General features: G+C 36.9%; 8 protein-coding genes and 1 pseudogene across 13 annotated transcripts in view; 5 read left to right on the top strand and 4 right to left on the bottom strand.

Moving 5' to 3' along the window:
• LOC110770059 (RING/FYVE/PHD zinc finger superfamily protein) overlaps positions 1–5018 on the bottom strand; it is a 7800-nt gene extending 2782 nt beyond the window's left edge. Inside the window, exons 1-4 of one of the 2 annotated variants that reach the window (XM_021974141.2) lie at positions 4775–5018; positions 4595–4658; positions 1430–2708; positions 87–161 (exon numbers count right to left, since the gene is read on the bottom strand). In XM_021974141.2, the coding sequence (XP_021829833.1) occupies positions 87–161; positions 1430–2335 (981 nt within the window). In that variant the 5' untranslated portion in view covers positions 2336–2708; positions 4595–4658; positions 4775–5018. The remainder of the gene's footprint in view (positions 1–86; positions 162–1429; positions 2709–4594; positions 4659–4774) is intronic. The other variant, XM_021974142.2, reaches the window with a different exon arrangement.
• A 79-nt stretch (positions 5019–5097) lies between these two features.
• On the top strand, positions 5098–9034 carry LOC110770060 (uncharacterized). Of its 3 annotated transcripts, none has more exons than XM_021974144.2 (4): positions 5098–5277; positions 5467–7271; positions 7473–7534; positions 8135–9034. In XM_021974144.2, exon 2 carries the CDS (start codon positions 5505–5507, stop codon positions 6885–6887), a length of 1383 nt encoding a protein of 460 aa, XP_021829836.1. In that variant the 5' UTR covers positions 5098–5277; positions 5467–5504; the 3' UTR covers positions 6888–7271; positions 7473–7534; positions 8135–9034. The 3 variants fall into 3 exon arrangements, with proteins under 3 accessions (XP_021829836.1, XP_088107627.1, XP_021829835.1); XM_088251501.1 differs by having other exon boundaries at positions 7473–7565; XM_021974143.2 differs by having other exon boundaries at positions 7473–9034.
• A 4257-nt stretch (positions 9035–13291) lies between these two features.
• Positions 13292–17658, top strand: LOC110770061 (uncharacterized). The gene is made up of 5 exons (XM_021974145.2): positions 13292–13650; positions 13904–14405; positions 15426–15627; positions 16358–16855; positions 17118–17658. The coding sequence occupies exons 1-5, from the start codon at positions 13335–13337 to the stop codon at positions 17505–17507; spliced, it is 1908 nt and encodes a 635-aa protein (XP_021829837.2). The 5' UTR covers positions 13292–13334; the 3' UTR covers positions 17508–17658.
• Positions 17659–17703: 45 nt separating this feature from the next.
• On the bottom strand, positions 17704–22169 carry LOC110770062 (topoisomerase I damage affected-like protein). Of its 2 annotated transcripts, none has more exons than XM_021974146.2 (2): positions 21196–22167; positions 17704–18017 (listed from the first exon to the last, which is right to left on the bottom strand). In XM_021974146.2, the coding sequence occupies exon 1, from the start codon at positions 22098–22100 to the stop codon at positions 21207–21209; it is 894 nt and encodes a 297-aa protein (XP_021829838.1). In that variant the 5' UTR covers positions 22101–22167; the 3' UTR covers positions 17704–18017; positions 21196–21206. The 2 variants fall into 2 exon arrangements, with proteins under 2 accessions (XP_021829838.1, XP_088108062.1); XM_088251936.1 differs by lacking the exon at positions 17704–18017 and adding an exon at positions 18920–19921 and having other exon boundaries at positions 21196–22169.
• A 4877-nt stretch (positions 22170–27046) lies between these two features.
• ALDH3I1 (aldehyde dehydrogenase 3I1) lies at positions 27047–32886 on the top strand. The gene is made up of 12 exons (XM_021974149.2): positions 27047–27350; positions 27674–27784; positions 27900–28155; positions 29520–29588; positions 29721–29817; positions 29928–30134; positions 30750–30865; positions 30955–31059; positions 31368–31540; positions 31650–31740; positions 32009–32158; positions 32482–32886. The coding sequence occupies exons 1-12, from the start codon at positions 27313–27315 to the stop codon at positions 32716–32718; spliced, it is 1650 nt and encodes a 549-aa protein (XP_021829841.1). The 5' UTR covers positions 27047–27312; the 3' UTR covers positions 32719–32886.
• Positions 32887–33212: 326 nt separating this feature from the next.
• On the bottom strand, positions 33213–36914 carry LOC110770052 (Eukaryotic aspartyl protease family protein). Of its 2 annotated transcripts, XM_021974134.2 has the most exons (9): positions 36756–36914; positions 36337–36554; positions 36105–36222; positions 35482–35705; positions 34540–34764; positions 34277–34415; positions 33863–34063; positions 33686–33758; positions 33213–33601 (listed from the first exon to the last, which is right to left on the bottom strand). In XM_021974134.2, exons 2-9 carry the CDS (start codon positions 36549–36551, stop codon positions 33489–33491), a joined length of 1308 nt encoding a protein of 435 aa, XP_021829826.1. In that variant the 5' UTR covers positions 36552–36554; positions 36756–36914; the 3' UTR covers positions 33213–33488. The 2 variants fall into 2 exon arrangements, with proteins under 2 accessions (XP_021829826.1, XP_021829827.1); XM_021974135.2 differs by lacking the exon at positions 36756–36914 and having other exon boundaries at positions 36337–36676.
• Positions 36915–39354: 2440 nt separating this feature from the next.
• Positions 39355–41295, bottom strand: LOC110770069 (NAC transcription factor 32-like). The gene is made up of 3 exons (XM_021974152.2): positions 40987–41295; positions 40452–40732; positions 39355–40232 (listed from the first exon to the last, which is right to left on the bottom strand). Exons 1-3 carry the CDS (start codon positions 41150–41152, stop codon positions 39801–39803), a joined length of 879 nt encoding a protein of 292 aa, XP_021829844.1. The 5' UTR covers positions 41153–41295; the 3' UTR covers positions 39355–39800.
• Positions 41296–46221: 4926 nt separating this feature from the next.
• On the top strand, positions 46222–47147 carry LOC148294834 (uncharacterized; annotated as a pseudogene).
• A 5376-nt stretch (positions 47148–52523) lies between these two features.
• The window catches only part of MUM2 (Glycosyl hydrolase family 35 protein), a 24794-nt gene continuing 6954 nt past the window's right edge, over positions 52524–70363 (top strand). Inside the window, exons 1-7 of the mRNA XM_088252000.1 lie at positions 52524–52874; positions 54178–54273; positions 54350–54462; positions 55196–55262; positions 55449–55541; positions 55620–55763; positions 55883–55977. Of these exons, the coding sequence (XP_088108126.1) occupies positions 52677–52874; positions 54178–54273; positions 54350–54462; positions 55196–55262; positions 55449–55541; positions 55620–55763; positions 55883–55977 (806 nt within the window). The 5' untranslated portion in view covers positions 52524–52676. The remainder of the gene's footprint in view (positions 52875–54177; positions 54274–54349; positions 54463–55195; positions 55263–55448; positions 55542–55619; positions 55764–55882; positions 55978–70363) is intronic.

Genomic DNA, 70363 nt, shown 5'->3' with positions numbered 1-70363 from the left:
GACGTAGCCATAGATGAGCCAATGAAAATCAATCAAATACAATGCAAACAAGCATGATAAATGAAGGAGAGATATAAGTTACTTACAAAGCGGAAGAAAACCACAATTGTTAAAGCACAAATTCCTCCCAGGAGAATATGAAGACCGCTTCTAGCAGTTTTCTGCACACACAGCTAGAGTTCATCAGAAAATATAGGAAAGAAATGCATAGCATAACTTGATGTGTTAAAAAAATTGCCTCAATAGGCAAATATGAGGATGTTGATTGAAATCCCATGCTTTGATTCGACATGAAGACAAGAACTTAATCTTCACATGTCCAAAATGTGAATGACCTACGAAACACTTTATTATTAAAAATTTGGTAAAGGGTTGGCATGTTTATGTTGTCTGCTTTCAAAAATTAAGGTGAGTACATCTTTCGTCCTTTTATACAGAGTTTATAGGAAAGTTGTTTTTCTGAATTACATGGCAAGCAAGGGCCCTTCACTTCATTGGGTATGAGGATGTTTAGGAAGGTGAAGGACATGAGAGTAAGTTATCAATCTAATGTATACTTCAATGTTTGGATGGTTGGGTTTCTTTATACTTCTGTCTAGGGAAATATGTTATGAAGCTTGGGTGATGCGAGGGGATTTTAGGTGATCAGATTTCAGTAAAAAAGTTTGGGAATTTCGTGGAATTCAGCGCTCTGATGTATGTGCTGCTAGTGGGAGGTGATTACACAAGGTCCAATAATCAAGATTTACTGTCAATGTTAAGAGTGCATCCTTTATTTTCTATGGACCAGGAGACCTTCCCAGATGTTTCGATAAGCTTGCTTCCAACAACCATTTCAAATCATTGGCCACACTTGTTAGATTGTAGGGGCTTACGCAAGGGTCACAATTTAATTTGATTGAATATGTGAACTAACTCTTAAGGTTTTGTGGAGAGATCAGAGGTTTATAGAGGGGTTATATAATCTTGTGCTTTAACCATTTCTTTGTATTCGAAAACAAGCTTCAAGCTCTCAAAAGGACTTGAAATAGTGGAACATGCAGGTGTTAGGTGACAAGGAGGTGGTTGGACTTCTTAATCCAGATGATGGGTCATCGAAGGAGACGGAAAGGAAAATAGAACCAGAAAAGAAAAGATGGAGTGCATGGGGATTATAGCAAAGATCCATTTTTAGCATCAAAAGTAATGCATACTGTGGCAGAAGAAAAGTGATGGGAGTACTAAATCTTTCTCCTTCTGGTCCCTCACATGCAATTTGGAAGGTCAGTCAGCGCATGTTTGTGAAAAGTTTTGAATTTTACCAGCATGTAAAGATAAGTCAATAGACAAATAAATTAAGTTTCCCCACAAAACTTGCAGGATGTTGAAGAAATATTTTCCAATCTGTACGCTTTTTTTAATAAGCTGAATGACACCAATTTTGACATACCTTCCCAACACGAGGAGCTATAAGCCACGCAAGAGTAACAGTAAGCAGCCCTGTAGCAAGCAGAATCCCAGTACCTTCCACAGCCCACTTGGTTGCAGGATTTTCAGCAGGGGCAACAACAGTATTCGGAGGTTGTTCTGATACAGCTTGTGAAATTGCAACAGAATTGGTACTTGTATTGTTATTATTGTTACTATTATTATGTGGGCTAAACCATAGTGAAATCTCACTCAGTCGTTGCCTTCTGATAGCAGCTACAGCATCAGGATCTATACCTGTACTTGTATTAACCTGTGTGGCATCCGGTTCCCCCCTAGCAGTTCTTTCCCTCAATATTTCATACTCCTTCAAGGAAATCATAACCTTTTTGAAGTCTGAAATTCTGATATTTTTTGCAAGACGTCCACAGATTTCACAAACAGTGGACCCATGGTTGATAAACCATTTGAGTGCACACGCGTAGTGTACCAGAGCAAGGTCATTTTTGCAAGAGCAACCAAGCTCAACTAATGTGTCTTCATGGTGACATGAACCTGTCTCTAAATCAGCACCACAAATGAAAACCTCTCCATCGGGGCTTATAAACTCCAAAAAACCAGATTCTTTTCCAGCATTTTTCTTGACATACATATCACCTTCAGCATCTTTAAGGGCTACCCTGCTATCAGGCTTTACTTGCCCATGGCTTATACATGTTTCTTGTATAGGAGGAGTGATACCCAAAAACTCTAACGCTGCATCTCCCCTTTTGTCAGATTCAGCACATTGGCACACACGACAAGTTGATAAGCCAGCCTCATTGTCCAGACTATGGCGTGAATGAGTACCTAAAGAATCACTCTGTCCAGGTGAGTCACCTTCCTCACTAGCTCCGATGCTAGCTTCCGATAAGTTTTCCTTACCCATCAAGTCAGTTGGCTTTTAGTTCAAGAGTGCAGTTTGTGCTTTTGAGTTATTGCACCACTTTACTTTGGTATAGTTCCGACATCCAAGCTAATGAGGTCATTTAATCCATTGTGCAACTATACGAAACGTAAGACAAGAGCCCAATAGGAAAATGGCAGCTAATAAAGGCTTTTGTTCCAGCTGTAAAAGGAAGTTAACCCTCCAAGCATAATACAATGCCTTGGTGTCAGAGAAGAGGCTGGTAAAGACACCCGATGAAGACAAAAACGTCCAACTTCATATCTCATTCATTGTAGCTTCTGATGAGACTTTAAGCTAATTATTGCTCCGATGTAGAATCATTGTAGACCCTGTTATTGTTAGATCCACTGACCTGCAGAAAAAGCAGCACCATGAGAAAATAAAACAAAATAAAAGCATGCTACCATAATAACTGTAAATCCACTTAAATTTTCTTTGGTCGAAAAATCTACTTAATGGAGCATCAACTTAACGAGCACACACAAAATCAAAATCATAACATATAAGGAAAGAAAAAAAAAAAAAAAAAAAAAAGTAAGTAACCAATAACACAATTTCAAATGTGCTTGTAAAAATGCGGACCATTCTAAAATAAAAATCATGTTAAGTTAATGCGCAGCAACTGACTCGCATATCATTTTACACTTTTATGAATTTCAAGTCAAAACTACCCTTTGGAAAACTTCAAAAACCCCAAAAGAACAAAAATCTGCATACAAATATTAAAATAGAGCAAGTTCATTTAAAAAATTAAAATGGACAGCTTTAAAATGAGTCTGTAAAATTTATAAAAATAAAAAAATAAAAAAATCAGCAGCACCTATGTTCCTTCTACTGTTCTATATCACCAGCCAACTCCCTCTCCACCCAATTTTCCTCCCCACAAATGGGTGAAGCTGAGAAAGGATCAGTACTAAAGGTAGAAGCTTAAGAGTCTTTGTATGCATCTTCTATAATTCTTTTTCTTTCTAGAAACTATTTCCATTCTTCTTATGCCTTTTCTCTTATGTAATGGTTTTTCGTTCTCCCATTCCATACTTCCAATTATTTTAGAGTATAGAAGAAGCCTGTCTAGATCCCAAAAACGAAATGAAGCACCAGTTAATAGATTTAAAAAGGCATCAAGGTAATAGATTTAGCATTTCATCAAACACCTGATATTCAGTTTAAATGTTGTGAACTGGCACAACAGATCTCCTTGTATAGCCACAATAGTGGGCTTCATCAATTAGGAATTTGAATCATAATGGAATCTGAATACCATGTTTATAAAACCTTCTTTGATTGGGAAAGCAAATCCAATTCAGAATAGGATTCATATCCTCCAAGACTATTAGTTCTTTTTTTTTTTTTAAAAGAAAAAAGAAACAAAATTGTATCGCATATAACAATAAAATACAGAGCTGGTCAAGATGACCACAAAAAGAAGGCATAAGCTTAGGAAACTCATGATGGACTGGAAAACCCAACACTGTTATAGTTGTAAGGTGATCAATTTCTTAACTAGATACCATACCTCAATTTATTATATAAGATCCACATTTTCAACAAGGAGAGAGGAAAACTACAAAACAATGGACGAGACATCCACCAAGTAAAGAACTAGAGAACTCTGAAACAGAACCAACAACAGCTGCACTACAAATTGAAAAAATTGCAAAAAGGAATTATCCTTAAAGGTTTTATGCTAAGTAAGTGCACTATGAAAAGTGAGCTTAGGAAAACTACAAAAAAATGGACAAGATATCCACTGAGTAAAGAACTAGGGCACTCAGAAACAGAACCAACAACATTCAAAACAACATAGAACCAGCCAGAGCACTCAGTAAGTGCACTATGAAAAGTCAGCTTAGAAGAAGCAGAAAGGAAAAGAATGATATACGAAAATAGGCAATAAATAGAACAGATAAACAAAGGGAAGTGCTGATTTATGAAGAAACCACCTTTTTGTCAGAAAATCCACAGCTTTGTCACAATTTGAGTTAAACAAGTTAATACATAGTTTTCCCCTTCATCCTCCAAACAAATTCATAACCCAACATACCAACCCAAATCCCTCACTCAGAAATTAGCACAACCAGAAGATCCATTAAATCTCACAATCTATTAAAAATCATACCCATATTATCAGAAATTCGAAACCTACGAACAGAACAGCACAAGACTACAACTATGTATAAGTCGCAAAAATAATCATGTATAGAAATCAATAAGCAAAAATGATGAAACGATACTTACATTGCCATAAGTGTGAAAGAAAAGATTGCCTCTTTCAATTTTGTTATTCTGCTGCCACATTACACTGAAGAAGCAGAACACAGAAATTAGTGCATATACATATGTGCGTTCGTGTGTGCTTGCGTTCAAGTCTTGAAGAAGAGCAAGAGAGAGCGAAAAAGGAGCTGAATTTAGGTGTACCAGAAGCGACTGATGAAGTAGTAGCTGAGTTGCGAAGATTGAGAAGGAACAGTGAGAAGAGGAGAGAAAAGGGGCAAGGATTTGGGATTGAGAAAACGAAATGCGAGAGTAAAAGGTAGGAAGATGCAGCCGTCGGCGAAGTGAGGTGAGGAAGAAGAAGCCGTCGGAAAAAGGTGAGGTAAGAGAGATGAGATCGTAGGAGATGGAGGGAGAGGCAGGTACTAGATACGTTTGGTGAAGTCCCTTGTGTCATGTTATTAGTGTATTTATTCAGTATCCACATGTCATAATTCTCCAAATTAAATATAAAAAATTGTTGAAAAAACCACCCAAAAACTTACCCCCAGTAGAGTAAGGTTCCACCAAGCCCGACCCGACCCGACAGTGCACTATCTTGCAGGTTGCAGCAGCAGCCGCTCCATTTCCAGGGTCCAGGGTTCAGCCTCCTCTCTTCTGTTTCTTCTTGTTTCTCCGTCAATAGTCTCCATACTCGACGGGACCTGGTGAGCTCCTAGGCTTCTCGTGTTGTCATTTAATTTCTGATTTTGTTCCTAACTTCATATTTAAGGATTCAGCTAACCTAGAATTTAGGGATTTCGGGATTCACAAAATTTGATTTGATAACACTCTTGTGTTGTTCACTGATCAGAAAACGAGTTTATGTTAACACATTGTATTTTGGGATATTGTAGGCTTGGCTTGGGTTTCTCGTGGGAAGTCATTATGTGTGATGATGAAAATGATGGTTTGTGGATTATCGACAAAGCTGTTGAACATATGCATAGCTTCATTTTGTAAAGTCCGGCTATTGGAGAAAGCAGAAGCCATTGTAATTGACGGTATAAGATTGGGGGTGATTCCAGATGTGGTAACTTACAATACTTTGGTTAGTGCATATTCTCGGTTTGTTAGCTTAGATGCAGCTTATTCTGTTATTCATAGAATGAAAGAAGCTGGGATAAGTCCAAATGTCATTACTTACAATTCTTTGATGTCCGGGGCGACCTGGAATTGCTTATTGTCACGATCCCTGGATTTGTTTGAGGAAATGTTACTAGCAGGTATACATCCTAATTTATGGAGCTACAACATTCTGATGCATTGTTTCTTTAAATTAGGAAAACCTGATGAAGCCAACAGAGTATTTCAGGATATTTTACTTAGCAATCTTACTCCCCACCCATCTACGCTTAACATAATGATTAATGGCCTTTGTATCAATGGATACATCGATAATGCCCTTATGTTATATAGGAATTTGCGACGCCATGGATTTGTTCCCCAATTGGTGACATACAATATTCTTATCAACGGGTTATGCAAGGCACGCAAATTGAGACAAGCAAGGAGAATTCTTAAGGAACTTGGGGAATCAGGTCATGAGCCAAATCTCATAACCTACACTACAGTTATGAAATACTGCTTTAGGTCCAACAAGTATGACAAAGGGCTTGAGATTATGTCAGTTATGATGGGTAAAGGGTATACTTTTGATGGCTATGCATACTGCACAGTCGTTGCTGCTTTGGTTAAGACTGGGAGGATAGAAGAGGCAAATGCTTGCATGGAACAGACAATAAGGAACGGCATTGAACTTGATTTAGTATCTTACAACACCTTACTCAATATGTATTGTAGAGAAGGTAAGTTTGAAGCTGCCTATAAGCTGTTGGATGAAATGGAGAATGGAGGTCTGCTGTGTGACAAGTATACCCACACAATTATAATTGATGGATTGTGTAAGGCCGGTAATATTAGTGGGGCTCAAAAACATTTACATTATATGAAAATGATGGGCTTCCATGAAAACTTGGTTGCCCTCAACTGCATGATTGATGGCTTATGTAAAGCTGGTCAAATCGATCGTGCAATGGAATTGTACAAATCAATGGAGACTAAAGATTCATTTACCTACACCTCCTTGGTGCACAATCTTTGCAAGGCTGGAAGGTTTCGATTGGCATCCAAGCTTATGATGAAATGTTTAAGACATGGGAAGAAAATACCCAAGGCTACCCAACGGGCTGTCTTTGATGGTCTTTATAGTTCAGGGTTTACAGACGAAGCAAGGAAGCTTTGGTGGAAAATTCGAGTGGCTCGAATATTGCATTAGAAACCGGCTATGCTTTTGGTGCTGAAAATGACATAACCTAGAGAACTATCCTAGTTGGATTGGCATTTTGGTCAGCACCATGAAAGAGGCCCCCTTTAGCCATATTATGTAAACACAGTTTTTTTGGGCTGTTGAGCCTGCTCTACCAAGCAGAGATTATTAATATTGAAGTGTAATGTTGAATCTGAATGAAAGTTGACTAACTAGCTTGCAACTGCCTTGCATTGCTAGACTAAAAGTGGTTCTGCCTGTGTGTATGATGGGAAGACACTACTTGTAGTAAACAAACAACTTGCCATATTCATGTATGACTGGACAAGTCCAGAAACATTTTCTCAAAGTCAACTGTCAGCCACACTGGTTTCCTCGGTTGATGGGCTCAATGTGAGTTTCTGTTCTTATTCCAACTGATTTAATAGATTTCCCTTTTTCTGTTTTGTGATAGTGTTAATGTATTTTCTTTGTGTCGTTAAACGAACTGATGCTCTTGGAATGTTACTGAAAGAACATCTGTATTATTTTTTTCTCTTTGTCTTTTTCATATTTTGGAAACGAATTTTGAAATCTATCTGTTACTTTTCGCAGGGTAACTGGTTAGCATTATTAAGAACAGTTTGGATAAAACTCTGGACAACTACTCCTGAGAGGTAAACTTGTGTACTGCAGCCTACTTTTCATGTGAGTATTTTGACATGAAATTTGGATAAATTGGTTTCTCAAATACATTCATGGTTGCACGAGATAGAATGATAGAGATTTCATCACCCAAAAGGGAAAAAGGACGGTTAACTTTACTTCCTAAAAGTTAAGGATTGCAAACTTGTGCATTTTCTATTGTAAAAACAAGTCCGAGGAAATCCATGATTCTCTTTGCTATTTGTTGTTCTTTTCCTTAACTTAATACTGGAATGATGTTTTGGCAATTCTTTTGGGGCAAGATCTGAGAGATAATATTTTCAAATAATATTCTTTGAAAGAAAAGTATATCCAAAATTTTACCAAAAAAACGTTCATCGGTTACTTTATTTATATATGTCTTCCTATATCTTTTCTCTCTACCAGACTATCTTTTGTCAACTTATTCAACTGTGTTGATAGAGAAGTGTTAAATTCAAATAGTTGATGTTGTTCTTGTCATTTAAAAGAAGTTTATGTTTGATGGGTTTCTGTTATTGTGTATTTGTGTGCGTGCACGCTTATACACTGCAAAAAGAGAAGGGCTGACTATATAACTAGTTTTCAAACAGATTGAAGCTGAGATGCGCAGATGCTAAGATAGAAGTTGGATAATGGTCACGGAGATTCAGATGTTAAGTTCAGAGGTTCAAACTACATGTGTTATTATCCAGATCCAGTTGTCCAAACCAAAAATGGTCACAGGGTAGGTAGAAAGAGAAAAAATAAAAAATAAAAAATAAAAAAGAGATGGAAATATGGATTGCTGTTTAGCAGAAAAAGCGGGGTGTCTTTCTGTGTTATTCGTGATGTTTTTAGGTCGTCCGGTCGATTTATTTATTTATTTCATCATTAAAGTAAAAAGGTTTTTTGCAAGCTGCATTGGATGTTATCCCGATAACAATTATTGATGAAAAAAACTAAACCTTGAATGAAAATGCAAGAGAGGAGGGATTAGTATGACACTTCTCTTTATAATGCCTAGTACGAGACTTGTCTTTATATAGCAGAGTAAGGATTAGGATTCTTCGACATCGGATGAGATTAGAGTGAGTCGTAAAGCATACTGTCAATTAGGAGCTGACTTGGACTTCTAGTAGCTCAGGCTTCTGTAGAGTCTATTCTATAATTCTGAAGTTGGAACTTGCTCATCTTGTTGTTTACCGTTCTGCTGCTGATGTTGGTTAGCTGGGCATCAAGCATCTCTAATTGAAGATTCAATTTGCTGATATGGATCGTGTTTCAACCAGAACCCCGTCTACAGCCAAATAGTTTCCTCAGGATTGAATTTAATTCTTTATTGGAATATGAACCCTCATTTGAAATTCAGCTGTCATATAGCGATCAGTTAGCGTACAGACTACCTAGTTTGTAGTCTGTATCGCTAGCTGATCCATTTTTCCTTTTGTTTTTTATTTTTTGTCCGTTTAATAAGAGATTGATTTGTATTTGAAATGAAAAACATTTTTTTCTCAGGTGTGACCTATTAGTTTCCAATATGGTCAGTGAAAGGTATCATATGCATTAACATTTATTTACTTCATACGATCGAAAAGGAAAATCAAATTCATATCAAATTCTTAGAGTTTACATAATTAAATAGATACTTAGCTCAAATGGTTAAATCTTGTTACAGAAAGAACTTACAAGCGTCTTCAAGCAGTCCCAATGAAATAATCAGATTAGAAAGAAGAAAAAAAACTTAGAATCACGAATGAACTAAACAGATTAGAGACCTTTGTGCTGAAAACAAACCTCACGTTGGCTAACAGTCATGAGACAACCTGTTATGAGCTGCAGGATCTAGATTTCAACTGAGACAACCAGATTCCTAGCATTTAAGCTTCTGTGCAATACATCAAGCATAGTAGTTCCAGAAAGATTCATTCACAAGAAGAGCAGGAGGTGGTTGTCCATAACAATCTCACAAGGAGCCGTTTTGGTAAAAGAATGATAGGAAGTGTTGTAGCTCCATTCAGCCTAAGGCGACCGGCTGAAAACTACAGAACTTCTCAAATAGGTTTTCATGCACCTATTAACCACTTCAGTTTGCCCATCCGTTTGTGGATCGTATCCGGAACTCATGCACAACTTAGAACCCTGTAAAGCAAAAAATTTCATCCAAAAATCACTGATGAAAACAGGATCACGAACGATCACTAATGATTGTAGAACAAGGCATTCCATGCGACTTGAATACTTGCTCAACAAGCAAGTGAGCCACTGAGGAGAAACCAAGGGGGCCAAAGTCTCAATATTTGTGCTGCTGTCAAGTGGGACATTCTACTGCCATAGTTATGATATCCATTTTTCTTTTTTTTCCATTCCAGGCCACTGAAAGGACTTTAGACAGTTTTATAGGTCTAGAGAACACCAACTTGACGATGAGCAGGTGAACTATGATGCTCGTGAAAAACTCTAAGGGCCTGTTTGGATGAGGAATTTGGGCATAGAATTTTGGCTTCCATGGGATTTATAAATCCACGAATTGGGATGTGGAAGAGGGATTTGTAAAGCCCAAATTCCATTCTAAAATAATGCCTAAACAGGCGTTACTTCGAAATTTTCACGCTCGAATGCGAACACGACCCCAATGCCGACGAACGCCGATGACACGAATGGTACAAATTCTCATCTCTTTCCGCTTCTCTGCTCTATCACTCCCACTCCCAACGCCGACAACATGGAACCACAACCAACGCCAACGACCAACGCCGACCACCAACCTTAAAATCCCATCACTTAGAAGTCCCTCACCTTAAAATCTGATCCTTTTGAAATCCCATCACTTCAAAATCTCATTCTCTTGAAATCCCATCACTTCAAAATCTAAGTCTCCAACTACTAGAAGGACTCAGGACAATCCTACTCTTGTGCTTCAAGAAACTATTATCACTGTGGAATTGAAGTTGTTAGTTATTCTTGTAAGGGAACATTTCCTTCATCTATTATGTCATTCTTATAGAAGCGCTGACTCAAGGGACTTTATTTGAGCCTTTACCCATGCACCCGAGATCTTAGGTTTAATTCCCTGCACCCGAGATCTTAGGTTTAATTCCCTCCTCCTCCGATATCCCTTGAGTCAATCGATGCCTGCGTAAGTGCTATGTCCTCCTTTGATGGGTCAAAATGCCTTTGCGGCCCAAATTCATTTTCTTTCCCAAAAAAAACGTCAATCTAAACCCAATTCGTGATACTTTGGATAAAACCCATGACGTGCCCGATTTGTAAAATGACGCTCCAATAGTTTGGATGAAGGATGTTGAAAAAGTAATGCATAGTTGTGTAGATGTAACTGAAGAATTATAGAAAGAGCTTATAATAAAGAAGTTCCACGGTGGTCGGACAATGTCGGTTAGACAAATATCCACAAACATAATTGAAGATTGTGTGAAAGATTCTAGAGCAAGCCAACACATGTGGCTGAGAATATTGGAGAGATTGTCCAAGTCGGCAAACAATGTCTATAAATAGGCATGTGTTATAAAATAGGCAAAGTATGAACGTACGCTAAATATTAAGGTGGGATTGTATTTGCTTTTATGGACACTGATATAATTTCTCTCTCGGATATAGCTTTTCAGCACTTCATGGATGTGACGGCAAAGAAAGATCATGGTCTTTGCGTTTTCTTATGGGGATTCATCACTTCCATCCATAATGCTTTTTCCAAGGCTATTGGCCTGTAGGTGGATCTTGGCATTTAGGACCCATGATAGATAGTTGTTCCTAGATATGTCCAAAGTAGCAAATTCTAGCTTTGCTAAGTTTGCCATCTTCAAAAGAAAATGAGATGTATAAGAATTTGCAATAATATGTTTGCACTTTATTAGAACTTCAGGTTCTCAACAAGATTTTATTTTTGAACTTCAAGCCAAAAATATTTTGCATATTTACCTGAAACTTCAGGTTCAAAATCTGGGACATTAAGCCATTTCTTAATAGGAACTTCAGGCCTCCATTGTTCATGTATATTAACTGATGATTTCTTTCATAAAAATAAAGTATGGTAAAATAACAAAATTAAATGGCATATTAATTAAATATTATATATTGGGTTTACCACATGTTACCACATCACATACTGGTATTTACATATGCTTAATTGCATCGTCCAAGTTGTGCATATCATTTATATATCCAGTATAGAATAAGTTATCATATTTTGGCCAATATAACTGCGCCACTATTTTGGCCAATATAACTGCGCCACTATTCAAGATAAAATAAGATGGGTTTTTAAATCACACCACTATTTTTATTACAATAATATATGTTACAACGTGATGGGATATGAAACTAGTACTACACCACCATAAAATAATAAGATGGGGGATAAAACTACTCCATTCCAAATTACAGTACGAAAAAATAAATTAAACAAACATGAATGAAACAACATAAAAATTGTGAGAATACAGAAAAGAAAGTTTGCAAGTCTTCATAGTAGTAAAGTAAGAGTAGACATATGACAGAGAGGAGACAGAGAAATAACCATATAGTGTTTAACTATGGAAAAATTTAAAGGTAAAGAAGAGAGACTATCGTGCTAATAACATGTTATAAAATAGGCAGAGTATGAAAGTATCACTGAATATTGGGGTGGGATTATATTTGCTCTTGTGATATTACACTGATAGAATTTTCTCTCTTGAATAAAGCTTTCTAACTCTCAGATTTCTCTCTCACTTTTCTCTCCAGATTGGTGTGTATCAAAGCCTGATGATTGCCTCTATTTATAGGCAGATGGTATATGCTTCACAACCAGAATATTCACTCAACAAATTACAACCACAACAATTGCTTCTTACTGTTTGTAAAAAGTGATTAAGCCTATAAGTCTTCAACTTTCTATAAACATGGTATTTCATTTCCAACTTTGTTCCTCACTTTCAACCTATGGTCATCCATCATTTACAACAGCATGAATGTACTCATATAAGGTGGAGTTTACAAATAGAACTCCCAATCTATATGGGAGGTAAGAGCTACCCAGAACCAAACTATGTTATGGAAACTTTGACTAAGAGCTAAGAGTTAACAAATAAAACTCCCTAGCACTTCCTCTCCTCAGTTGAAAACTTTGACTTCAAAGTCACGTGGGCTTTTTGAGAGAAAAAGATCTTCCCCAAAAAATAGTCTGCTGATCTGAACTCCGGAATTCATTTTTCCATGTAATTTCTGTCATTTACAAAATTCGACATACATAAATTCAAACACTTAAAATTATTAATTGACATAAATTTAAGAGATCTAAATTCCATCATTTTAGAATTCTATGCAATTTTCAATTCCTTCATAGACACTTTGATTTAGACGTTATAATTGGCAACGTAACCAGTGGTTTTGTTTTTCAACCAAAAAACCAGTAGTTTTATTTTGTATTTTTTCCAAAGAAAAAGTAAGCCACGGCTTAAAATCCAACCAAACTAATGTCGCATTTTTTTTTTTGGGTCAAACTAATGTCACATTTACTATGGATGCAATTTGGCATCCATCCAATATACCTTTTTTAAGTTTGAAGAAAGGTCAGACGACGCACCTAGTCGACAGAGCACAAATAAAATTCAATGGGTTTCTTTGGTACTATGTGTTAAAAACGCTGCTCCCAGAATTGGACGAAACCCACCAATCATTGATGCGACACGTGGTTTATAAACCCACCAGAACTCTCTCTAATCTTTTTAAAACTGTATGCATATGCAGGTATATAAATAGGACATTTCACTTCCCTACCTCCAACCCCTTCTTCTTCTATAATCTCCTTGAGACATGGAATTTGAATGGCAGCAACCCATGTTGAGCAAGACCCTTAAAATTCAATCCTCCTCTTCGTATGAGGATTGCAAGCGTTCTGAAATATCATTCAGAGGTACACTGGAGGAGGTGGAGGAGGAGGAGGCCATACCAAAGACCGAGTCCGAGGAGCTAAGGCTGTCTTGGCTCCGATCTCAAGTCATTGGCGCAGCTGCGGAATTCAATTCTCCGTTTGGGAAACGAAGACTCACTTATGCCGATCACACTGCCTCCGGACGCTCTCTTCTCTACATCGAAAACTTCATCCTCAACAATGTCCTCCCCTTTTACGGTATACTCTTCTTTCTTTTTTTCTTTTTGGATTCCAATATTGGCTAATATATTGCTAAACGCGTGTTTGAAATGATCTCAACTCAACTTAATTAATTATTCAATGTTAAATTTTACGTGATTTCACTTAGCGGGAAGAAAGTAGGCTACTTAGTTAGGCTGCCGATCAATCTGTTATGTGCAGAACCGCTCGCCTAACCTAATTACAACTCATTTTATTGGTTTTAAATTCAATTTATATTTGTTTCTTACAGGGAACACTCACACGTGTGACAGCTACGTTGGAAACCGGACTTCAAAAATGGTGCATGAGGCAGCAAAGTACATCAAAAAATGCTTAGGGGGTGGACCAGAAGAGGCACTCTTGTTCTGCGGCCAAGGCACCACCTCAGCCATTAAAAGGCTCCAAGAGGTGATGGGCATTGCTGTGCCCTCAATCTTGAGAGACAGAGTTATAAATAATCTGAACACAGAAGAAAGGTGGCTGGTTTTTGTTGGGCCCTACGAGCACCACTCGAACCTCCTCTCATGGCGGCAAAGCTTGGCTGAAGTTGTTGACATTGGTGTAAATGATGATGGCTTGCTGGACTTGGAGGCTCTTAGACTGCAACTAGAGAAATATAAATATGCCAACAGGCCAATTCTGGGTTCCTTCTCAGCTTGCAGCAATGTCACTGGGATTTACTCTGATACAAGAGCCATTGCTCGACTTATTCATCAATATGGGGGCTTTGCCTGCTTTGATTTTGCAGCAAGGTGTGTACTACTTTCAATTTTTTATTTCTTTCTTCGTTTCTTTATATATAGAAAGAAGAAAGCGCTGAAGTTCGAAAACACAACCTCAATTTAGAATAGTGGCTCTTAACCACTTGAATTAAAGTAAGTAGTAGTCTAGAACAATATATTTAGGCTAAAAGTCACTTTTGATCCCTGTAGTTTGTCACTTCAACCACTGTTGACCCTAAAGTTTCAATTCCGTCAATTTTGACCCTATAGTTTCATATTTGTAGCAATTCAAGGACAAGTTAGTATTCCTGTCAATTTCTTTGACGGTGCAAGGGGCAATTTCGTCAACCCAAAATCCTTGAGCATAAAAGCTCGTTTAAAACTCCCCTAATTTCATATTAGGGCTTGAAATTGGTCATTTGGGTTTAGGGTTCTTCAAAATTTGGGATTAGTGGTTGAATTTTAAGCCCTAATATGAAATGGAGACAATTTCAAACGAGCTTTTACGCTCAAAGGTTTTGGGTTGACGAAATTGCCTCTTGCATCGTTAAAGAAATTGACAAGAATACTAACATGTCCTTGAATTGCTACGAATACGAAACTACAATGGCAAAATTAACAAAACTGGAACAACAGGGATCAAAAATGACTTTTGGCCATATATTTATTTAGAATTTTGCTCAAGTCAATCATTAATATATTGTGAATGAACAATTAAGAATGATCTAAGTCAATCATTAATATATTGTGAATGAACAATTAAGAATGATCTACGTATGCATAATGCATAGGTGCCAAAATTAATTGTCAATATAATGTGGCGCTCATATGAATTTAATGGTCAAGAATAAGTGCGTCAACGGCCGACCATGGCATATCTGATTTAGGTATGTGCATGACTACCGCCGCCGGAATTTTTTATTAATTAGTTAGGCTATACGTAGCTGTCTTTGATTGCGTACTCTGCATGGTTAGTTGTTGTAGACGCACCTTGAATTAAATTGAATTGAATTTTTAAATCTTTATTGTTGTATAAATGAATAAATACAGTGGGCCATATGTGGAAATTGAGATGAGGTGTGGAGAGATGGATGGCTACGATGGTGTTTTCCTGAGCCCACACAAGTTTCTTGGTGGGCCAGGAAGCCCAGGCATCCTAATGATCAGCAAGGCTCTGTATCAGCTCAGATCTTTCCCTCCATCAACTTGTGGAGGTGGAACTGTTGCTTATGTCAATGGCTTCAGCGATGAGGTAGGCCTTCCAACCTTTTGGTGTTTTGTTCATCACCATGAATTGTCCTGATTGTTGGTATGAGTCTTCTTCAATGTGGGTTGCCAACCAAAATTCTAAATACCTTTTTAATAAAACTATAATTATTATTATTATAATGTTTCAAAGTAAATAAATGAGCTACAAATATTTGAAACATCAACCGCCCTTCTCTCCTCCCTACCCCAACCAACCACCGTCCCTCCCCAGCAGCCGGCCACCCGACTATATCGATATGATCATCCCCCTTCCCTAGATCTTCCCCATGCCTCTAATTGGATATCCTATGTTCTGTATATTTATCATATTTGGATGAATCGAACTGGACTGAATTATTTCAATTAAATTAATGAGATTAAACTTATTAAATTGGATAACTGTCTAAAATCTATGTTCCTTCTTAAGCTTGACATTGGCTACCCAACCCAATACACCAAGATATGTTCCTTCATTCATGACACAAACCAGCTAACATCTATGTCGGTACGATCAAATCCTTACCGGTCAACAAACCCAAGTGAAACACTTCACGAAACAAATATGAATTCATAGATAAGGAAGAAATTAGTGAGCTGCTTTATTATTGTTTAGCATGTGAATATTAATTATGTCATTGTCACGTAAGAGAAAGGAACTCTAGAACAGTATATAATAGATGGTGATAGCAAACAGAAATCTTAATTAATTTTGTAATAATATGTGATCAATGCAGGACACTGTGTATTGGGAGGACATAGAAGAAAGAGAGAATGGTGGCACTCCTCAAATAATTCAGACAATTAGAGCAGCACTGGCTTTTTGGGTGAAGGAATACATCGGTTATCAAGTGATAGAAAAACATGAGGATTTCTATGTCAAAAGGGCACTAGAGAGGCTTCTTCCAAATAAAAACATATGGGTTTTAGGAAAAACAAGTGCCAAGAGACAAGCTATTTTCTCTTTCCTCATTTATTCCACCACCAATCGTCCGTCAACAGCTGGCACGAAAATAGAAGGTGGTGGAGAGGGTCCAAAGGAAGCGCTTGACATGTGGAGGGAGACAGGAAATGGCAAAGGTAAGCCCCTTCATGGGGCATTTGTTGCAGCTCTGCTCAATGATCTATTTGGTATTCAATCTAGAGGTGGGTGTGCTTGCGCTGGACCTTATGGTCACACTCTGCTCAAAATTGATGACACTCTTTCACATTTCTATAGATCTGCCATTCTAAAGGTTCTAATCCCATTCATCTTTTTCCTTTCATACCACACTATATTATGAAAACAATCAATGTTGAACGCTTTGGGTAATGTTCTGTTGGCAAACTTGTGTTGATAGACTCTGAATTTATTTATTGGTCAAAATAAATACAGATGAAATTCACAGTTTGGCAACGTAAGACAGTCTGACAAGAGAACATTTTCATTCTATGTTCAATGTTTAACACATGGCAAAACAATAAACGCATGTATTCTAAATTCCTTTTTAAGTGCAGGGCTATCTCGGATTGAAACCTGGATGGACCAGAATCAGCTTTCCCTACTACATTTCAAACGATGAATTCGAGTTCATTTTAACTGCGTTGGAGTTTATAGCTATTTATGGACAACGGTTCCTTCCCCTGTATCACTTCAATTTGAGAAGTGGAAGCTGGACTTCCAAGAAGAAGGCACATCAAGACCTACTTGACAATGCTATACAGGGAATGAACATTGGCCATGACCAATCTAAAGATGGCAACAATGCAGAGAAGCATGATCAATCCGCCAAATTTTATGATTATTTGGAAACCGCTAAGCGCATAGCAAATCTCTTGCCCAAGTTTCCTCCTCAGCGTAGGCTTCCAGAAGACGTAGACATCAACTTCTTACACTTCAGAGTCTAACTCCAATTCTTTTTAAAATGTAGAATATCTTTCTAATATGTGAGTTGAACAATTTCTCTTGTATGCATGAAAAAAATGAGCACGCATAAGCATAGATGGATTGCTAAGATTTTAAATAAAAACAATGGTGGCATAACTTGTTGAGCCCTCACCTCTTTGTTTTGTGAATCCTTGAGAGATGCTGCGAATGCTGAGGTTTACAACATCAACTAAAAAAAAATTTCATTCAAATAACCCCCTCACCCATTCACAATTTACATTTACAAATGGTGAGTTGTACAAAAAAACATAAAACAAATTTCATTCACTGAACCCTCCCTCAGCCATTCACAGCTTACATTTACAAATGGCCAGCAAAATTTTATAAAACTCATCATAGATTTTCAAATGGTTCTAGAAAAACAAAATAAGTACCTTTGACGAGACATCATATCTTTGAAGGAACAATCGGTGATCCATTTTGGAGACCCATCATCGTAGAGTGCTAGAGTTAAGCTTCCATCAATGTTCCTAGAGAGAGAGAGAGAGAGTTAGATAACCAAAGGAGATAGATATGAAAACTTAGCTAATTGAGTGCAGAAAATCATGGAATTTTTCAAATGGGTTTACTGGCCTTTTTCCTTAACAGTTCCAATGTATTTTCCTTTTCATACGGTTTTAGATTTTTAAGCTGTAAACTTATTGCAACCGGTGGATTGAATCTTATGGCTGCAGTTGGCTCAACACCCACAGACATCAGGTAAACAGGCCTGTCTTTTTCTTTCTCTTAGATTTTCCTCTTTTTACTTTTGTGCATAGCAAGCCTTGGAAATAAGTTCCCTATTTGCACATACTCAAGAATTCATCTCAAAGACGCAAGTAAACACTGAAAACGTCTAAACTCACATCCTAGGTAGTGACGAGGGACAGAAAAAGGATTAGGATTAGAACAGGTTATGAGTTTCCTCCTATTAGAATGGGACAAGAAAAGGGAATAGACAAAGCAGAGAAAGAAAAACAATCAGTTCTCTAAGACATTAGTCAATACAGGGTGAAGACAATAATGAATGCTAAACCAGCCAGTGCTTTTAAATAGTTTGAAAAATAACATAAAAATCTATTTAGACTTGATCGTACTATAAATAATTAATATACAAATGATATTTCAAATTTCAGAGAAAAGGGAAGAGTAAATTACAAGAAAACCCCTTCAGCTTTAGCCCTTGTTTCAATTTAGTCCCTGAACTTTTAATTTAAGCATTGTCATCCTTAAACAATGAACTAGTGGCCAATGAATAACTATGTTACTAACATCCATTAGCTTGCCATCCAAATACATCACACATGAAAAATTTTAAACCACTGTTTGGATGCTTGGATAAGTCACCCATGGGGATGTCAATGTCAAAGACCCCTCCCACCCACCCCTTAAAGTGTAAGTTAGAAGCCACCTTCTTTTCTGCATTAGGAAATTCCACTGCCTCAAAGGTCTCTTTCTTCCTCTCTCCATCAGAACCAGAGATATCATGAGGAAGGACCCTTGCACAAACACTATCTATGATGAGAGAGAGTGAGAGCCTTGACATTTAAAGTTTCATGGTAAGTTATACAATGGTTTCAAAATTTCTCATGTGTGATGCGTTTGGAATGAGAAATTAATGGATGTTAGTCACATGACGGCTGATATGAAACTAGTTTATAGTTTAAGGATGACATTAGTTAAGTTAAAAGTTGAGGGACTTACTGATACACAAGCCAAAGTTGAGGGAATTATGTGTAAATTACTGAAAACGAGAAATGAAAGGCTTGGTTTGCTCTATCCTTTCCACCATCACCCTTCATATCCAATAAAATAACAAGGGAAACGATTTTCACACTCCCCTTTTCTCCCCACGCGCTCCTCCTTTTTTCTAGCCTTAAAACTGAATAAATCAAATGATAATCAAGGGGAAAAAACAAGGTGCAGAAGGAGAAAATGGGAGTGTGAAAATCACTACCCAATACCAAACCTTGTATTAAATTATTACAATTAAAACGCAAACCATCCTTCCTAAATCAAAGACAGGGAAAAAAAAAAGACACTAGCATGAAATACACCAATATTCTTTTCTTCGCAAGATTGTAAATCCAAATACAGCAGACACATATATACAAAGGCATACACACCCAATAAAAAAGGGAACATAAACAGAAGAGAATTCATAATATGCAGACCAGGCTACACAGAATATAAAAGGAAATTAGTAACCTTATTGCAAAATCCTTAATACAAAATAGCAGGAATGACAGCCTGACTCAAAACAAACTCCATTCTGTTCCACATCTTCAAAGAGACATCAAAGCAACGACCCCAAGTACTGATATTTCCCGACTTCATCCATGCTATTAGTTTTAGTAACCCAAAATACATAATGAGGAAGAACAGTGGAAGATACCTATGATTTAACAAATATCAATTGGGACAGGTAGATTTAAAGAAAAAGTTCATTTTCTCTGGAAATTGTAACTAGATGTGTCCGTAATAGGGAGTGCTCAAATAGGAAAATATCAAACTGTGTTTGCAAATGCCAGATAAGGACTTTGGAGACTTAGCCTAACACAGATGCATTAGTAAGAGTGCCAAATTGACATGCATAGTTTTGATCTCAATTAAGTCTTTGTGGCTAAAGTTCCACAGTACTTGCAAAGGTGCACTGCAAAAATGAAGCTCATACATCATAGCAAAGACCATCTCTTAGTTTTAAGGTTCACAATAGATTCAGAATATCCTGAACAATGTACACTCTGTCAACATAAGCATCTTAGTTGTCAGTCAGCCAGGCAAGACAACAGTACCCTATATCATCTATACTTCGTATGTAAAATTGAAGGATAATTTCAAGTTCACATGATGTTAGAGTTGACATGGAAGATAATTAGAGAAAATTTCACTCTAATTTCTCTGTTAAATCTTCCCTGCTGGCACTTACTTTGGAACACATCAAGTTGCAACATTTTATTGAATGTATTAACATTTCAATACACTATGTCCATTTTCCGTATATTAAAAATAAATAAAATATGTGACACATACCTTAAGCATCCTTCAGGAGGTCATAATTGACATTCCTTGGAAACTGTTTTGGAGTTGAAAATATACAAACTACAATCATGTATAACAAATAAGCATACACAGGGTGAAAAGATTTTCGTTTCTATTGGCCTTAAGGATTCTCATCATGTATAACAAAAAGTATACAAAGGTCGGGACTCAGGATCTAATAAAGGAATGCTGAAATGGAAAAAGAAAAAAAATGTAAAGCTGATGATCGCATCAATAAAATACTACCAACAATTTTTTACACAATGCACTGATAATTCCTCATCATCCAATTTAAATCTCTTTCTTTTGTCCGTTTCGATAAAACTCTATCACTTTAATGAATGCCTTAATCTAACTACACAGATACAAACTTCATTTTTGTTTTCACTTTGTTTTTTCGTAAGGCAAAGACAGTTCATCCTTCCTAGAAAATTTTGTGTTACAAAAAAGAAACAATCCAATTCAAGGCAACGATTGACATACATTGGCCAAAAATTCCACAGAAAAGATATATGATTTACCGCCAATATATTAGTACAGAATCAATATACAAAAAATGTAAGGAAATTACCAGCGACCATCAAATTAAAACAACAAATTTGAAAAGTAATGAAGGGAAACACATACCAATATCTGATTTATGCGAGATAGAAGATATCATCCGTCATAAGGAGAATGTATTGCAAAATCCTCAAAGGGGCATTACTAAAATCCAATGGGGGCAACCTCAACTCCCGAACCCTACACTCCCCTGCAGTACAAGCCCTAACCCTGTTTGTATCGACCTTCCGAAACAGATACACCGATTTGCCACCGCAAACTCGCCTATGGCCCGAATCCGCTGATGGGTTTTCTTTAGTCTTGAAAAGGGTCCACCCCAGTCCGGCCAAAGCCCGAGAAAACCCTTCCATTGTGTCAATTCGGTCTCCTGTGAGCCGCGAAACCAGCGACATTGATGAGCAATTCCAATTGCTTTCACTAGTTGCCTCAGTGGCTTTACAATTGGAGCGCACAAATACCAGCTTGAACAGGCCTTTGGAGAGCTTGACAAAGGCGCGAAGATGGGAAATGGAGGCTGTGGAGAGAGAAGGGAAAGGGAGGGGAACAGTGTCGTCGGGCAAAGATGTTGATGAGAGTGATGACGATGACCATGAATATGTTGAGGGTGATGTTGAAGATGGAGATGATGACGATGACGATGGCGGTGGTGGATATGAGAGAATGATGTGGGAGAGAGATGGGGTTGGGTGCAAATCCATGCCCATGTCTCTGGCTATGGTGGCCAGTCTGTATGTGTCTGCGACAAGCTCTTTGGTTGGGAGGAAGAGGAGAAATGGGGTTCTCGATTTGCTGGTTTTGCTTCTTCCTTCTGTCGGTTTGTGATGGCCATCTTTGGCATTAGAGTCAGCATCGTAGCCATCGTCGTTGTTGTGGTGGGGATCTTCGTCATGTTGATTTTGGGGGAGAAGGAGAGGGTTGTTGTTGATGGTTTCTCCAAAGACTAGAGAGCGTACCAGCTTTAGCGGGAGCATCTTTCTTCACCTTTTCTCTCACTCTCTTTCCATCTAATTATTAAGCCCTCTTTCTTATCTTCGACAAACTGTCTTTGTTTTCTTTGCTTTGAGGAGGAAAACAGTACATTTGGTTTTCCTAATTTTTTTTTACAATTTCAACAAGTTTTGGTTACCACAGGGCAAGAATAATTAGCTCCGGCCGTAACATAGGGAAGGATGATTAGCTCAATCTCGGTATGTTATTGAGGGTCTTGTGTTGATTTTCATGATAAATACTTCGGGTTACCTATTGGGATTCCTTCTCTCTCTTTATTGAGAGTCGAGATTCATTATTGTGCACTTACAAACTCCTGTTACAATCCAGGACCCATTGATATCTTAAGTCAAGTCCCAAGTTGGGTTCGACTATACGACATAACCTAAGATCAACGACGTACTCCGAAGGCAACCATAGTGCTTCACGTCTGAGGACTAATTTTGCATAATTGCAACTTAGAAATCTTGTTTGACATATAAGTTGTTTGTGAGGTAAAATACCTCTAGGCCGAGCTAGGCTACACCATGGTGTTAGTGGTCGAGCTGTGCCAGACCACGGTGTTGGTGGTCGAGCTGGGCCAGACCACGGTGTTAGTGGTTGGGCTGGACTCGAGCTTAGTCGCCATATATTTTTCCACATTGACCCATGTGGGCTTGTGGGCGTATGGGCGCATTGGTCCATGAGCTTGAGCCCGGTGCACATGAGGCTGACATCAACTTGGTGTACGTGATGTTCACTCAAAGGACTTCTAGTCCTAAGGAAGTTGGGATGTTTCGGGATCACCAAGATGCCTATCTAAATGGAGTCCTAGTCCGAGGAGGGTTAGGTTGTTTTAGAGTCCTAGTTCGAGGAGAGCTGGTTCGCTCTGGAGTTCCACTCCAAGAAAGATTAGGGCGCTTGGGATAATATAAAAGGCTAAGGTCATCCTCCGTGAAAGGTACGCAATTCTAAGCACTAGAACCTATTGTGCAATCTTACTCTCAAACACTCGACTGACTTAAGCATCGGAGGGTCCTTGGCCGGCACCACACCGGTGTCACCCACTGAAGCTATCTTGTTTTGCAGGTTCTGGAGGACGACTTGGTTGGTCACGCTGACCTAGTCCGGAAGAATTGCCCGACCTCGATCTCAAAGAGGTCATCTTCTGTTGAACCAATTTTAGGCATCAACATAAGTAAAACTTCCATACAAGATTCTTGATTGATCGTGTTCAATGAACTCGCTCTCTAGCAAACACTCTGTTGAGGCCCAAAAAAGTCACGAGAAGCCCAAAGACATTTAAGGCCCGATATAAAATATAATGTTGGTCATGCATTAATCCAAGCTATATTTTGGGAATTAATTCATTAAATAAATAATAGTGTCCATGCCATGCAAAGCCAATAATACATTTTTCATATGTCAATCACCTATCAAGCTTACATGAACCCAAGTCAAGTGGTTATGGGGCTTGCATGAGGGATTGTGGTGTGGAAGGTTACGGAGGTCCACAAGGCCCACGGAAGCTCTTGGATAATGGAGACTTTGGGCTAGCTACTTGGGAGCACCAAAGTCCAAGCCCATTACTTAGAGTTCTCCAATGTGGGTAAGCAAATGAGATATTTTCCCAGCATTTCCTTTTATCCATAGGAAATAGTCATTTTCCAAATGCCTAGCTTTACCCGTTGGAAATAAGCCTTTTCCAGCACTCCCTATTACCCATTGGTAACAAGCCAATTCTGACACTTCCCTTTACCCGTTGGAAATAGTCATTTTCCAATGCTTAGCATTACTCATTGGAAATAAGAATATCCCAATGCTCCCTTTTACCCATAGGAAATAAACTAGTTCCAACACTTCCTTTTACCTATTGGAAACCAAAGAGAGCCTTCCCCCTCTATAAATTGGGAGGCATTTGCCCAGCCAAAACCAGCCTCTCTTGGTTGTTGCAAGCTTCTCAACAACCATGAGAACTCATCTTCTTTTCTCTTTTTGGCTGTTGCAAGCATTCCAGCAGCCATCCCAGCCATCAACCTCCATCTTTTGACTGCTGCAAGCATCCCAGCAGCTGTCAACCAACATCTCTTGGTTGCTCAAGCCCCCAGCAACCATCGAACCACTTTCCTTTCTCCCTTTGGCTGCTGCAAGCATTCCAGCAGTCATCCCAGCTATTCCTTAACCATCACAACCAAGATTTTCCTTCCTCCTCATACCCTTCCAAGCTATAAATACCATAGCCTTCAAGCCTCAAGCTTTTCCTCTCATCCTCCTCTTGAAACTCTTAAATCCCCATAGCCATAGCCATAGCCACAAATAACAAATCATCAACACCCCAAACTCAAGCATCTCCAACACCAAGCCAAGCACATGCATTCTCATTTGCTAAACTTGTGAATCTTTAGCTCCCACACTCCAAGCTCTCACGCCAAGCTAATATAATCTCATATCTACATCAGCAAGTCATCTTCAACTTTTTGTCAAGCTGCCGGAAACGTCAACATCAAACACGCAGCCACTGGAAGAAGAACAGAGTACCCCCTGGCACATGCTTTTCCCTTGGGATGCTTTGGGCCTAGTCCTCGCTAACTCAGAAAAAAGGGGCAATGAAGGCTTAATCCACCACTCTATGGCGGTTCGAGAATCAACAAGCCCAGACGAGCCTTCCGACGGAAAAAGACCCCAACACACTCATACACTTATCTTAGGGGGGTGTATTCAATTAAGATTTTAAAAGAGTTAATGGAGTTATAAAGTTTATAGAGTTCAATGTAGTTCAATTGATTTCTATCAACTCCACATAGAGTTTGATTGAATTCCTAGATTGATTTGGATGGTGTTTGTTAGAGTTTTATCGTATATAGCTGTCGAAAGTGTTGAGGATCCTCATTCAGTACCTTATTTATATAATTGTACCCAATTGTAGAAATTGGGCGTCGAGCTAACGAACGTTCAATATGACCATCATGTATGAGAGCCATTAAAGCATTGAGCACTTGAGCTATTGCTTCTGTTGCCATCAACAATATCTTAATGGTTTCAGAATCATGCCCACATAAACTTTTTCTACCAGTTCAGCTCGAGTTATGGTCTCAACTGAATTATTATTTGCTTCAAACTCAGTTTTAGGTTTCTTTCTTGGATGGAGCTTTTCTAATGGAGCTTCCAAATTCGTGTCTAGAAAAGGTGATGAAGTAAAATTACCAGACGACAAATCCAGAACTATGACGCATAAGTTGAGTAAAACTGTGATATCTTGTCTTAAACCATTTCAGACGACTCTGATATTGATGATAAGTTTTTTGGCATCCAAGTTTTGCATTAAGAACAGGAAGTATCTTGCTTTCTACTATTTGCTTGCTTAGCAAACCATTAGAATCGCGCCATCCACGGTTGGCAGCATCAACCATTAGTTCTAATAGCATATTGCTCTCTTTCGAGGTCCATGGGTTATAAGGTGTTTTTCCTTTTCCTTGTTGTGAATCTCCCATTTATAATGTTACTAGATAATACATGCAATCTTTAATTAGTTCATAAGAAAAAAAATATATATATATGAAGATAATTTTTTCCCTTTTTGTTTTGGCATGGACTATATATATATATAAAGAAGGGAAACGCAAAACCAAAAAAAAAAAAGATGATTGTAGATGAAGAAGGCTATCGATATTTGATGAATAGCAACCAAAAAAAAGGATGATGTAGAAAAATTACATAAACAAAAAAAAAAACAGCAACCAAAAAACTATTCAAGAAAAAAAAAAAAACAGCAACAAAAAAAAAAGAACGAAGCAAAAGCAGAATCTTTGGTTCATGGTTATATGGTCTTATGATAGGGTTGCATTTACTAACGTGGCTTGTTGAATGAATTATGATACTTTTCGTTGCTTTTTGCATAATTATCATATATTTTGTCAAGCAACGGCAATTATTTGTATGATGATGTACAACCAGGATATATGATGATGTATAGCAGAAAAAAAACAAGCAACGCCAATTGCTTGGATACAAGCAACGGCATACAGGATGTGTAGAAAGCGTAGAAAAAGAGAAGAAATTTTTTACCTCCACTTGACAAGCACGCACGTTCAACGACTGGAGAGCGTAGAGCACGTTCAAAGTTTCTAGGGTTTACATACGATTTGTCAAAGCCTTTTGTATTTATACTTACCACTTTAATTTCTAACGAAATTGGGCAACTTATTAATTCCTTCAAAATAAATTACTTTTTGAATACACCTAAATTTTGTTTGACTTTTAAAAAGTCATAATTGAATACACCTTGATTTCGATGTATTTTTTTAATATCAATTGAAATCTGAATTGAATACACCCAAACTTTTACAAACTCTTTTAAAATCTAAATTGAATACACCCAGACTTTTAAACTCTTTTAAAATCTTAATTGAATACACCCCCCTTAGTGTCATCTACACGAATGACTTGAGACCAATAATCCTCCCAATTGAACAAATATAGAGTGTTTATGCATATATTTATTTCTAATGAGATAGTAAATATATATGGATATTTTAATTGAGCTATATTAGTCATTGAAATTTGAAGTTTTATGGCATGTTGAGCTTTTGAATGGTTTCGTACTCTAGAAAGTAATTTAAGTATGGAACAAATTGTGAATTTGTTGGTTGTAATTGGGCAAACAATGTTTAAAAAAATGCAAAAAGAAAGAGAATTGGGCTTAGGCCCAAACCAATAGAACCAAACCAAACCAAATCGTCTTAAATTAATTTGGTTCGGTTTGGTTTTCTTCATGACTTTTATCAAAATTGAACCGAACCAAATTATTATATTATAATTGATTCGACCGTAATTTTCTGGTAAAACAGATCCAATTTGGATTGTGCCCACCCCTACTTTGTAGCCCGACTTGGCCTATGAGAACTTATTATGCACGTTTCCTAGACCCACCCACCAATCAAGTTTCTGAAACATTATCCGCTTCTCTTTTCAGCGGCAGAGAAGGCTTCGTATTTGCTCGTAATGTTGCTATTAGCTCTCTCTGTGGCTGCTGGTCCCTGCGGTCCTGCACCTAGATGCTATATGCACGTACTCTGCTTTCCCTTTCCGTGCATGTGGGGCTTCTTCGCTCCTGCGCGCGGCTATATACTTTCAAAGCTTTCAAAAACACTGCCATTGAAGAAACAGTCAGCAGCTAGATAGCCATTGAATTTCTCTCTCTCTCTCTCTCTCTCAACCATGAAAAGCCTATGCATTGATCTTTTTAAGAATTGCAGGTTCTTCTTCTCCCCTTACTTATTCCTTACTCTGTCTACTGTTCAAATTAATTAAAGTCATTATTATATCCATTTGCTATCATTATTTTCTAATGTAGAGATGCATTAATTGAGTTCAAATGATCCCACAAGTGGCAGGGCAGTGTAAGTTATATTGTTTGTTTCAATTTTAATTGTTCTCAGTTGTTATTGTCCTGCCTCCTAAGTCCTTGAAGAGCCAAAAATTTAATTGACCTTGCAAGCCAGCTACCCATTACTGAATACTACTTTTAATTTAATTGGAAGTACTCGTTTTAATTTGCTTCCTATTCTTCTAATTACAGTGCAACCAGTTTGGCGGGTACTAGGAGCAGCAGAGTTTTAACTTACCGGTTTCAGAGAACCAACTATCAGACGCATCTGCCCTCCACCAAACTTACATTCTCTTCCTACTCGTAAGATCTCTTTTTGTCCATAAACATTTCGTTCAATTTGTATATATCATCATTTCTCAAGTAAGTTTCTTCTTCTTACATTATTTTTGTTTGTTTTTTTTTTTTCTGTTTCTAGTACTAAAACTTGCTTTGCAACTCTATCGGCTGTAACCTCGGAGGTGGAAGAAAAACAAACATTCAATCCCGACAAAGCTGGCGAGCTAGTTAAGGAGCTGCGAAACAGTTTCAATTCGGGAAGGACGAAAAGCTATGAGTGGAGAATGTCACAGTTGGAGAACATTGCAAAGATGCTTGAAGAGAAAGAGAAAGAGATTACTGAAGCTCTTTACAAGGACCTCTCCAAGCCTGAAGTCGAAGCATTTATATCCGAGGTCTCATTCTTTTCCTTTTCTCCATGCTGCTGATTAAATAAGTTCTGCTTCCTTTGTTTTTCATACATAATAGTCCCAGTGTGTTTTCCAGTGCTTGTTCATATCATACACTACAATTGTGAATCTGAAAAACAAAACGAAGGTCTATTCTAGAGGCTACAGGGACACTGATATAGTATCTGTCAATGTGATACCCCAATTCTGTTGGTATGCATATTATACAAGCGTGTGTTACAGTCCCACATCGATCTATTCTAGAGGCTATAAGGACATTGATATGTATCTGTCAATGAGATAAAGTATCTATTATATGTATCAAGGGCACAGAGAAAAACCAATTTGAGCCTTGACAAGGTCCTCAGAATTTATTATATGTAGAAAGTTGTTGTATTAGTGATGATGTCAAGTGTAGGCTTGAGCATCCAGAGGAAATGTTTCTGTAGCTCAAGCCTGGACTCGTGGGCTTAAGTATTCGGTGTGGGTTCTGGTTTTCTTCTCCTGATTTGACATATTCTTTAGCAATTTTTGGTATCTATTTCCTTCTAGTTTCACTGTATGACATTCTCTATTGTGATTTAGGGTTTTAAGAAGCCTATTTATATATGTCCTTTAGAGTCTTAGCCTTTGTTTTGGGTTCAGTTACCGAATTTAGTGTTTTGTCTCTTATAGGGTTGAGACAGACGAACTGAGGGCAAAATCTGGTGTCTTTGTGGATCACCATTGTCATTGTCATCGCCTATTGGCCTAACTTGGTTTGGGGTTTGCTAAACTCTTACATTGTTGTTGATTGTTTGTTTCTTCTGCATTTTTTGAAACCAAGTTAAGTTAGTGTTTGTGCGATCTTGAGCTAGGAATCTAGTACAATATTCTTAACAAGGAATTCTAAGAATGCATAAGTAAATGTAGGGAAATTTGAGGAATTTTAGAACGAATGCAGAGAAACCTTTTCTCCAAACCAGAAATTACACTCCAAGCAGTCCTGGCTCATTGTTGCTCATGCAATGACACATGTAAACATTCTTGTTACTCAGAAAACTTTCTTTGAGGAAACACAATCCAGAAAACATCATAAATCAGCCTTTCATCCACTCTAAGGATGGCATGGTCCCCATAAATGCTCAGGAGGTGGCATGCATATTTGTTACCTTGTTTCGACCTGAAGCTCAGTGCGCTGTATACGCTTCTAATTCCCCTTATGTTTGCATGCTCTAGAAATTTGACTCCTATTTAGAGGCTCTAAGGCTTATAATGGGACTACCCCATTGTTTAACACAATGTTTTCACTGTATATAAGTTTGTCATAAATATTTTTGTGTATTTTGTCTCACGTTGTACTAATAAGTATGGATTTTTTATTAATGCAGATTGTTACTGCAAAATCCTCATGTAACGAGGCACTGAAAGAATTGAGACAGTGGATGATTCCGCAAAAGGTGATTAGAGTAAATATCCTTTTGGTCAAGGATGACAAGTCCTCTCATCCACTCTTCTTCCGGACCAATATATCCTCCAATATTTACTATAATAAGTGAAATATAAAGTAATTTTGTTGATGCGCATTTCAGGTCAACACTTCAATTACAACATTTCCATCATCAGCAGAAATTGTGTCAGATCCTCTAGGAGTTGTGTTGGTCATCTCAACATGGAACTTTCCTTTCTGTATGTTAATACGTTGCTGCACAGTTCAGAACTAGTTAGTTATACCAATCACAAGTTGCATACTTGTCACCTTTTTAGATATGACGTGCTGTTTTATTTTTATTTTCCAGTGTTATCTCTTGATCCAGTCATTGGAGCTATTTCAGCTGGCAATGCTGTTGTGCTAAAACCTTCAGAAATTGCTCCAGCTACATCTTCACTTCTTGCAAAATTAGTAGAGGAGTATTTAGATAATTCAGCTGTAAAAGTTGTTGAGGGGGCTGTTCCAGAAACAACTGCACTTTTAGAGCAGAAGTGGGATAAGATACTCTATACAGGTTATCAATCTTTCAAATGATGATCTTCCTCAATTTTATATGAGTACTTTTTTTAATAGGCTTGTAGTGACATGTACTACACTACTCAGGGTAAAAGATATGCGCCTCATTATCAATTTCTGTGGTGCTTCCAGAATCTTAATTTTAATTTTATATGATTTTCTGCACCATAGCTTTACCCTTGCCACCACTACTTGGAGGTATTATCTACATTGACCGTAAAGGTTTCCATAGTTCAAACTTGAGATTCATTACATGAAAGGTTGGCCCTTATTTTGGTAGGCTTTTCTTAATTGTGTGCCGTGTATCAGTGAGTGAACATGGGTTAGTGAACATTTGCAGTACTAGTTAGTTCATAGTTCTTTTCTAATACGTAATAACTGTTTACGTTTTAATTCTAAGTATGACAAGTCACATAGAGAAATGCGTGGTTCAAATTCAAAATCTGGTAAAAGAAGTTTGGCAAGAGAAGGTTACGCTATATGTATACATATATTTAGCGTTCTTCTTACATAGTTATATTTAGCGTTCTTCTTACATAGTTCTTTGCTTCGTGCATTGGTTGACTCCTAATTAGCTAGTAACATACTGACAGAGTATTTGTATACCGTACAGGTAGTGCAAGAGTAGGGCGCATTGTGATGGCTGCTGCTGCAAAACACCTTACACCTGTAATTCTAGAACTCGGTGGAAAGTCCCCAGCTGTTGTCCATTCAGATGTCGATTTACAAGTAATCGGTTCTCTTACATACGACAACATGAATTACCGTTTCATCTAAATTTGAGGCTTTGCTTTAACTGTTTCTGTTAAACTTTTAAGGTTGCTGTTAGGAGGATAATAGCAGGAAAATGGGCATTGAACAATGGACAAGCTTGTATCGGTGTTGATTATATTATCACTACAAAAGACTTTGCTCCAAAGTTGGTACGATGCTCCCCTAGGAAAACTTAAAATTGTGAATAGAAAAAGTTGTGTATGTTTTATTACGCATTCATCTCATATTACATAGGCAAACTGTCTCATAAGGCTATACACTTATTTTTAGTCTCTCCGTCTAATAGCTTGAGCTTTTCGGTTGGATACTTCAACATGGTTTCAAAGAATTTTCAGTCTCCTCAAAAGAGGAAGGTTCACCACACGTGTGCATGCGTGAGCGCATGCGACTATTTAGCCTCTGCATCACACTTCAATATGTTTCAGGTTACTTTTCTGAAAGCATGTCTACTTGACAGATAGAAGCTCTAAAAATTGAACTTGAGCAATTTTTTGGGAAAGATCCAATGAATTCAAGGGATATATCCAGGATAGTAAGCTCAACCCAGTTTAAACGTTTGGCAAAGCTGTTGGATGAGGATAAGGTCTCTGATAAGATTGTCCTCGGAGGCCAAATGGATGAGAACCAATTGTGAGTGACAATGACCTTCCTTGCTTGTTAAGAAATGTTAAAACTGTATATAAATAGAATGTACAATTCTTCTTAAATGAATTCTCCTTATATCATGTATTCGATGCAGGAAAATAGCTCCAACTATCTTGTTAGATATCCCAGAAGAGTCTCAGCTTATGCAGGAGGAGATATTTGGGCCATTGATGCCTATTGTCACTGTGAGTACTCGAATTACATCATTACTCTTAACATTGACCTAAGAGATTACATTCTACTCTGGACTAATTCTTAACCTAAGCAAATTGGAGAGATGAGAGCTTGAGATGAGTAGAGGAAAGCCCTCTATTTATTTGTGTGGAACAGGACTAGTTTATTTATCAACCATATGTAAATGGAAATTGAAACTAATTCATCTATTAATTTCCATGTAACTTTGTCATGCTTATTAGCCCCTCTCATTATGTCTTTTTATTAATTGGTCATAAGGTTGAGAAGATTGAAGACAGTTTTGATGTCATAAATTCAAGGCCAAAGCCTCTTGCAGTGTATGTTTTCACAAACAATGAGCAGCTGAAGAAGGGCTTTGTGGAAAACATATCATCTGGAGGAATGCTCATCAATGACACCGTTCTACATGTGACTGATTCTTCTCCTCTATGCATACATACATACATCATCTTTGCATTTCTGCATCTTCACAAACTAAAATGAAGACCTTATCGTCAACTAATTAAACCGGCATCCAACAGCTACCAGTCTGAAACTAGCACAAATAACTTGCCATTTTCTCTCAAATTGAATTTAATTGACTAAAGCCATATACTTGTCACTATCTCCGAGTTAGCATATGATACTCGCTTATATTTATTTATGCTTTTACACTGGATAATCAAGTTTAGCTGTATATCCATCTGTGTTAACCAATAAGCTAATTCATTCTTGACATGCATGCTGTGCAGGTTAGCATAAGCGGTTTACCATTTGGAGGAGTTGGGGAGAGTGGAATGGGTTCATACCATGGTAAATTCTCCTTTGATGGGTTTAGCCACAAGAAGGCAGTTCTTTACAGAAGTTTTAGTGGAGATTCATCTCTGAGGTACCCACCATACACACCTGAAAAGCAAAGATTGCTCAAGGCAGTGATCAGTGGTGACATATTTAGCATAATCCTGGCTTTGATTGGATGGTCTAAATAATGAAATTTGGCAGGCTCTAGACAGGATGTCTTCAATTCAGTTTTTCTTGTATGTAAGTTGATATGGATCAATCAAATTTAGGCCTCTTCGACTGAATAATATGCATTGCAATGTATGTATCTGTAATTGCTGTTCTGGTTACGTTATAATATTGCTTTTCCCTACAAATTTCAGTTTTGTTAAGTTAAAAAGGTTTAGGCTTTAGGCTTTCCCCTACAAATTTCTGTTTTACCAACTGGGTCTAGCCCAGTGGAAAAGAGCCTTGACTTGCAAACAAGTGGTCTCAAGTTGGAACCCCCATGGCACCTTAGTAGTGTGTGTGAGCTATACCCCACTGGTTATGTTTCAATCCATTTTGCTAAAGGAAAATAACTCAACATCAATCACTCTGTCAAACCCCTTCAGTTACCACCTTGACCAAGGCAGAGGCTACAACAGAAGTGTTACATTGTCTCCGAAAATGATAAAAGAAATTGAGAACTAGAATTGAGCTCAGCACATTGTAAAGAAGTCAGTATATTCTTCATATGTAACGTGAAGTATGCTATATAGTTTTCACCAACAGATATGGTTGGAAATAGAAATACCAAGTACACGTTATTCTACATACATACATACATACATGTGAAATATATAAAATGTACAGTGGAAATGGAACTATTCCCTTCCAATCCTATAAAGTATACAGTGGAGAATGTTTCTTTCTGCAGGATACTTCTCTGTGATCATACACCATTATAAACATGCAAGTCTGAGAACCTCACGAAGCATCACCAAAAGCTGAAACTTCTAGACTTCGGTAGCTGATCACAGTTTCCAGGACCCCATCCAATCATCTGCTTCTCATTGTCATAAATCACCATTTTATCTTGCATTGAAATGTCTGTAAAAGGAACCAAAGAAGCATGATCATTATTGTGTAACCTTCAGAGGTCATGCTTCATAATATACACATGGAAACTCTTACCCCCAATGATGTTAGAATTTTGCAGCCCAACTTCACCACCATTTAGAATTCCCAAGCAAACATTTCCCTTGGACTGCCAGCATATACATCATTAGTTTTCTAAAACAGACAGTGCTTCTACTTGAAATGGAGAACAAAATGAAGAAAAATAGGGAGATCATGGAAGGTGAAATTTACCGATATAATTAGATAAGCTTCTGGGGGCAATTCAAACTGCGTGGTATCTTTTCTACCACTAGCGAATCTTAATGCTAAGGGCTTGAAGTATGTCTTGACATCACGTACGTTTTTAAATGGCTTTCGACCTTTCCAACAAAGTGGGAGAGTCCTGTCATCTAGAGCTTCTTTTAAAGGTTTTCCAGTTAGTTCTCTTTTCAACTACAGTATGACAAGAATAACATGAATCAACTTTTATTCTAAAGTTATATACATTGAATAACAGCAACATTCTGAAAACTGTTAACTGGAAATGAAAGGATGATTAATTTTAGTGAGGCAAAAGCCATAATATGAGGGAAAATGGAAGCATTGTAAGTTCTAGATGTAAGTAATGAAAAGGCAGACTAGTTTTTGACAAAGCTCTTAACTCACCCATGAAGTCAAAAATTGATAAGCCTGAGAATTAAGGTAAGTGTATGAGCTTCCACTGTCAAAAACCATAACGAGGTTTCTAAACCCAGTAGATTTCCCACCGACTATAAGTTCCGCAAGTCCTGGGGAGTAATGTTTGCTGCATAAACCACAAGGAGAATAATTGGTGCAGGAAAAGATGATTATGAATCATGAATTATGAAGCATACATTAAAATAAAACCTTTGTTAGATGAAAAACAGGGTTCAAGAAGGGTTTATTACGTGTAATCAGGTGACATTGGTGTCCAAACTACGCGTGAAGAATCATAAAGGCCATCCCCCAAGAAGAAAAACCCTCCCCCTCGCCCACTTAAACAGTGACCAATGACATGTCGCACCAGACCCTGATTACTAAGTTGTGATACGATGCTAGATTTTCCCTTGCCAAGGCCGAGGACTCCATCTATGGGATGATAAGATGAACCAGGAAGTTGATCGTATCCACACCTGTAGACATGAAACATTAAACAATTAAATGATCAAGTATGTCAGCAAGTTTAGGAAACATTGGTTTGTGGCGCCTCAGTATAATCTAAGGTTTGGTTTCTGTTCATATCATATTGTCAAACTTAGTTTATGTTTTCATCAAGTGTCCAATAGGGTACGGTGCATACATTTCATTTTTATCTGACCCAAATCATCACAAGAGGCATCACCATATTGTTAATTCTTCTCAAACAAACTAATTAAACTTGTCAGCTTTAATTCTTCTCACTAAATTACTTCAGAGAAATAAACTACTTATCCACAACAATTAACTTAATCATGTTTCATTCCCATGAGGACTTTACGATCTAAGTTGCAACAGCAATTATACGCAGCTATTGATCTAGCTACTTACTAGGCAGTTGCAAAGAGCTGTTTGTCTAAACAAAGTTTCTTGGGAAAAAAAAAACAAAAACAAAACAAAAGGGATGGGCACACGATTTGAGCTTAATCCATTGCAAGAAACAGAAAAAAATCTTAGACCATGTAGGCCAAATCAAATAAATAGTTCCATAAGGATTTAAAATTAAAGTATGCTATGGCAATTTCTTTCATTGGCATGGTGATGAGAATCAGGCGATGATTACTTCAAGAAACACAAATATTTCAGTAGAATAGATAATTAAGCATTGTTAGAGATAATATTGATGAATAATTTAAGCAGGAAAAGTTACCAACCCAAGGGCCAGGCGAGTTGTTTGCTGGTTTCCATTGGTAAAGTTGAGGAGAAAGGAATCCCTTACAAGTACACCAAGGGATGAGCCACCATCTGCATACTCAACCTCATAGTCACATTGCTCCGGATTATCACATTTGTGGGAACCCGGTGCATGCAAGGCCTCACAGAGGGGGTCCTTACAGACCACTAGATCATTGTTGGGACGGTAAAATGGATGAGGAGCCTGCAAAGTGCAAAGTTAAAAGGATAAATATACGTTAGGACCCTTTTTCCATAACAATTTTTTTTGTATTAAGAAGGTTTAGCATTCAGTAAAATATGGGACTCCAAAAAAAACATGATTCATTAGAATTGGAGGACAGTAATTGAACAATGCAAGATATGAACAAGAAATTCAGCCAGAGAGGGAAGCGATAGATGTCGTATCAGAATCATCATGTAGGAATTAAGCAGGAGAAATGTTGGTTTCTTTAGAATACAATTTTCTTTTCTGTTTTCCATTTTAACTAGAAGCAAGCATTAGTTCCAAGCTAGATGCCCACAAGACAGTAACAAGTAACAACTAGTGCATTCTAACAAGAAAAGTTAGTACAATATGAAGTTGTGATTTATAATTAATTACCTCAGTGCATCTGACACAGGGAGCATCACATTGGAGCCATGTGAGATCACTACCAGTGTCTGGATCAAGAAAGTAGGGCTTTGGAGGCTGACCAATGTTAAGAGTGACATTATAAGACCTGCAAAACAACCCCATTGACTTGAGAGAGTTGAAAACAAACACACTTTTTGTACTATGAAGATTGATTAAAAGCAAACACATGGACTTGCACAAATGACACAACGAGACTTACCCAATAGGGTACACGTTTCCATGAACCGGTAAGACAATGGAGGAGGCTGCGCGGTTGAGCCCCAAAGACGACGTCGCTTCATCCGGTAGCATAGTTTTCCTTCTACCCCGATGGTACTGATCACCGAAAGAAGCTGATGACATAGTTGCAGACAAACCCATCACCAACAGCGACATCAACAACAACAACCACCCAGACTTTCCCTCCGTTTTCATTTTCTGTTTCACAGTAGGCAATAGAATGAATGAACGAAGGAACAAAATTAGGATAAAAGTGTTATTTTGTCTTTTTTCTATGAGAAACTTCACAAGGTGTTCGATAAAATGACTGAAAGAAAATGGAATATATTCCAATGGAGTTGGGTGAATGCATTTAAGGACTCATGGTATTGCTTGCTTCCTTTGATTTCTGCTAATTACCTTTCTTCTTCCCTCCAAGTTATTGCAGAATCCTTCTAATCCATCATATTTGAACTTCTTTATTCTTTTCTTCCTTTAACATTGGAATTGCTTGTGTGAATTTTTGCTTAGTTGGATTTTGGAACCAGCATTGTTTTTTATGCCAATTTTTTAACGAAGATACCAAATGCCAAATGCTTCTTTGCTCAAAGGAAATGACCAAATAACGTTATTTCTTGGAAATTTCAAGGTAACATTGCATTACAAGTACAAAGGGCCCCATTTTGGGCGGAAATACCTGTTTCCAAATTTTTCGAAGTCTACCAATTTCCTAAAGGAGGGGAGGAGGAGGAGCAATAAGAAGGTCGACAAAAGGAGGATGTTTAATTTCATAAAAAGAGTTTTCCTCTTTTTTTTAGTATGGATATGAAGTTTGTTGGAATATAACATGCCACATACCTTCGAGTTCAGATATGATGTTTTCGAGTTTCATTGTGTCCCATAAATAATATTTTGACACTTATCTCCAACTTAACTGGTGATTAATGTGTGTTCATTTTTGTTGAGAAAATATAAACAAAACCAAAATCTCTTTTTTTTTTTTTAATTAAGAAGGGGGTCAAAGCCCCAGGAAACAGACTACACACACAGGTCTAAACAGACTAATCTAGAATGAACAATTCCAAGCAAATCATCAACAAGATAAGCACTTAACCAACTAGGGGCATGCTCAAACACGCACAGCCCAAGATCCACTTGATAACTCCAATTAGCCAATTGGTCAGCAACACCATTCTTCTCACGAAAAACATGCTGAAGAGCACAACTGGAAACCTGCTGCATAAGGTCACAACAGCTCCTAACCAGAGTAGCTAAAGGATGCACAGTAAGCATAGAAGAATTCTGATAGAGATTGATTGCAGTAGCTGAGTCCATTTCAATGATGAGACAATTGATGCCTTCCTCAATTGCTAACTTCAAACCAAAGAAAAGACCCCATATCTCAGCCTCAAGAACTTGACCTTTTCCCAGATTAACAGCAAAACCACTTACCCAGTCACCAGCAGAGTCACGAATGACTCCCCCAGCACCAATGCAACCAGTAACACTTCTACTTGAGCCATCCACATTCAGTTTGAACTGTCCAAGCCTAGGAGGCTCCCAGGCAACATGAATTTGAACTTTATTTACCCCTTTAGTGCGATTAGAAGCTGACTTAATCCACTCTTGGGCTGCCCCCCAAATAACTTGTCTAGGACTAGAGAGGACTGTATCCTCATTCTGGAAAATATACTTATTTCTCCAACACCATAAATGCCAGCAAGTAAACACAAAAACAGTACTCCAAGGAACATCACCATTCCATTTCTCCGTAGAAAGCACATTGACCTTCATCCAAGGCTGAGCATCTAAAAGGAAAAAATTATGAGCATAGGCAGGGAGGATAGCATTCCATGTAGATCGAGCTCGCTCACAATCACGAAGAATGTGAAGAACAGTTTCAGTAGGCCAAGAACAAAGGCCACATGAAGGGTTAGAAGTTAACTGCCTTCGAACCCGCTGATCATTAGATAAAATTTTGCCTTGAGAAGCCAGCCACATAAAGTATTGTAGCTTAGGAGGAACATTTAAACTCCACAAGGATTTCCAACAAGAGTCAGGAAAAGAACAACCTTGAAAGAATAAACTATAAGCAGATTTAACAGAAAAGTTGCCATTAGCACTAACCTTCCAAATCTGAGTATCAGGTATTTTTTTTGCATCTTATTTTAATTATGATTTGTTGATGGTGAAACTTTGTGTTAATTCTTTTAAGTGTTGTGTAGGTTGTTTTGTTAAGGCTTTGGGAAGAATGGATGCAGCAAATTTTTTGCAAGGATATTATCTTTATGTGTATTTTTGTGATGGGTTGTAATATTTAATTTCATAAGTTTAATTTGGTTTGTGTATTATTTTTTGTAATGGTTTGTAAGAGATTATATTTTCTTTCCTTGGTTGGTTGGTTAAATGTGTGAATGTGAGATTCATGTAGTTTAGAAACTTAGATTGGAATGATTGATACTTGGACGGTTTAATTTACATAATTTCAGGTTTTGAAAGATAAGTAAAAAGTGTTTTGGGCTTGCTCATAAGAATTTAATAGGTTTTGGCAATTTGACAACAAAAAAAGTGTTTTGGCTGAATGAAAGTAAATCTGATTTGGGCTTTGTTTTGCTTAAAAAAAATGATTTGGGCTTTTTTTTGCTGAAAGTAAATAAGATTTGGGCTTTTGAAAATGTTAAATTTGGGCTCAAGCCCAAACCGATCAGAACCAGAATCGACTCGAGAACCGGAGGCCCATTCCTGATTCGGCCCAATTTCAAGTTTCACCTTAGATCCGACCCGACCCGAGAATCGAGCTTTCCTTCAATTTGGCTCGCGGGTCGGCCAAAATTTGACCCGACCCGAACCGTGCCCAGGCCTAGTAGTGTCCAAGTAAAATAAAGCTTACCTCTGTCCTTAAAAGTGAAAATTTATTTCAGACAATCCCATGGGTATCCATGGTTGAAAATTTACCCTCATGTGATAAAGAATTCTATTTATACAAGTGAAAGGGCTTCACCAACCCAGAACAACTTAGTTCAAGATCAGATGGGCTCAATTCCCACTACAAAACTTCAAACACATTTGTTTCTCTTAACATCAAATCAAATGCACTATAATTACATGTCATGCATACTTAAAAAAGAAAAATTAAAAAAATTTCTGCTACATAATCCCTGGAAATTGTAACAATTTTCTACAGTAATCATTACCTATTAACATATTATGGAGAATCTAACCCGAGCCCACCAGCTTGATGCTTTTCTCACTGAGCAAGAGCACTAACAAAAGGTCCTTTTATGATGACATCATAAATTCATTTGGTCTCTAAACCAACTTTAAAAGAATATTAGGTACTAAATAAAATAATAATGGACCTATGTCAAGCATCCTATCGAATAGCACTGCACGAGTCCGGCCCGTTTTTTTTTTTTCTTCAAATTTTTCTGGTCCTGCCACTTTCACAAACCCAACAAGTTTGATCTAAAATTGGGTTTGTAAGTAGGCAAACATGTTCTGCTGGTCCATTTGGTACTGAGGCTGAGCAGCGCCGAAAGGGTCAAGAATATCTGAGAAGCCATCCATGTAATTGATGAACTGATTATCAAGGGTATTAAAGGAATTCTCTAATTCATCACTGCTCCATTGAAGCTCGCTTTGGACCTCCTTCTCCCACGTGACCTCTGGCGACAGCACGTGCTCCGAGCAGCTGGAGTAGTCCGTCGTCTGCTGCACCCTCGGTGCTGAATCCATCGACGACATATCCGTATGGGGTGGTGGCATTTTGGTCATTTCCGGTTTTTGCTCATGCGATATTTCTGGGTATTCGGTCATTTTACTGCGCTCCATGGTAACATTTTGTTTCTCTATGCTACCTTTCTTGTTGTATATTCGGCATAGCACCCAATCATCAAGCTGCAATAATACATAAAATCAAATTAGAACAATATAAAATTTGCGGACGTGTGTTAGATCAGTTGACCAAGACAATGTAATAACCGAGTTTAATTCCCGACCTCATACATTAGAGTATTTTAAAATATCGCATTGTTTATTAAAATGAACCATTTTAATTTGAAGAGATTGAATAATTAGGTAAAAGTCAACAAGGTGCAAAAGGATAAAGTTAGGTACCCTCAAGTTGTTGTTGTTTTTCTTGGAAGCCGACCTATCGACATTTGCAAGGCGGTACTCGTGCATGATCCAATTGGTTTTAACTCCTTTGGGCGCTTTGCCAGCGTAGAACACGAGTGCCTTTTTAATCCCAAGTGCCTTGGGCTTTCCAATGTGCTTGTCTGCCCCGGTTGCCTTCCAGTACCCGGTTCCTGCTGCCCGGTTCGGCCTTGAACCGTTTGGATATTTTCTATCCCTTGGCGAAAAGAAATACCACTCTTTTTCTCCATAAAGAGCCATATCTGCAAAAACAACAACAAAATTGCAGAAAAAAATTAAAAATTGAAATCACATCAAAGCAGTCAGAGAAAAAATTTCAACCAATCCAGAGTTCATAAAAGAAATTTTTTTTTTAGTTGGGTTGGGGCCAATTGAGATGAAATCCAGGTGACCCATTAAATTAACCCAATGAAATCCAGTGATTCAATCAGAAATGGGGATTTGACCAAAAATAAAAAAAAATAAAAAAATTGGAAATGGGGGAATTTATTTATACCAGGTAGCTGCCAAGGATCAAACTTGTAAAGATCAATCTCTTTGATGATCGGAACAGCAAGAGACTGCCCAGCACATTTCCGGCACAAGTAATAATTCACCAACTCCTCATCCGTTGGGTGAAATCTGAACCCCGGCGGTAACTCCAGCTCACCTCCTCTTTCCATTTTTATCGTTGACTTTTTATAGCTCCCTTGCTCTTGCTTGCTCTTGATCTTGCTAGTTGTAGATCGCTTTGAATCTCTTCTTCTGGTTTTAGCTCCTCTTCTTCTAGTTTCTTCTTGGATTTGGAACGACTGGGTTTTACAAGACCCCGAAGCCTTTTTATATACCCGACCGCACGCTCAATAAAGACACAACATTATTATTTTTCTTTTTCCTTTTTTCTCTCTTTTTTTAATTTTGACACGTGGGTTCACAGAGAGAGTGAGAGACAGAGGAGGTGGAGAGGCTGACCGCAGCCAGTCGACGGTCTAACCTGAAAGTGCCACGTGTGCATGGCCCACTTTCAGCTTGCTAATTGTGTCATTGCTTTCGTCACCTAATTTGGACGTTCCTCTCTCTCCTCTTTTTTAAACCCTGCCTCTATGGCATCGTTGACGGTCAGTCTCGCTCTCCGCTCTCGATCTCGATCTCCTGTTCCACGAGGAGTTTTTACTTTGTGCAGTTAGCCAATCACCAATTGCCACGTTCGGTATGTGAAGACTTTTTGGTCCGAGCGGAAACTGAAGGACGACCGTTCAACTGTATGGATTTGGCCCCCAACGCATGACGTATGGGACAAAACGTCATGGCGCTGCTGGATCATGGATGGATCCACAATTAACCAATCCAAAATCCTACGACTTACCAAACAAATCATCTCTCTCTCTCTCTCTCTTCAACTTTCGTTCTGCCGCATCACATAATACTTTTCTTCTATTTTTTTTTTCATAAGAAACAAAATTACAAGAAAGATACTCATGAATGAACTCCCAACATTTTCAATATCAAAATAAATCTCAACATCCGTTCACTTATCACATTTTTATACCTCATGATGTGATATGTACGTATCATATGCCACATCAATTAAATCAATGAAGTGTATTTCCATAAAGAAAGTTTAATTAAGAGTTTTTTTATAAAAAAAGAGTGTTAATAAATCATAAAATAAAAAAAGTATTAAATAATTTTAATTGATGTGGCTGTCTACCTCATCTGCTACATAAGGTGGTAAGAGTAGAATTATTCCATCCATACTAATAATAGCATGTTTACTTATAGGAACGCATATTTAAATGATTTTGATTCTCACTTATTTTGTGTTTACTAGAATATTGGTATTGGGATGATTCTAATTTCAAACTTCCCATATCTTTATTACACATAATGAATTAAAAATAATGTGGATTCTATAGAGAATTTATCAAAAATAGCCAAAACTTGACCCCCAATTTCAAAAATGTCAGTTTTTATAAAAAAAATTCAAAAATAGCAGAAAACTCACCTAAATAGACACAATTGCCCTCAAATTTAAAACCCACATAAACCTAAAAAAGAATACCCTAGTAGATTGGGAATCTTCGCACGTAGAGTTTGTTCGTAGACTTATTGCTGCCATAGTCAAATGGTTAGTGCAGTTATTCCTTGGTTCTTCGTTCAATTTCTTCTTCTTTTCTTCATTCAATTTCTTTTTCGTTTTTTCATTTAATCTTCATACTATATTTATAAAATTTCAATTCTGGTTTTGCTGACTTAAGGTTAGTGTAGATAGGCTTGGAAAATTAACGAGTCTAGTAATATGATGATTCTGACATATGTGTAGCAGAAGATGTAATCACATATTGATGTGATGTTATTAGTTCATCAGTATGGACCTTGAGAAAATATGATTTTGGATGCTGATGCAAAACACCAAAAAAGAGACCAACATGTTATGCACTACTAAAGATAGATGATGATGTATTTGGTATCCATTAAGTTTTGTAATTTTTCGATTTCAAATGTTAAAGTCCTTGCCTTTTACTTTTGAGTGCTAGGAGAAAGCCAGTTTACAGAGTTAGAATACATCAATTTACAGAGCTATTATTACGACCTGCACATATGATTCCATTATTTTGTCAGTGATGTTGAATCTTAAATTTTATTTACTGCACACAGAATGTGGAATTACTCTTAAGGCCTTTGAATTTGCATCCAGTTATGCATATGTTCCTTGTTGTAGGCTATTGTCATGTTGCTTATTTAAGAAATGCCTTCTTTTCTTCCTTCTTGTTTCCATTGACTTCATGCAGACCACAAACACAAGAACAGACGAATATGTTCTCTCTGAATTTTATCCAAGTTTTTTATATGGTATGGAAGGCTAGATTTTATATGCTGCAGATTGCATACTGCATATTATTAAGTATTAGTTATTGGTTTCTACTTCGTTTTATAGCTAATGTTTTCTACTTCGTTTTATAGCTAATGTTTTTGGTTTCATTGTCAATCTTTGGTCTGTATGATTTTTTTAATTAATATTTTTGGCTTACCTTTTCAGGCAAATGTCTAGTTTGACAATTTTGATCAACTATGGTGGGAGGTGGGCTAACTCGATGTATAAAAATTGCAAAAGTAAAGGACTACTTGTTTCAGACAAAATTACATTTGAGGAACTCCGGAATAAAGTGTATGACATTGCCAATGTGGACCGAAATGAGTATGAAAGTGATATATGATGCAATGAAAAGTGCATGGCCCACAGAGATAGTCGATGATGATGATGTAAGAGCTTTTATTTTTGAAAGCCTTTCAAGGTCTTACAAGATTCCATTGTGCATTACAGTGAAACGTAAAGTATTTTCTTACGCCAGTGGAAGCAATCAACAAACTCCACTAGTTGAGTTCGAACCAATGCCAATGAACCTCAACTTGGGTACTCAAGGTGATTTAGAAGATTATGAGCAAGATAAGGATTCAGAAGATGACTTGGGAACTGTTGCGTAAATTTAGCTCCACCAAAATGGATTAAGCTGCATCCTCAACTTGTGATACTCGCAAGTGCACGAACCGTTGGTAGTATAGCATATGTAAGTGCGAGGTCGATTCCACAGGGATTGGTGATTGAATGATCCAATTTAGTTTCCCTACACAAAATAGAAACAAAAACAAAGAACATAAAACAAGGAAGAAAGAAATAAGTAACTCAAGCAAATAAGTTCCCAAGTTCAATTTAGATTAATGGATTGATTCTAGCTAAAGTATGATTAAGCCATGGTGTGTGGTCATAACCTTGTGTTCCTAATTCCCTAATTTGATCATTTGTTGTCTAACCTAAAATTAAGCATTAGGAACCCATTAAGCATAGAAGAACATTTTAAACAACCAAGTATGTATCTAATCCCTGTTGTCGAATGTCCATACATACTCTTCCTATTCATAGTTCAATTCGAATTAAAGCATGGTGTATACTCTTAATTCAAACCAAGATAGCTAACATGCAAGCCTAAATGGTGATCAATCATTCAAACTAGCATATTAACTTATAAGCATAATGAATAAGAACAAAAACCATAATTGAAACTTGGAAACTAATTCAACTTGAAAACTTAAGAAAAGAATTTACATAATGAAAAGTAAAGTGGAACTAAGAAAAACTTAAGGAAAATTTCAACACAAAAGATTTCATTACAACAATTGAAAACTAGAAAGAGAAACTAAGAGAATTTGAGGGAGAGAAGGGAAGGGAGCTCTAGAGAAGTGTTTGAGAGCTCCCCCCCTTGGGGTGTGTTTACAAGCTTGGGAAACCTCACTATATATAGGCCTAAGGAAGCTGAAAATCTGAATTAAGTATGGCTAATGCATACAACACTTGTTTTATAAAATCTGAAATGGTTGATGCACTTCACTAATGCATACAACACTTCCATTATAAAATCTGAAATGGTTGATGCACTTCACTAATAAATCCCACCAGCAGCCCTAGCTCATCTTCATGTCACCATGACCAAGCTTCCAACCAGAAATAATAGCTCATCCTGAGGTCAGCATGACCAGCAACTTCAAGGGCTTACGAATTGGGCTTCCCTTAAGCAAATTAAGACTTTAAGCACTCAAACTTGAAGTTCAGAATGTCTTCTTTCCAGCCATATATCATTTGGGCCAATCCAAGGTCGGAGGAGGAAGTTAAGGCCAAAACAAATTGCTAACTCATTTTGCGCGCTGATAAAATCCATCCTGAGCATGGTTCTGTGTTTGCTAGGTAACAGACTCCATATTTATCCAATGGGGCTGAATTTTGGATATGTTATAGTATACACCCATTGGAACAACTTTCATGAAGAATGTGGCCTCATCCGAGCTATGTAGGTTGCTGAAACAAAGCTTGCAATATGACCTACGGAACTGGACTGGCAGGGGGCTGTAGCCATAATGAATTTGTCTTTAAGCTCTTCATCAATTCATCCAAATTAGGCCTTAACATGCTTGAATTGCATGAATTATGTTCTCCAAAGCCATCATTGTTACCTAAAGCTCAATTAACTGAAAGATAAACACAAAAAGGATTAAAAGCACAAGTTTAACTCAAAAACATAACCAAATCATAAGCTAGAAGGGTAAGAAATAATATACAATTATGAACCGATCAGGAACCGAAGAATTTGAGGACTCAGAAGATGAAGTGGAAAATAATACAACACATGTAGATGAGTTGCGTTCTGAGAACATGCAATTTGAGGATATGCCATATGTAGAGGTTGATAATATTTTTCAAGATAATGTTGCCTTCGATGAAAACATGAGATGTGACAAAGTGCCAGCTATCAACTTGCAATGTGATGAGCCTAACTCTAACAATCCAACTGCTCCAAACAAGGATAAAAACATTCTACATGGATCAGACATGACAGAGCTACGCAATTCAAGTGGAGATATAATTGTAGGTCAGGTGTATGAAACTAAGGAGGATTTAAAAACAAAGTTGGGTATCAATGCTATGAAGAAAAATTTTGAGTTCAAAGTGAAGAGATCTAATAAAGAAAGATTTGAAGTTGGTTGTGTGGATGACAGATGCATGTGGAAACTGCGTGCATCAAAGGTACGAAAATCCTCATATTTCCTGGTTAGAAAATATGTTACTAAACACACTTGCTCATTGGATGTTATTCATCGCCATCATCGACAAGCAAGTAGTTATCTTATTGGTCAGTGCATAAAGTCTAAGTATAAGGGTGTATCAAGAGTACATAGACCCCATGACATCATGGAGGATATGCAGAAGGACATGGGTGTGAGTATAACCTATGTGAAGGCTTGGAGAGCTAGGGAACATGCATTGGAGTTGGTTAGGGGATCAGCAGAGGAATCTTACATGAGACTCCCATCATATTGTGCTATGCTAGAAGCCAAAAATCCTGGTACGATAACGCATATTGAAACTGACAGTAATAATCATTTTATGTATTTTTTTTATGTCACTTGGACCTTGCATCAGAGGATTTCACAGTGTTATCAGGCCAGTAATAGCACTTGATGGAACATTTTTAAAAGGTAAATATCTTGGAATGTTGTTTGTTGCCACATGCAAGGACGGAAATAATCAAATATACTCTCTAGCATTTGGAGTTGGAGATTCAGAGAATGATGCATCATGGAATTGGTTTTTGAAAAAATTACGGGAAGCTATTGGGCATATCGATGACTTAGTTTTCATTTCTGATAGACATGAAAGCATTCGGAAGGCTATCTTCACTATATTTCCTGATGCTCATCATGGGGCATGCATATTCCATATAAGCCAAAACCTTAAGAACCACTTTAAGCATGAAAGAGCGCATTCGCTTTATTTTAGAGCTGCTAAGGCATATAGTATTCCCGAATTTGATCGTCATATGGTGCAAATATTTAATGTTGACCCTCATATGGGTAATTATCTTCATGCAGCTGGATATGAAAAGTGGGCTCGTGCGTACTTTAATGGGAAGCGGTACAACGTAATGACAACAAATATTGCTGAATGTCTCAATTCAATCACTAGAGATGCTCGTAAGTTTCCTATCACCAATTTTATGGAGTATTTAAGAATGAATATACTTCAAAATTGGTTTCATAAGCGTCCAACTGAGGCAGCCAAAATGGATTCACATTTGACGGAATGGGCTGACAAATTGGTGTGAGAAAATAACCAAAAAGGATTATCATTACAGGTATTTTGAATTCTTTTTTTTTTTCCGTTGTTGCAAGTATTTAATTTTAAAGAAATTATTGAATTCATTTGTTCTTTTGTTTAAGGAACAGATTTGTTGAAAAGATTTCCAATAAAATGGTTGGGGAGTATTTATAATGTATTTCATTTTTCTTGAATATACAGGTTTCTCCTATTGAGGCATACTCATTTCATGTGTACGATGGAAGTTGTGTTGAAGTTGTAAATTTAGAGGGGAAGTGTTGCACATGCCGAGAATTTGATCTTGACCAACTACCATGTGAACATGCTTGTGCAGCATGTAGGCATCGACAAATTTTGTGCTACCCAATGTGTTCAAAATATTATACTACAAACTCATTGATAATTGCGTATGCAGAACCTATATGGCCAGTTGGGGATCAAACAGATTGGGTGGTGCCTGATGATGTACGAGATAGAATTGTGCTACCACCAATTACACGAAGAAGGCACGGTAGGCGTAAGGAAAAGAGAATCCATTCACGAGGAGAAGAACCATCAACTCGTAAGTGTTCAAGATGTGGTTCAATTGGCCATTATCGACAAACTTGCAAGAATCCGATTGCACTTCATCCTACCTCATAGACTGAGTGGTGTAATATTTTTCTCTTTAACTTTATGAATTGTAATGAATGAATATTTAATTATATATTTTAATGTAGATCGTTTTATTGAATTTTTTATTCTATAGACTACCTCTAAATTTCTGACAATTTTTGAAGAATTAAAGTTATGTGAAATTTTTTTTTTTTTTTGGGTGAGAAGAGGAAATTATACTTGGGCATAGATTCAATAATTTTCTGAATTTTTGGTTCTACATACTTTTTTTTTTTTTTTGGCCAAAGAAATACGTACATTTTATTTGGAGACAAATGAGAGAGAAGAAGATGAGAAGAAGAAGAAAAGAGAGCAGACGGGAGAAGAAGAAATAAAAAAAGATAAGGAAAAGAGAGGGAGTGATGCTGGAGACAAACTGAAGAAGAAGGGGAAAAAAATGAAAAAAGAAATATAGGTGATTGGACTAAGCATGTTTGGAGGAAATATTCCAAAGTTTTATTAAATAAGATTTCTTTTTTAGATTTATGTGGGTTTTAAATTTGAGGGCAATTGTGTCTATTTAGGTGAGTTTTCTGCTATTTTTGAAATTTTTTATAAAAATTGACATTTTTGAAATTGGAGGTCAAGTTTTTGCTATTTTTGATAAATTCATATGTACTTAAATACCCTCAAAATCTTGAATGGTATCAACCTGGGAGTAGTTCATCTAATTCCAATTACTAAGTTCATAGATTCATGAATTCCTCCATTTCTAGTAAATAAACATATAATTATGTAAAATTATACCCTGAATTTGCTAACCCATATGTGTCTATATTTACTTCTCTATAAACATGTTAAAATTGAAATTGCTCAAGTTGAAAAAAGAAGCCTTCGGATATTTCTTACTTGTGACAAAATATGCCAAGAATATTATTAGTAGAACTAGAGGTTAAAATATGATTCAAAGCTGTACTAGAATATCCTGCAATAATTCATTTTTTTTTAATTATAAGTTAAACGTTTTTCCCTTTAATAAACCATGCTCAAGGGCTGCAATTTCAAATTGAAGGACGTACGCATAACCAACAGGGTAAGTTTTACCAGTCTTAACTGTTGAGAATGTTTGTACCATATTGAAAAGTTAAGAGACCTAGCATAGGTTTATAAGGAGTTGGGCTACTCCCTTTACTGCCAATTGGTTTTGGGGTGGAATCTCAACTCCCTTCATGGTATCAGAGCAAGGCTTCACGTGTTGGGCCCAACGGCCACACGTGCTTTCACGTTACCCAGTATGTGTTGTTTACGTGTTAACCAGATTCTTGTAGTTCCTACTTAGTTTTTCTACACCACATCCACATGTGTCCTTCCTTAACTCCTTTAAAAGTTTTTCAACTATAATCCATACTGTTTCTTCTCTAGTGCTCTTTTTCTATGTTTTGCAGTCTAAAAGAAAAGTAAGGAACTCGTTTGGTATTTTATTTGTATGCTAAGGGCACTTCCAGCAGTGCCCCCCAGCCTGGGCAACAGGGGGCCCAAGCCCCAGTTTGATGTTCCAGCGGGCTTCTGCAGCCCTGACAGCGCATGGGTCCTAGCAAACTAGGCCAACCCAAAGGCAAGAACCGCTTGAGTTTGCTTACGTCAGCGATGACATTAGCAACGAAATTTTTTTTAAAAGAAAAACCTAAAATTTTCAAAATTTTTTTATAATAAATACTTGGTCATATTCTGTACTTCTCACACCAAAACTTTATACAAATTCCTCTCATCATATCTCATGTGAATAGTGATTGCCCTTGGGTTGCCATGACAATGAGTGGAAACACCACAAGCCTTTTATAAGGGTTGCCACTATTCACATAAATAGTACCAGCGCTTGCCTTACCCTTGCCTTTTGCCATGACAAATAAGTGGAAGTGCTCTAAGAGTTTTAAAAGATTTCACATTACAAGCAAAAACTTCTAGGACACGCAAGCTCGAAAAGATTAAAATTAAAATATAAAATAAAGATTTGGCATAAGTCGCAATGCTTCTTTTGGCTTAAGACAATAAAATAAAGAGTTTTTCACAAATAGGCTCATTCTAACATAACATATTATACACAAATTCTTATAGAACCTATTTTGAGAGAAAAAAAAAAAATCCAAAATTAGTCACTTGTCATTTTTCTAATTGGTTTTTAATGTGTTAAAATCTCCTAAAAACCAATTAGAAAATAACAAGTTGCTAATTTTGAGTTTTTCTCTCCAAATAGACTCTATACGGATTTTTGTATAATATGAATAGAATATTAGAAAAATCTTAAAATAAAGAGAGAGAGAGAATAAAACAAATTTGAGGTAGCCATGTGAATAGAATATTCCATATAAATATGGAAAAGTGATAAGGACATAACAAAATAATAATAATAATGATGTCGATTGGGAAACTTGGGGAGCAAGGAGTGAACCTTTGTCCGGGTTCATAATGTCGAAAAAAGTGGCGCGATGCATGTGCACCTTAACATAGAAAGGTGTTGCGTGACGTGGTGCCTGACGTATATATATTTATGGATAAACAATGCATGTGGAAGCAGGAAGCTACTTGGAGCTTGCTTTGTTTAAGATTTATGGTGGACAAGGGGACCCACCATCATAGATTCATATTCAGATCAGATCAGTGGCCTCTTTCTTCAATTTCTTCAATTTCTTCAATTTCTTACAATTTGGTCAAACAAGATTTGCATTACTTTTCCAATTGCTATGACTTTCTTCGGCAACTTGTCAACAGCTATCTATATCTAAATTTATTTTTACGTCTTCCTCCTTCCATAAATTTTAAGCAAACAAACTAAGTCTCATATTTATTTCTAATGAATTAAATACGAACATAATGAGGGCTTTATGTTAAGTCTCAATCTTATTGTTTCGTGAGTACTTATTTTCCATTGCTAATTGATTCTGATATGAAATCTCAACTTCTGTCGTAGTATCAAAGTAAGGTTATTCACATAAACCACGCGAGGACAAGATCTCGTGTTGCCCTTTATGGATTGTAATGATGAAGATCTCATGTTGTCCTCAATGATTTAAAATGGCCGCCGTCTTGTTTTCACACAATGTCCGAACTAATAAAATTATTCGGAGCTGCTGATTAGGAATGTCGCTTGAAAACATCACTCTCACTAGTGAATGGTGGGGTTATAAGAAAGAGGTCCAAGTGAAATGAACATGTTGGGTTCTTGTCCAGTCGTTCTCAGTTGGGTACTTGCTGGGAAGCTTCTGTATCGTTCATACGAGCTGTCAATCTTGACCATTATTAATTCGCACCTCTCTCTCCCGCTTTCTGGTCCATTTTTCCCTCCATCATTATTACATATTAAAGAATATATCTTGGGCAGTTACTTGTTGTGGGCAGTGGTTGGACTGGAATCCAGTTCCAGCTTCAGGTCCTGGACTTTTACAGTTGCTGTTGGGCTATGGTCAACCCCCTTGACACATTCAGTGAATTGGATGAAATTATGGTCAAGCACACGAGGAAATCATTGAAGTGCACACCGGTTCAAAAACTGGAAGAGGTGGTGGCAGAGGAAGTCTTCCCTAGCAAATGGGGCGGGAAGTGGCCCAATACCTCTAAAGCCCAAGAACAGTTGTATAAGGGCCAAGCCAACCTGGTCAATCCTCGAATTAGCGGGCCAAGTCAATCAGGCCTAATCACAAGATATTATAAACCATTACGTGATTGGTGGTGGGTGGACACAATTTTGGGTCAATCGGATTAGACCGAATTGTCTAACTTGATTATAAGAGAGTTGGGTTAGGTTGGGTTGAGTTGGCCTAATAATGAGCGGATCTTGGGTTCAAAAAATTATAAACTGTTATGTGGGCTTAATTTTGAGTTAATCCGACCGAACCGCCCAACCCGATCAGAAAAGAGTTGAATTTGCCTAATAATGAGCAAGTTTTGAGTCCAATAAATCATAAATCGCTATATATCCAGTTGGGATAAAAACCGACCCATTAAACCCCTTACTTACCGCTACGTCCCAAGTCCAATAAGCTTACATCCTATAGCCGTGAACGACGAGAAATCAGTCACCCAAAGACTATTTAAAAGCCAACCTCCATCAACTGGAGAAGGTAACTGTTCCTAGAACCAAGAACCTTATTTCTTTTCTAGTTGCATATTCTAAATCAAACTTAAACATCAGAGGACCTTTAACTCGCACCACATCGGTGTGTTAAAAGACTCAGTAATGTTGTATTCTTTCCTGAAGTCATTGATAACATTCATATATATTGCAATTGAATCGATGAACAAGGTTGGGTGGAAATGGCTGGGTTATTTGGTTTGGGCTTTTCATCACCAAATTGGGTTGCAACATCTTCGTGGTTTGGTGCAAAAGAGGCCGAAACAAACAGAAGAAATTAACCCTACAAGCAAAGCAAGCAACAGCTGGCCAGGTTTCGTGGTAGCGGTGATCTTCACTTCTCACACATTCACAGTAACTAGTGTTGGCGTGGTGTGCGGTGGTTGGGCTCTTTTTGTCTCGCCTTGCCTTGCCATCCCAGCCACGCTAAGCCATGACGTAAACAAGGGAACATACAGAAGGTGCATGTGACCTATCATCTCATTTGAAAATGTGGTAGATAGATGGACTTCAATTACCAAATTGCCCCTAGCTATGTTGTTATGGTATGGGTCTAGAAACCCTAAGGTGTCACGTGCCATGTATGTATACTTTAATTAACCCAGTTCATCCATTCTATATGCACATTGTCATCTGTTATATATATATATATATATATATATATATATATATATATATATATATATACTGCATTAGAAGGATCCATCCATATATTCTCATCTTTATCTTCTTCCCCCAAAAGCCGTAGTAGTTAAAGCATAAAGCTTCTTTTGGTGATCATATACAAAATTTCAGTCTACATTAACTAGGGATCGTGAGAAAGAGAGAGAGAGAGATGGAGTGGCGGCTGTGGCGGCAGTCATGGAGGCTGTGGCTACGTTTATTTGTTATGGCGGCGGCGGCGGTAGTTATAACACAAGAAGGTTGTGCTTGTGGAGGAGATGTCACGTACGATGGAAGATCTCTCATCATTAATGGGGAAAGAAGAATTCTATTTTCAGGTTCTATTCACTATCCTCGGAGTACACCCGAGGTAATTATATCACTACACATTTACTTGTTCATAATGCAATATTCAAAAGTCACCGCATAATTACAGTTCATGAATATTTCTAGCACATTCAAAAAACACAAAATATTAAGCAAGGTGTTTGTATTTCAAGTGGTGAAGAGCCCATGCACCTGAGGTCTTAGATGTTTGCATAAATAATTACTAAATATGAATTAATTTTGTTTTCCATTGCAATTAACATTCATTTGCATATATTTGATGGTTTATCATGTTCCTTTATTAGATATTTAGTTATATACTCATTTTTAGTACTAGTGATATAGATAAATCCTACACCATTTAATTTCTATAAACAAACCCAAAAAACCACAACTGGCCATTTTGAATTTAATTTTGATTATTAAATTACTTTGATGCCATGTTGAGTGTTTTGAGTTTTTTTTTATGAGGTTTTGGGGTTGAGCTTATTTTAGGAAATCGATGGCAATTTTGTATTTTATAGGAAGTTTGAAGCCTCTTTGTTATGTTGTAAATGATCTTTGAGTGTATTTGTAATGTAAAGTCCATTTCATATAGGTTTTTTTTTTTTATAAAATAATTTAAATCCCTATATTGGGCATAATAATGAATTCCTCTTCTTTATCTTTATGATTATATATGTCACGGCTAGAAGCTTGGTTCACATTTTCTTCGTACCTTTTGGACATATCACATTTTCTTCCTATCTTTTGGACATATCTTTATGTGTCCATTTTGTTTGATGCTGGATTCGGGAACTGTAATGAATGTGAACCCTGCATCATATATACAGATAAATAAGTACGAAGTTGGCTACATTGATTGGGGGGGTGGAATGGATTCAAACAAATTAATTGTCGTGGGCTGGATATAAAAACAAAAAGATAGACCAAGTAAAACCCAAGAAAAATTGTATAATATATATATATATATATATCCGGATGTCCGCACGTTATTATCGTGCGGATCCTATTGTAAATAGGCAGAAAAACCGAGAGGGGTAGTACAAAATACACAGCGTCCGCACGATAATAACATCCGGATGTCCGCATAAGAGAATTTCTGTATATATATATATATATATATATTTCACAAGATAGAAATAAAACTTTTTGGTTATATTGGGAGGTTTCGAACCTGAGTATCAAGCAGAGGGAAGGGGGGAGGCCACCACTGTGGTACCTGCTCTCGAGAACCCATAGAAATAAAACTTTCATGTAACATGTTTCATACACCGTCGTGTTCGCATACATTATACATATATGTATATGTATATATTGTTTGTGAAATTAAAGAGTTGGTGTAGATGTGGGGATCTTTGATTGGGAAAGCCAAGGAAGGAGGAGTTGATGTGATTCAAACCTATGTATTTTGGAATCTTCATGAGCCCCAACCGGGTCAGGTTGGTAATTTAACATTCCATCCTTCTCTCTCTCTCATTGGCTGATATATTGAATATTGTTTGTATATATGTACAGTACAATTTCAGTGGAAGATATGATTTAGTAAAATTCATAAAGGAAATCCAGGCACAAGGACTTTACGCTTGCCTTAGGATCGGACCATTCATTGAGAGTGAATGGACATATGGGTATGTTTAATTTTTCTCATTTCATATATTCTTCAGGGCCGGCCCTCACTTTTGCCCAAGGGGATAAATTAAAATGAAGCCCATTTCCCTTTATATATTATCATAATTTAGCAAGAAAGATTATTATTTTTTAAAAATTTTTATGCACATGTATGTATTTTATTTTTAGCTTAATTATGGTAATTTTATTAGACTAAAACATAAAAGTCATCAAACTAGAAGAACTAAACATTTTCTTGAAGGAAGTGTTGAATTAATTGGATGTTTGTTGTTTCAAAATAAAATTAGTAATTTTTTAAAATGTTTAATTTGTAAATGTGGGCCCTTGTATTTTTAAACTCTCAAAACACCCTTTAGAGTTCTCTACAAGATTTTTTTTTAAGAAAGTACTAAAATTTCAATAATTTAATTGAGTGGTCAAATGATATTGGATTCAAGTGATTTTTTTTGTAGAGTTGATCTTTGAATGAATCTCTAAACACTAGATTGTTCGGATCATTGAAAAACAATGCATAATAATGGACCCTACAAGGATGTCCTCTTTATATATAATATGGATATTAAAAAAATTGGGGCCCTCTTGATCTGAGGCCCTAGGCCATCGCCCTCCGGGCCCAAGTCTAGAGCAGCCCTAATATTCTCCTATATATCTTTTTGTTTTTGTTTTTGTTTATAGTATAAGGGGGGGATTAATTTCGAGATTGGTAATTGACTCTTTAATTTATATTTTCAGGGGATTTCCCTTTTGGCTGCATGATGTCCCTGACATAGTTTATCGCTCAGATAATGAACCATTCAAGGTTTGTCCCCTTTATTCCTAATTAGTAAACATGTTATTATTATTTTTAATGATATTTTTCTTTCCAATGTCGAAAATGTCTAAGTTTGAATTCTCTTTTCCTATTTATAAAAAATAAAAAAAAATAAAACTCGTTATTTTCTCTGCTTATGATGTCTTGTCTATTGTGTTCTTTCTTCTTTTGTAGTTTTATATGCAAAATTTTACTACAAAAATAGTGAACATGATGAAGTCAGAGGGTTTATATGCATCACAAGGAGGCCCAATCATATTATCGCAGGTACATATATAATGATTAATTAAAAGTACTTTTCAATTTAATCTATAATTAATGGAATTTAATCTATAACATATTTAGATTGAGAACGAATATCAAAACATAGAAGCAGCATTCCATGAAAAAGGACCCTCCTACGTTCGTTGGGCAGCAAAAATGGCCGTTGAGCTCCAAACTGGCGTACCATGGGTCATGTGCAAGCAAACCGATGCTCCTGATCCAGTGGTTGGTCTTTTTAATTTTCTCACCACATCTATATCCTCAGCTCTAAATTAAATTAATTAAAAAATTTATTATTTATATCTCATTCCGATTACAAATTAATAAACATGACATGCATGCAGATCAATACATGCAACGGTATGCGGTGTGGGCAAACTTTTGGAGGACCAAACTCACCCAATAAGCCCTCTCTTTGGACAGAGAATTGGACCTCATTGTATGTTTTCTTTTTTATATATGCATCCACATATATCTAGATCTATATTAATTGTATTTAGTTAATATATGTTAATCAGATACACATGTAATTAATGCGTCCCCTCAAGGTCTAACTCAATTAGTATTTAGTGGTATTGAGCTAAGGTAGATAATTAGTTGGTAAACTCTCACTTACAAATAATGTAGTATATCCGAATACATCGATAGTGTAAACTAGAAGGGGGAGGGAGATTTCTCACAAACACACACACATACACACACATACTACCAAGGTGTCATGTGGGCTCGAACTTGAGACTACTGGTCTGTAAGTTGATGCTATTTTCCATTAAACTAGACCTCATTTGCAAAAATCATATAGTATATATGTAAAAAAAAGAGAAATTCACAAGCAAATTTAACAATTTAGGATACAGGGATTCCACATACTTCTTTAAAAAATAAAAATAAAAACTCCCAATTTTTACTCCCGAAGTCACTTTAAAGGTAGGGTTTTTTTTTTCTTCGAAAAAATAATACCATGGACACCAACTCATGATTTACCTCAATAGATGTGTCAGCCAGAGCTTACATCCGAGCATTCCTGTTTCAGTCATTAAATCCATCACATACTTTCTTTGAGATAGAAAAATACTGGTGTTTGATCTTGCCACTTCAATTCCAAGAAAGTATTTCAGAGGACCTAGATCTTTTATCTCAAACTCTTGAGATAAATATTGTTGTAGCTTTTGTCTCTCTTTTGTGTCATTTTCAGTCACAACCATGTCATCCATATAAATGATTAAGGTGGTGACTTTGTCTCCATCATGCTTTAAGAATATAGTCTGGTCTGAATTGCTCTGAGTGAATCAAAAATTCTTCATGGACATAGTAAACCATCCAAACCACGCTCTGGGAGACTATTTCAACCTATATAATGACTTTATGAGTTTGCAAACTTTATCTTTCTTTTCGGGAGCTAGATTACATTATGGCGGTAGATCCATGTATACGTCATCTTCCAATTCTCCATGTAAGAAGGCATTTTTAACATCGAACTAATGTAATGACCAATCTAGATTTGATGCTAGAGATAGTAAGATTATGATGGTACTAAAGCTTACATCGAGCCTGAGCCCGAGTGGCAATTTTAGCAGGTCCCCAAATATTTAAGCAAATAAGGGAAAAAGGAACCAAACTTTTATTTGAACTTAATGAAAATGAAACACGATGGCTCTTGGCTAGTTCACAAATATTACACTTAAAAACTTGAAATATTAAAACTTTAGAATAATGATAGAAATAACTTTTGTAAATAGCCAAAAGAAGCATGTCCAACAGGTCTAGCCACACTTCATCTTTCTTTTTCTCACCATTGTCTCCACTGATCGGTTCATAATTGTATATCATTTTGTACCCTTCTAGCTTATGATTTGGTTATGTTTTTGAGTTAAACTTGTGCTTTTAATCCTTTTTGTGTTTATCTTTCAGTTCATTGAGCTTTAGGTAATAATGATGGCTTTGGATAGTAAATGATGCAATCCATGCATGTTAGGGCCTAATTTGGATGAATGGATGAAGAGCTTAAAGACAAACTCAATTTTGGCTACAGTCCCCTGCCAGCCCAGTTTCGTAGGTCATATTGCAAGCTTTGTTTCAGCAACCTACATAGCTCGGATGAGGCCACATTCTTCATGAAAGTTGTTCCAATGGGTGTATACTATAACATATCCGAAATTCAGCCCCATTGGATAATTTTGGAGTCTGTTACCTAGCAAACACAGAACCATGCTCAGGATGGATCTTATCAGCGCGGAAAATGAGTTAGCAATTTGTTTTGGCCTTAACTTCCTCCTCCGACCTTGGATTGGCCCAAATAACATATGGCTGGAAAGAAGACATTCTGAACTTCAATTTCGAGTGCTTAAAGTCCTAATTTGATTAAGAGAAGCCCAAGTTGTAAGCCCTTGAAGTTGTTGGTCATGCTGATCTCAGCATGTGCTGGTTGGATGCTTGGTCATGGTGAGCTAGGTATGAGCTATCATTTCTGGTTGGAAGCTTGGTCATGGTGACATGAAGATGAGCTAGGGCTGCTGGTGGGATTTATTAGTGAAGTGCATCAACCATTTCAGATTTTATAATGGAAGTGTTGTATGCATTAGTGAAGTGCATCAACCATTTCAGATTTTATAAAACAAGTGTTGTATGCATTAGCCATACTTAAATCAGATTTTCAGCTTCCTTAGGCCTATATATAGTGAGGTTTCCTAAGCTTGTAAACACACCCCAAGGGGGGGAGCTCTCAAACACTTCTCTAGAGCTCCCTTCCCTTCTCTCCCTCAAATTCTCTTAATTTTGCTTTCTAGTTATCAATTCTAGCTTTTCTTTTTCTTCTTAGTTGTAATTTATTTTTCTTTGTAATGTAAATTCTTTCCTTAAGTTTTCAAGTTGAATTAGTTTCCAAGTTTCAATTATGGTTTTTGTTCTTATTCATTATGCTTATAAGTTAATATGCTAGTTTGAATGATTGATCACCATTTAGGCTTGCATGTTAGCTATCTTGGTTTGAATTAAGAGTATACACCATGCTTTAATTCGAATTGAACTATGAATAGGAAGAGTATGTATGGACATTCGACAACAGGGATTAGATACATGCTTGGTTGTTTAAATTGTTCTTCTATGCTTAATGGGTTCCTAATGCTTAATTTTAGGTTAGACAACAAATGATCAAATTAGGGAATTAGGAACACAAGGTTATGACCACACACCATGGCTTAATCATACATTAGCTAGAATCAATCCGTTAATCTAATTGAACTTGGGAACTTATCTGCTTGAGTTAGTTATTTTCTTTCTTCCTTGTTTTATTTATTTCCCTTCTTTTTCATTTCTGTTTTGTGTAGGGAAAATGAATTGAATCATTCAATCACCAATCCTCGTGGGATCGACCTCGCACTTACATATGCTATACTACCAAACGGCTCGTGCACTTGCGAGTATCACAAGTTGAGGATGCAACTGAATCCATTTTGGTGCAGCTGTATCTACACAACAAGTTTTTGGCGCCGTTGCCGGGGATCGGTAACATTGTTTGATTCTATTTGGCTTTCCTACTTTATTTTTTTTCTTAACTGGACATTTCAAGTTTTAAAGTTAATGACGTTAATGGACAAGTTGTGTTTGTAGTCCAACAGAAAAGGACAATTGCCCAACAAGCAAGAGAACTGGGTTTAAGTCCCAGCTTACACAACCCATTGGTGCTTGTTGCTTTGAAGCATGGAATTGGATGTGTGTTGATTTTCATTTTCATTTTAGTTTTCATTTCCTAATCCTTTTAATTCCATTTCAAGTTTGTGTGTTTGTTTTAGCAATGTAAATAGCTCAATAAAAATGGAGAGAGATGGAAACTTCAATCATAAAGATAGGAAGTGTGGAGCAGTAGGAGAAGTCGCGACCTCCAAGTGCATCACGCTCGACCTAATCGCTTCAAGAGGGAGCATTTCAATCCTTTCTCTTCTTTGAATTATGTTTATTTCCGTCATTTTTTTTACCTTTTGGTCCGCGTTGAGTTCTTTGTTTTTCTATGCTGAATCCAACCATATAAAGAACGTAAAATTTGGACTTACGGTTGGAAAGTTATAGCCTAAAAACTGAACAGAGGTCGAAGCTGAAAAACATAGAACCGAATCTGTCCAAATGGTGATAAACGGGTGATAGAAAGTGCTGTTTGTTTTTTTTCTCTTTGGTTTCTTGGTTTGTTTCTTTTAGTACAACAATTTATGTTGTTTGTTTGAATTTGTTTACAGTACTTAGTTCATTTTCGTTTATCGTTTGTTGTTTCATTTTATCTTAATTTGTTTTTGTTTCTTATCTTAAAAATTTTATAAAAAAAAAAGATTTTTCATATGAGCCGACTTATGGTAACCCCAGTGAGCACTTCCGTTAATACAGTGTCTAGGAGTTCTTTAGGCGACACCTTCAGTGTCTAAGAAGTTTGGGTTTTAAGCGGGACCATTGTGACCCCTCCAACCTTCCCGGATCCCCTGGCTGTGTTTTCTAAGGCCCTTAACTGGTCATCCGTGAGTTGCTTGTATATTGTGTGTTTTTAAATTAAGTTTTTTTTTATTTTCTTTTCTGTTGAGTCTTTGTTTTTGTTTTGTTTCTGTTTTTGTGTGTTATGTTAGTTTATTTATTTATTTACGTGGTATGGTTAGTTAGTTTATTTCTGAGTGTTAAAACACTTTTTTATTTCAAACATTGCATAAAAAATAAAAATAAAAACAAAAATAAAAACAATAAAAATAAAAAACATCATCATCATCATCTTCTTCATAATCTTCTTCATCTTCTTCATCTCCATCATCATCATGGCTTGCCTCTATTTTCTCTTACTTGCAGAATCTGCAGCAGCTCGACATGATCCTCATTTTTCCTCTGCAGTGCTTCCACGTGCTGATTGGCACAGTAGAGCCGCTTCTGCAAGTCCGCCACCATAGCCTTCAAGGAAGCTATTTCCTCGCTCATCGCGGCACACTCCCTTGTCCTCGCCAGTAATCGCATGCCCAAATTGGTAGCGGAGACCGCGTGGAGCACAGTTAAATTGTGGGACTCCTCTACCGCTGCCTTATCAGACCTTTGTGCCACATGCAGATGATCTGTCGGAGTGAGCTTGCTGCTAATCATGCCTCCTAGCAGCACTGCTCTGTTCGACAGTGCCTCAGAAAAGTTCGGTATTGCCTCAGCAAAGTTTGAGGCCGTGCCGTGATGATATGTGGAGTTTGGAAAGACAGTGTTTGGAGGAGCCCTTGTCTGGGCATTCGGTGGTGCAAGTGAGAGCTCAAGGTTGAGATCATCAAGGTGAGTGCATGAGGATGCCATTTGTTTTGCTTCTGAATTTTTTGATGTTTTTCCTTGAGTTTGCAGGAAGAAATGCTGGGTATCATCTGCTTGCAGAGGTGTGGTTTAAATAGACATACGCTGATGAGAGAGAGAGCCAACACCATTTCGGATTTCCCTGGCATGCTCGACCTAATCGCTTCAAGGGGGAGCACCTTTACTTTACTTTACTTTTTTTCCTCCGTGTTTTCTGGTGTTTAATATTTTTGCCCGTTACTTTCATTTTCTAGAGCTTTGTGTTTTTGCTTTTCCCTTTCGGCTATCATCTTTAGTTTATTTTAGTTAGGGAAATGTGTTTTCTTTTCCGTTTGTCGTCTTTGTTTTATTTTAGTTGGGAAGTGTGTTTTCTTTTTCTTTTTCTTTTTCTTTCTGCAACCTTACTCTTTTATTTCCGAAACAAAATAGCGAAAATACAAAAACAACAAAATAAAATAAAAACAACAATAATGCAGTAGGAAATCATTTCTTCTCGGTGCTTGGTGTCTCGACCATTGGAGCTTTGAGTTTGGCCCTCTGGCTGTCCTCTTCCGGGGCTTCATGCACAGCTTCTTGGGGCTCATCACTTGAGCTCCCAAAGATCGCAATCTTAGCTTGAGCGTAACTACTCTCGCGATCTGCTTGTTTGCGTTTACCCGGTCTGTCTAGGTCTTCCAGCTGTTTTCGCATGTCGCGAGAGTACAACTCTACCATCTTTGATAGGTTTCTATTCTCGTCCCGCAATATTTCTAGCTGGTGTCGATTCACCTCCACTATCCTTGACCTCTCCCTTTTCAAGCTTTTTATAGCAGTCTGACACTCCTCAACCATACTTCGCTCCGCCGCCAACTGACCTTTCAGCACCTCTACCTCATGGGACTTCGCAAGTAGGCGATGACCCAAACTTGCGACTGTTGCTGTACTCTGCACGCTCAGTGCCAGGGCATCGCTCACGACCCGGTTGTCATCCCTTGTCCCGAGAACACGTATATCTTTAGGGGTCACTAAATTTCTAGCCACTCCAATGGCAACATCGTTGTCCAGGAGTATTGAGTCAGTTACTGTCACAGGCCCCCGTGCGGAAGCAAAGTAGGGCATCCATACTGGTGCCGCTGCTTGGCCTCGTGTCTGAGTCGGTGGAGCTAGGTTGAGATCCAACGAAAATGGGTAGTTAGAGGCCATTTGATTTCTCACTCTCTTTTCTTCTTTCTTTCTTTTCTCTTTTGTGTGTTTCTGAGTTTGCGTTTTTTTTCACCCTTTCTTATAGACTTAGTCTTTGACAAACCCTAGCCATTACAGCATCTGAGCATTTTCTGAATCTCCAGCATTCCTTGAGTCCCACAACCTTCTCGCCTTCCAACCATACCCAACTCATTTATCACGACGTGTCTTTTCTGAACGAACGCGTTCAGTAAAGTCTTCGCGCCTTTCCATGAGCCCGTAATTTTTGCTTGTGGAGTCTGCGGCGCCTCTACGCGTCAACACGTGTCTCGCCCTGTCAGTTGGTCCCTTACACTGAACCGAGACATCATGACCCATGTTCTCTTAAAAATAAAAAATAATAATAAAAAAACGTGTGGGCTTCGGATTTCATTGTGGGTCGGGTTTTCACCGTTGTTTAGGTTTCAAGGTGGGTTAACTTTCTTTTGGGCTGGGCTTTCAATTGTTTGGGTTTTTGTTTGCGTAAGACTGTCTGTTTAGGGCTTACTGTTTTGTCTGTTTAGGGCTTTCTGTTTCGAGTGTTTTACTGTTTCATTTTTTTCTTTTTTATTTATTTGTTTGTTTGTTTTGTAATTTTTATTTTTGTAATTATTTTATTTTATTTGTGTGTTTTTTTTTTTTTTTTTTTTTTTTTTTTTTTTTTTTTGGTGGTTTATATTTAATTTAGTACCTTTCATTTCTTATTATGACATTGCTTGTTCCTAATTTTTAAACATTGAGGACAATGTTCATTTCTAGGTTTGGGGGTATTGGAGTTTAGCATGTAAAATTGGTTTTTCCTTAATTTTATTTAAATTTTTTTTATTTGCTTGTTTTTATTTTTATTTTATTTTGTTAAGTCTTGCTTTTATTTTTATTTTGATTTTGATTTTGATTTTGATTTTATTCACTTTCCGAACACATTTGATGAGATTGTGATAAATGTTTGCATGACTTAAATGAAAATTGAATTTTATTTATTATTTATTTTTTTCCTTGTAAATTTTTATTGTAAAAAAAAAAATTAATTAATTGATTAATTTGGCATCGTTCTAGCATGATATGTTCGAAACCTTCTTTGCACTTGCCATTTGTTTCATAATTTTCCAATTAAAGGATTTGCATGACCCAAAGAATTGTATGAAGCATAAATTAGACTTATATAACCATATAATGTGAGCTTTTGAGCCTTGTGCTTCATTTCATGAGTGTTATACACATACTCTTATTTTCTTGTCATCAAAGTTGTTGTTTGATCTCATTATTCATTGATTTGGTTGAACACTTAAAAGTCATTCATTCTTATGCAATTTGATTTCATGACATTTAAAGAAATGATATTAAGGCCTTCTTTGGATCGTTTGTGCCTTTCAAGCTAACCTTATGCATGCTTAAGCATGATTTTCCATTGTTAACCATTTTGAGCCTACATGTAAACCTTTTCTTTCATTTTACCAATTATAATTCCTCGCCTTAGCCCGAAAAACAAATATTTACCTTTCTAAGGAACTCATGAGCTCTAATTCGGATGTGTTTTTCATGCTAAGTTTGGGAAGGGATATTACATAGAAGAAAAAAAAAAGAAAAAAAAAAATCACACAATTGGTGAAAGAAAAGAAAAGAAAAAAGTTATGATTAAATGGTAGTTGAATGAAATTTTGTTTTTGGGTTTCATTGGTGTTTGGAAAGGAGTTTAAATCATTGTAAATGAAGGTATAAGGAGTTTTGATCATGTAAAAGAAAAAAAATCTAATCGTGATGATCCCAAGTCTTGTAAACAATTTTTTTTTATGCTCTTACATTGTGAGTTCCTTGGACTTTGTATTATCCATACCTTTCATTTCTCACTCACCTTACACCCTTGACCCCATTACAACCTATAATAAAGACCTAAATTGATCTTAAATGTCATGTGCTTGAATTGCATTCATTTTTCTACTTTTAAGTGTTTGGCCTCCTTCTTGAGATCATATTAATGCAAGTTCTTCATCTTCCTATTTTTGAGTTAAGTACCTTATGATTTAACTCTAATCCCATGTCTATAACTGAGTGTTGCATTGTAGCCCTCTTCTGAGTGATTCATTTGTGAGAGGACAACTTTGGTGAGATTTGAAGTTGCATTTGTGCTTGGTATGATTTTTGAAATTGTGTGGAAACTAAGATTGGGGAATTTGTTGCATTTGGCTATCACACTACTACACTTTGAGCATATTATGTTTTGAACTTTGCCGCTTTGTGAATAATGTCTAAAATTGAGCTTTTATTGTCAAAACGTTTAAGTCATGTGCATGAGTCATTTCTCTTCACAAAATGTTCGGAAAGATTGTTTTGAGTTTTTATTTTGATTTTGTTTTTTTTGTGTTTTGTGTTTTGTTTTTATTTTTATGTTTGTTTTTGGTTTTGGTTTTGCTTAAGAACTAACAAATCTAATAAGTTTTCTAACCATTTTGTTTTGTAGAGTTAGAAAAACGTTTGTGGGTATCGTAACTGTTAAACCCTCAGGAGACACAACTCCTCCTACTAGGGATGCCTAGAGGTTTAAAGGCTTGTTGCATTCGCTCAATGCAATCGAGTTACCTACGAAAGTGGTCTAGTTAACTTCTTGTTTTGTTTTTAACTTTGTTTTGTGTTGTTTTGCTCGAGGACTAGCAAAATCTAGGTTTGGGGGTATTTGATCGGTTCATAATTGTATATCATTTTGTACCCTTCTAGCTTATGATTTGGTTATGTTTTTGAGTTAAACTTGTGCTTTTAATCCTTTTTGTGTTTATCTTTCAGTTCATTGAGCTTTAGGTAATAATGATGGCTTTGGATAGTAAATGATGCAATCCATGCATGTTAGGGCCTAATTTGGATGAATGGATGAAGAGCTTAAAGACAAACTCAATTTTGGCTACAGTCCCCTGCCAGCCCAGTTTCGTAGGTCATATTGCAAGCTTTGTTTCAGCAACCTACATAGCTCGGATGAGGCCACATTCTTCATGAAAGTTGTTCCAATGGGTGTATACTATAACATATCCGAAATTCAGCCCCATTGGATAATTTTGGAGTCTGTTACCTAGCAAACACAGAACCATGCTCAGGATGGATCTTATCAGCGCGGAAAATGAGTTAGCAATTTGTTTTGGCCTTAACTTCCTCCTCCGACCTTGGATTGGCCCAAATAACATATGGCTGGAAAGAAGACATTCTGAACTTCAATTTCGAGTGCTTAAAGTCCTAATTTGATTAAGAGAAGCCCAAGTTGTAAGCCCTTGAAGTTGTTGGTCATGCTGATCTCAGCATGTGCTGGTTGGATGCTTGGTCATGGTGAGCTAGGTATGAGCTATCATTTCTGGTTGGAAGCTTGGTCATGGTGACATGAAGATGAGCTAGGGCTGCTGGTGGGATTTATTAGTGAAGTGCATCAACCATTTCAGATTTTATAATGGAAGTGTTGTATGCATTAGTGAAGTGCATCAACCATTTCAGATTTTATAAAACAAGTGTTGTATGCATTAGCCATACTTAAATCAGATTTTCAGCTTCCTTAGGCCTATATATAGTGAGGTTTCCTAAGCTTGTAAACACACCCCAAGGGGGGGAGCTCTCAAACACTTCTCTAGAGCTCCCTTCCCTTCTCTCCCTCAAATTCTCTTAATTTTGCTTTCTAGTTATCAATTCTAGCTTTTCTTTTTCTTCTTAGTTGTAATTTATTTTTCTTTGTAATGTAAATTCTTTCCTTAAGTTTTCAAGTTGAATTAGTTTCCAAGTTTCAATTATGGTTTTTGTTCTTATTCATTATGCTTATAAGTTAATATGCTAGTTTGAATGATTGATCACCATTTAGGCTTGCATGTTAGCTATCTTGGTTTGAATTAAGAGTATACACCATGCTTTAATTCGAATTGAACTATGAATAGGAAGAGTATGTATGGACATTCGACAACAGGGATTAGATACATGCTTGGTTGTTTAAATTGTTCTTCTATGCTTAATGGGTTCCTAATGCTTAATTTTAGGTTAGACAACAAATGATCAAATTAGGGAATTAGGAACACAAGGTTATGACCACACACCATGGCTTAATCATACATTAGCTAGAATCAATCCGTTAATCTAATTGAACTTGGGAACTTATCTGCTTGAGTTAGTTATTTTCTTTCTTCCTTGTTTTATTTATTTCCCTTCTTTTTCATTTCTGTTTTGTGTAGGGAAAATGAATTGAATCATTCAATCACCAATCCTCGTGGGATCGACCTCGCACTTACATATGCTATACTACCAAACGGCTCGTGCACTTGCGAGTATCACAAGTTGAGGATGCAACTGAATCCATTTTGGTGCAGCTGTATCTACACAACAAGTTTTTGAGAAATTACGGGGCCAAAAACTTGTTGCGTAGATACAGCTGCACCAAAATGGATTCAGTTGCATCCTCAACTTGTGATACTCGCAAGTGCACGAACCGTTGGTAGTTTAGCGTATGTAAGTGCGAGGTCGATTCCACAGGGATTGGTGATTGAATGATCCAATTTAGTTTCCCTACACAAAACAGAAATGAAAAAGAAAGGAAATAAATACAACAAGAAAAAAAGAAATAACTCAAGCAAATAAGTTCCCAAGTTCAATTAGATTAATGGATTGATTCTAGCTAAAGTATGATTAAGCCATGGTGTGTGGTCATAACCTTGTGTTCCTAATTCCCTAATTTGATCATTTGTTGTCTAACCTAAAATTAAGCATTAGGAACCCATTAAGCATAGAAGAACAATTTAAACAACCAAGCATGTATCTAATCCCTGTTGTCGAATGTCCATACATACTCTTCCTATTCATAGTTCAATTCGAATTAAAGCATGGTGTATACTCTTAATTCAAACCAAGATAGCTAACATGCAAGCCTAAATGGTGATCAATCATTCAAACTAGCATATTAACTTATAAGCATAATGAATAAGAACAAAAACCATAATTGAAACTTGGAAACTAATTCAACTTGAAAACTTAAGGAAAGAATTTACATTACAAAGAAAAATAAATTACAACTAAGAAGAAAAAGAAAAGCTAGAATTGATAACTAGAAAGCAAAATTAAGAGAATTTGAGGGAGAGAAGGGAAGGGAGCTCTAGAGAAGTGTTTGAGAGCTCCCCCCCTTGGGGTGTGTTTACAAGCTTAGGAAACCTCACTATATATAGGCCTAAGGAAGCTGAAAATCTGATTTAAGTATGGCTAATGCATACAACACTTGTTTTATAAAATCTGAAATGGTTGATGCACTTCACTAATGCATACAACACTTCCATTATAAAATCTGAAATGGTTGATGCACTTCACTAATAAATCCCACCAGCAGCCCTAGCTCATCTTCATGTCACCATGACCAAGCTTCCAACCAGAAATGATAGCTCATACCTAGCTCACCATGACCAAGCATCCAACCAGCACATGCTGAGATCAGCATGACCAACAACTTCAAGGGCTTACAACTTGGGCTTCTCTTAATCAAATTAGGACTTTAAGCACTCGAAATTGAAGTTCAGAATGTCTTCTTTCCAGCCATATGTTATTTGGGCCAATCCAAGGTCGGAGGAGGAAGTTAAGGCCAAAACAAATTGCTAACTCATTTTCCGCGCTGATAAGATCCATCCTGAGCATGGTTCTGTGTTTGCTAGGTAACAGACTCCAAAATTATCCAATGGGGCTGAATTTCGGATATGTTATAGTATACACCCATTGGAACAACTTTCATGAAGAATGTGGCCTCATCCGAGCTATGTAGGTTGCTGAAACAAAGCTTGCAATATGACCTACGAAACTGGGCTGGCAGGGGACTGTAGCCAAAATTGAGTTTGTCTTTAAGCTCTTCATCCATTCATCCAAATTAGGCCCTAACATGCATGGATTGCATCATTTACTATCCAAAGCCATCATTATTACCTAAAGCTCAATGAACTGAAAGATAAACACAAAAAGGATTAAAAGCACAAGTTTAACTCAAAAACATAACCAAATCATAAGCTAGAAGGGTACAAAATGATATACAATTATGAACCGATCAAATACCCCCAAACCTAGATTTTGCTAGTCCTCGAGCAAAACAACACAAAACAAAGTTAAAAACAAAACAAGAAGTTAACTAGACCACTTTCGTAGGTAACTCGATTGCATTGAGCGAATGCAACAAGCCTTTAAACCTCTAGGCATCCCTAGTAGGAGGAGTTGTGTCTCCTGAGGGTTTAACAGTTACGATACCCACAAACGTTTTTCTAACTCTACAAAACAAAATGGTTAGAAAACTTATTAGATTTGTTAGTTCTTAAGCAAAACCAAAACCAAAAACAAACATAAAAATAAAAACAAAACACAAAACACAAAAAAAACAAAATCAAAATAAAAACTCAAAACAATCTTTCCGAACATTTTGTGAAGAGAAATGACTCATGCACATGACTTAAACGTTTTGACAATAAAAGCTCAATTTTAGACATTATTCACAAAGCGGCAAAGTTCAAAACATAATATGCTCAAAGTGTAGTAGTGTGATAGCCAAATGCAACAAATTCCCCAATCTTAGTTTCCACACAATTTCAAAAATCATACCAAGCACAAATGCAACTTCAAATCTCACCAAAGTTGTCCTCTCACAAATGAATCACTCAGAAGAGGGCTACAATGCAACACTCAGTTATAGACATGGGATTAGAGTTAAATCATAAGGTACTTAACTCAAAAATAGGAAGATGAAGAACTTGCATTAATATGATCTCAAGAAGGAGGCCAAACACTTAAAAGTAGAAAAATGAATGCAATTCAAGCACATGACATTTAAGATCAATTTAGGTCTTTATTATAGGTTGTAATGGGGTCAAGGGTGTAAGGTGAGTGAGAAATGAAAGGTATGGATAATACAAAGTCCAAGGAACTCACAATGTAAGAGCATAAAAAAAAATTGTTTACAAGACTTGGGATCATCACGATTAGATTTTTTTTCTTTTACATGATCAAAACTCCTTATACCTTCATTTACAATGATTTAAACTCCTTTCCAAACACCAATGAAACCCAAAAACAAAATTTCATTCAACTACCATTTAATCATAACTTTTTTCTTTTCTTTTCTTTCACCAATTGTGTGATTTTTTTTTTTCTTTTTTTTTTCTTCTATGTAATATCCCTTCCCAAACTTAGCATGAAAAACACATCCGAATTAGAGCTCATGAGTTCCTTAGAAAGGTAAATATTTGTTTTTCGGGCTAAGGCGAGGAATTATAATTGGTAAAATGAAAGAAAAGGTTTACATGTAGGCTCAAAATGGTTAACAATGGAAAATCATGCTTAAGCATGCATAAGGTTAGCTTGAAAGGCACAAACGATCCAAAGAAGGCCTTAATATCATTTCTTTAAATGTCATGAAATCAAATTGCATAAGAATGAATGACTTTTAAGTGTTCAACCAAATCAATGAATAATGAGATCAAACAACAACTTTGATGACAAGAAAATAAGAGTATGTGTATAACACTCATGAAATGAAGCACAAGGCTCAAAAGCTCACATTATATGGTTATATAAGTCTAATTTATGCTTCATACAATTCTTTGGGTCATGCAAATCCTTTAATTGGAAAATTATGAAACAAATGGCAAGTGCAAAGAAGGTTTCGAACATATCATGCTAGAACGATGCCAAATTAATCAATTAATTAATTTTTTTTTTTACAATAAAAATTTACAAGGAAAAAAATAAATAATAAATAAAATTCAATTTTCATTTAAGTCATGCAAACATTTATCACAATCTCATCAAATGTGTTCGGAAAGTGAATAAAATCAAAATCAAAATCAAAATCAAAATAAAAATAAAAGCAAGACTTAACAAAATAAAATAAAAATAAAAACAAGCAAATAAAAAAAATTTAAATAAAATTAAGGAAAAACCAATTTTACATCCACCCATCTAGAAAGTTTAACTGTCTGGTGCCAAGTCCAAGTACTAGAGTTTACCCCTCCTAGTACCACAACCAATCGTCTTGTTGGTGATGATGTCCTGAAAAAACAATGAGTTGGCCAAAAAGTTACAGTACATTCCAAAGTCACAGTAATTTGTGCAACAGACAACAAATTAGGGTTCAAAGACGAAACAATCAACAAATAATCCAAATTTAGGAAGTTAAAGAGAGATAGAGAACCCTCCCCAATCATAGGGGAGGGGTACCATTAGCATTAGACACCACCGACTAGGAAGACAGTGTGTGAGTAATAATTTATCCAAGATCAAATGTCATATGATCAGTCGCTCCCCAATCAATGATCCATGTGTTTTTGAGGGATGAGGTATTTAAAGCATAA

Source organism: Prunus avium, chromosome 4, assembly GCF_965620075.1.
Source record: "Prunus avium chromosome 4, drPruAviu1.hap1.1, whole genome shotgun sequence".
NCBI classification, from domain to species: Eukaryota; Viridiplantae; Streptophyta; class Magnoliopsida; order Rosales; family Rosaceae; genus Prunus; species Prunus avium.
The sequence above is the reverse complement of the archived record's forward strand: the minus strand, read 5'-3'. Positions and strand labels throughout refer to the sequence as shown.

Bases quoted from the DNA above. Each gene is read 5' to 3' on its own strand.
- LOC110770062 (XM_088251936.1), bottom strand. From the start codon at position 22,100: ATGCTCCCGCTAAAGCTGGTACGCTCTCTAGTCTTTGGAGAAACCATC.
- LOC110770052 (XM_021974134.2), bottom strand. From the start codon at position 36,551: ATGAAAACGGAGGGAAAGTCTGGGTGGTTGTTGTTGTTGATGTCGCTG. The intron at 35,706-36,104 runs GTAATTAATTAT...TGCACTTTGCAG, and splicing joins CCTGTGTCAGATGCACTGAG to GCTCCTCATCCATTTTACCG. The intron at 33,602-33,685 runs GTAAGAGTTTCC...TTCCTTTTACAG, and splicing joins AAATTCTAACATCATTGGGG to ACATTTCAATGCAAGATAAA.
- ALDH3I1 (XM_021974149.2), top strand. From the start codon at position 27,313: ATGAAAAGCCTATGCATTGATCTTTTTAAGAATTGCAG. The intron at 29,589-29,720 runs GTGATTAGAGTA...TGCGCATTTCAG, and splicing joins AGTGGATGATTCCGCAAAAG to GTCAACACTTCAATTACAAC. The intron at 31,541-31,649 runs GTGAGTGACAAT...TATTCGATGCAG, and splicing joins CAAATGGATGAGAACCAATT to GAAAATAGCTCCAACTATCT.
- LOC110770069 (XM_021974152.2), bottom strand. From the start codon at position 41,152: ATGGAAAGAGGAGGTGAGCTGGAGTTACCGCCGGGGTTCAGATTTCAC. The intron at 40,733-40,986 runs GTATAAATAAAT...TTGTTTTTGCAG, and splicing joins TGATCCTTGGCAGCTACCTG to ATATGGCTCTTTATGGAGAA. The intron at 40,233-40,451 runs GTACCTAACTTT...GTATTATTGCAG, and splicing joins AAAACAACAACAACTTGAGG to CTTGATGATTGGGTGCTATG.
- LOC110770061 (XM_021974145.2), top strand. From the start codon at position 13,335: ATGGAATTTGAATGGCAGCAACCCATGTTGAGCAAGACCCTTAAAATT. The intron at 15,628-16,357 runs GTAGGCCTTCCA...TGATCAATGCAG, and splicing joins TCAATGGCTTCAGCGATGAG to GACACTGTGTATTGGGAGGA. The intron at 16,856-17,117 runs GTTCTAATCCCA...TTTTAAGTGCAG, and splicing joins ATAGATCTGCCATTCTAAAG to GGCTATCTCGGATTGAAACC.
- LOC110770060 (XM_021974144.2), top strand. From the start codon at position 5,505: ATGATGAAAATGATGGTTTGTGGATTATCGACAAAGCTGTTGAACATA.